Here is a 50,697-nt window from a genome sequence, read left to right as displayed (position 1 = left end):
CTGCACCTCCAAAATGCGCGGCAATTTCCAGGCACTTCCGAAAGGAATGAGCCAGCTGACCTCACCACTATCAAGTGTGTTTAGGCCAAGAGGCGACCCAGGGACTGAGTTCAGGCTCTCTTTGCCTTGCAACTCTCCTACCACCACCCACGCCCCACATCCCTGCCCACCGAAGCGAGGCTTTCCAGCCTACAACAGCCGGGCTTCATCGCTATTACTACACCCACAGGGCCTTATAGCTTCTCCAGGCTGCCTTAGAAAGCGGTTTCGGATCCGCCACAGCAGTGGGGGAAAAGCAAAAGCGCAGCACCTGTTCCCCCATCGGGTCCGCCATTCTCTGGCTCCTGGGGTCTCTGACGCTCATGACCTGAGAAAGAATGCTTGAGCTTGCCTACCAAACAAGCAGTCTTTCCCACTCTGCGGGTGAAACCCTCAAGAGGTTGCAAGTTCAACTTTCACTTAAGAGACCGCAACTCTGAGTTCAGGGTGGCCGCGGAAATTGAGAATTCTGGACGAGAGGTCTAACTCTGACCGTAGACTCTCCCCTGAACTGACTAGACCTTCTGAAAGCTCAAATGCGGCCCAGATCAATCTAAGAAACCGTAGAGATTGGGGTACCCAGGAGAAAGAAGCACCGCCCACTCGTCTGGGCGTGGGGAAGAGGGCCGGGTCCTGGCGGAAGGCGGGGCAAACCTGGGCTACCTGGTGTGCCCGCCTAGCACTGCACTACCGAGGTGGCAGTGGTGGCCTGTGGACCTCGTTCTACTTGCGTTCGACCTCGCCTCCATGGAGGGATCTCAGGAACCTCTGAATGGGAAACTTCGGCTTTGCTTCTCTCCTGCTGCCCGGACCAGCCTCTTACTGCTCAGACTCAACAATGCTGCGCTGCGGGCACTGCAAGATTGTCAGCGGCAACAGGTGAGGCCGGACCCTGGCCCCCTTCTTCCTTACCCCTACTTTCGGGACTTCAGGCCTCAACCGGCTACACCGGAGCAGGGACCTGGGGAGGGGGAGAAGCTTCCGCAGGCTCCAGCCTCCCCACTTCTCCAAGTGAAACCCGTGAGGCAGGTGCCCCCGGGACTCCCCTCTTCGCCTGATCCTGGGGACGACGCCTTACCTTCGCTCAGCTCGCGTCTGTGCTCTCCTCGCAGGTACGGCCAGTGATTGCTTTCCAAGGCCAGCGAGGGGTAAGTGCCCGGGGTGTGTGAGCGATATCGGTGTGAGGGGGCACAAAAGTGGGCTTCAATATGGTGCAGTCAGGGCTGGAGATTGAGAAGGGTCACGGTTTGAGGAAGTTCGGAGAACTGAACCCTAAGTGGAGACGAGGGGGCTGCTGAGGTTGTGGTCCCAGGAGGCTGCGGTTGGGACACTGTGCCTTCTCAGTATCTTGGGGAACTCAGGCCCAGCTGCACCCGGCATGCTAACGAGCCCCGTGGGACCCATCTGCAGTCTTAGACTGGCTCCGGGGAGTGGCGTGGGCGGGAGGGGGAGGGGTTGACTTCATGGAGCTTATTTTTTTTCCTCCCCAGTATCTGAGGCTCCCAGGCCCTGGGTGGTCCTGCCTCTTCTCTTTCATAGTGTCCCAGTGTGGCCAGGAGGGCGCAGGCGGTGGCTTGGACCTCGTGTGCCAACGCTTAGGCAGGTAAGGCTGCAAGTTAAGTTTGCAGGAAATAGGGAAGGGAATACAAAGGGATATAGCTCTTCACCCTGCTGGGTTTTCTCACTTTCCAGATCTGGGCCTAACTGCCTCCATTGCCTGGGCCCGCTCAGGGAGCGCCTCACTATTTGGGCAGCTATGGATTCTATCCCAGCCCCATCAACGGTTCAGGAACACAACCTAACTGAAGATGCCAGAGATCCTGAGAATTGGCAGACCACAAGAGACTATTTTGAAGTAGATGTAGTGTCACAGCCACAGGTGGCACTAGAAGAGGTGAGGTTAGAAATTGAAGGGAGTTGTGATAAGGTGGGGCAAAGCCTGAAGCTGAGGGAGTCAAGTGCTCCTGCCACTTTCCCTGCCAGGTGTCAGATCCACTGGCAAGCAACCAAGGAGAGTCACTGCCAGGATCCTCAAGGGAGCACATGGCACAGTGGGAAGTGAGGTACTTGGCACAGGGTAGGACTAACATGGGAAGCCCTAGTCTAAACTCCACCCCTAAATGCTATAAAAGATCTGGACCCACCTCTTACTCTGGTCTTCATCTCTTCCGTTTTCTTTTCAAATATCTTAGGAAGCGGACCCATCTTCCAAACAGAGAGTTGTTGGATCAGGCGTTGCCTTCCTCCATTAGTCAGAAACGTCTGGACAAGGTAAGGTGTAATGGCAAGGACTTACTTTTCAGAGTTCACTAAAATTTTTAAATTGAGAGACCAGAAGAGAAGCTCCTGGCTTGCTGTTTGTTATGTTTCCTCAACAGAAACGTCCAGCATCAGAAGCTATTGAAGAGTTAGAAGAAAAGAGGCTCAGAGCTCTGCCTCTAGCTCCAAGTCCCCTCCAAGAGCTGTCCAGTCAGGATTTACAAGAGGAAGAAGACTGGGAGCAAGATAAAGATGAGGACACAGAGCCTAGGTTGGAGCACAGTCCCTTAGTTCAAGCAGGTGAATTAATGAGAGGAGGGTAAAAATGCCATGGTAGAAAAAAGTTCTATAGTCACTTGTGTTTTCTTGCTTTCTTCCTAGACTCTGAATCCCTAAGCCTTGAAGAGGTGCCAGATTACCTCCTGTGAGTTCCCCATATTTCCAATTTCATCAAGCCTGTATATATAAGCTCCCTGGAAGCCAGGAGCTTTTGTGGGCAATGAAATTGAAGGTGACAACTCTCCTGGCAGGCAATACAGGGTCATCCACAGTGCAGAGCAGCAACAGGCCTATGAGCAGGACTTTGAGACAGATTATGCTGAATATCGTATCCTCCATGCCCGTGTTGGGGCTGCAAGCCAAAGGTTCATAGAGCTGGGAGCAGAGATCAAGAGAGTTCAGCAAGGAACTCCAGAACACAGGGTAAGGACTGGACCCAGGCTGGCTTTCCAGCCTTACTGGCCGTTACCCTACTGCTAATCACCCATAAGCCTATGTTTGTTCAGTGACTAAGCAAAGTGACAGGCAAACCTGTTTTGGCAGAAAAATTAGTCTATATCATTCAATGGAATAAGAAGGGATGTTACTTTCCTTATTTTGATTTTTTTCTTTCTTCCCTTATTTTAAAATATTGAACTCAGTGCTAGTATTTTCTGTTTCAGGTGCTGGAAGATAAGATAGTCCAGGAGTATAAAAAGTTCAGAAAGGTAAGACAAGTTCTGAGAATAGAAGCAAGGAAGTAAGACTGTTTTTAGTTTTTGATAAGAATGCTTTTTCTCTGCAGCGGTACCCAAGTTACAGAGAAGAGAAGCGTCGTTGTGAGTACCTGCATCAGAAATTGTCCCACATTAAAGGTCTCATCCTGGAGTTTGAGGAAAAGAACAGGGGCAGCTGAACCTGTCAAGTGGGTTCCTGACCCTCTGCCCAGTGATATGAACAAAGTAGCATATTAACTAGAGTGCAACTTCTGCTTTTCTTATGCTGACCAGTTGAGGTCATGGTGGCAAGTAGAGAATTGCTGTTCTAGGTTCTTGAGGGTTTTTATTGTTGTCATATGAAGGTTTTTAGGTTGTGGGCATATTGCCAAGACCCCTCAACTGTGCCCAGGAGACTAGAAAAGTAGCAGAGGCCCTGGCTTTAGTTCAGTCAAGACATTTTCAAATTCTGAGAAATGACATCATTTCTATGATAAGAAACTTTGAAGATATTAGACAAATTTAATAAGTAAATCTAGCATCATAGCTTCCCAAAGGAAAAAACAAGAACTTTTGGTAACTGCAAAGGAAACTTGTAGCACACCTGTATATAAAGGGAAAGGGCTTGGGTATTACCCATGTACTAAAAGTAAATTCTTTTATAAACACAGTTAAAATTCTACTTCTGTGTCTTTTGTACAAGCTTTTATGTTTTCCTTAAATTCTTCAAAGCAGTGATTCTTACCCTTTACATCTAACTGCTTCTGGGGCTCTCTAAACAGTTAGATCCCAGTCCCTGATATTATGAATTAGAATCTCCAAGATTATGGTTTAGATGTCTTTATTTTTTCCTCTCTTTGCATTGCTAAAGATTGAACCCAGGGGCTCACCAAATGTTCTGTGACTGAGCTATATCCCCAACCTCAACATCTTTACACTTAAAAGTACTCTGCATGATCCTGATGTATATTTTGCTATAAGGCTTTACCAAATCCATCTCATAATTGACAACTAGAGATTACACTAAGAAGAAAGTTCTCCTTTTCTGAACACAGGGGTTTGTAGGATCACCTAAAATCACAAGGAATGATATTGCTTTCCCTATTTCCACTGGAGAGTGAATTTAATGGGCCACACCCTAAACTTTTGGGGAGAGAGCTGCACCCAACAGTCAGCAATTCCTGAAACAACTTGGATGGAACTCCAACCTGGTGCCACACCCATGCAGGGCATTTCTGGGCAAAGCACAGTCTTTGTGAGGTATACACATGCAGAAAGTTTACCTGAATGACAAGAGTAAGCATCAACCCATCCTTGGGGCATGGACTGGGCCAGAAACAGTCCAAAAGGAAAAACCTTCACCTTTACTAACTACCAGGCAATAAACATGTAAGAATAGAAAGAGAAATCTAGAATGATTTAGAGGCAATTATGGACCCAGTCAGTCAGTCTATAGCTACAGCAATATGTGTGTTAGCCACTGTGGTGGCTTCCCCCTTTCCCCCGCCCCCTTCCTTCCTTCCTTCCTTCCTTGTACTAGGGATTGAACCCAGGGATGCTCCACCATTGAGCTATATCCCCATCCCTTTTTATTTATTTTCTTGAGACAGGATCTCACTGGGTTGCCCAGACTGGAATTGAAATTGCAATCCTCCAGGTTCAGCCTCCTGAATTGCAGGGATTATAGGCATGTGCTACCATGCCTGGCAATGCCATTATGTGGCTAAGTTAATTAAAATTAAAAAGGTAGTTCCTAGTCATGTTTCAGATGCTCTATAGCTACATGTATTGGACAGCGCAGGTTACAAAATGTTACCATCACTGGGGAAAGCTCAGCTCACAAAGATGTCTTCCCAGTACACAGTCTAGAGAACCTTGATTCTTCATTCCATGGGGGAAAAAAAGACACTTTAAAGGGGGCTCATTTATTGTCACTGTTCCAAATGTACAAAAAAAAATTAGAAAATAACCCCCCAACTCAAATCCCCCACCCCCATAACATTCTTCCCAACACAAATAATTTTTCCCAAAACCAAACACAAACTGGTCCTGGTATTTCCATAAACAGTGCAGCTAAGAAACAGTTTAGATAAAATTTAACAGGATTCAGAGTATATCCATTCTGTCCTCTCAGCCCTGAGAGGTAATAATCCCATATGGATCCCATTCCTCCCCAATGGTTTTCCCATCTCTGGTAAAGAGTCCTTTTACAAAGTGGTATGTTTGGCTGCTGCTTTAGAGATCTTCTTGTGCCTTCTTCTTCTTCTTGGGTTTTTCTTCTTGAATTATAGGGGGATTTGTAGCTTCTCGTTGTAGATAGCTAATAAAATCATTTAATTCACGGCCACCCTAAAAAAAAAAAGATTACTCTGAAAATTTAACTTTTTAAAGAATCCTGGATTCTTCCCCCAATTGGAAGACTTTTGAGTTTGAAAAAGCACACTAGCAAACATATATTGCCATAAATGTTGAAAGAATTTCCAGTTAAACAGATCCAATGAAAGAACTGGATATGCGTGTGTGTGTGTGTGTGTGTGTGTGTGTGTGTGTGTGTGTGTATGTGTTTAGTGGGGGACAACAATGCACTTACTTCATATTTCTTTGGACTTAGCTTCTTGTTGGCTGGAGAGAAGTAGATGGTAGGAAAACTGGGGATAGAACAAAGAAGAATTTACTAATTTTTGGTTCTCAAGTTAACTCTTAATTCCTCAAGTTTCTGGGAATTCTCTTTATGATTTCAAATCTGATTAGATATTATTCTCCATCAGTGACTAAATTACATCTTAAAAACAAACAAAAAAAACCCCTTTATTTTATTTATTTGTTTATTCCTACGTGGTGCTGAGGATTGAACCCAGTGCCTCATATGTGCTAGGCAAGCACTGTAGCAAGACCCTGTCTCTAAATTAAAAAGGGCTGGGTATGTGGCTCAGTGGTTAAGTACCCTGGGTTCAATACCTGATACCAAAAAAAGAAAAAGAATAGGTGATTCTGTTCTCAATTTTAATATGAACATGAAAACCCCAAAACCATATCCAATAAAGAAACAGTTGTCTGGTAACTTACAAGCTTACTTTTTCTTGCCAATTACTTAGATGCTTGTGTTAATTTAAAACTTTTTAGTCCACTTACCCTCTGACTTCATATGGAGAAGGCACATCATTGGCTGTGGCATCCATCTTGGCTATGACAATATTTGGGTCTTTGCTGAGCTGTTAATAAAAAGGTTAGACCTTTATTTTTTATTTTTTCAGTATTGGGGATCAAACCCGGGCCTTAAACATGCTAGGTAGGTGCTACGACTGAGCTACAACCTTAGCCTAGTAAAGATTAGACCTTTAAATTTCAAGTTTTCAGTGACTGAGGCACATTTAGTCAGTTCAGGATTTTAAACAATCTCAGTCTTCAAACACCTGGTCAAGTTGCTGCTCAGATGGTAAGAGTGGTGATGCTTACAAATAGTACCCAACCTTCCAGCTTTCCTTTCTTCTACTGGCTCCTACTATAATGCCAGATACCTGGGAGGCTGAGACAGGAGGATCACAAGTTCAAGGCAAGCCTGGGCAACACAGTGAGGCCCCATCTCAAAAAAAAAAAAAAAGAAAGAAAGAAAACCCCTACTCATATACAGACACCTTTAAATTTACTTGGCCCAAATAAGACATTATAAGGGCTGATCCAAGTGTTTTAAAATAAAAAAACATATGAGTTCATATCACTATCAAACTTCAGAAGTATCTAGATATTTTTATCCATAATCTAGGTTGAGTCTAAAGAGTAGAAGGTTAAAGTGGGTATTTGAAGCACTACAGACTATACACAGTAGGGGGCAGTCAAGAGAGAGTGAGTGGTGGGGGGAATCTACCAGCACCTAAGGAATATTAATATTACATCAATTTCCCGCTCAAATTCTATCTTCAGAATAGGATTCAGACTTACCTTCTCTCCTAGTTCTTTATATTTGGGCTCCAGATTCTTACAGTGACCACACCAAGGGGCATAAAATTCAATCAGCACATCTTTATTTTCATTATTCACTATTTCATCAAAATTCTCTGCTACCACTACCTGGAAAACACAAAAGATTCTCTAGTTGTATAGTGAAGAATAAATACACTATTTGTTTCTGGATCCAATCCCTCTCAAATTTGATGTATGAGCCCTGAAAAGAGTCATGGAAAACAAATCATAGTTACAGGCTGTATTGAAGATTATCTTCATTTCCCATTAACCACCTCATTCTCATGTCTATCTTTCCAACTATGTTCAGAAAGTCACAGGAAATATTACTACCTAGCCATTCCTTAAAATAATTTCAAAGCTACAAAACTATTCCTAAGGGTTTTTTTTTAAATATATTTTTTAGTTGTAAGTAGACACAATACCTTTATTTTTATGTGGTGCTGAGGATCGAATCTAGGGCCTCACACATGCTAGGTGAGCATGCTACCACTGAGCTACAATCCTAGCCCTAAGGGTTATCTTGATCTATCTCAAAGAGTAATCAGCCCAGGAAAATTCTATGGTTTTATATTCCTGTCCCTAATGAATATTATGAGCTCTGCCATTGTTTGTTTATGACTTAAGGAGGTGGGGAGAAAACCAAAAACATCTAGCAAGGTCTCTGTTCAGATTCAGCATTTTTCAAATAAAGAGATGAGGAGGTGTGGGATATGGTGGTGGCACATCTGTAATCCTAGAAGCTCGGCAGGCTGAGGTAGGAGGATAGTGAATTCAAAGCCAGCCTTAGGATTGGCAAGGTGCTAAGCAACTCAGTGAGACCCTGTCTCTAAGTGAAATACAAAACATAGGTCTGGGGACGTGACTCAGTGGTCAAGTGCCCTTTAGTTCAATCCCTGGTACCCACCCCACCACCACCCTGGCCCCCTGCAAAAAAAAAAAAAAAAAAAAAAAAAAAAAAAAAAGGCAACTGCTGATACACAAAGTGAGGTTGTGAGTAGTGCACCTTTACAGGCCCATCATTGCTCTCTGGGATAGGCTCAGACTTCAAGTATCTCTTCAGGTTGCCATCAAAGTAATCTTGAAGAAACCTCTCAAGAGCCTTGCCATCACGCCTGCAATTGGAAAGTCAGGGTCAGATCTGTTTACTCCCATCACAGGATTAAAAGCAATTTCTCTGAATAATTCCTACATATTTTAGCTTCAGTTTCACAGCTGAAATAAAGGAGAGGACTCTATTTCTCAATACATGGAATTAGACTGAATGAGAAACAAATCAACTCATTTTATTTTCAATGTGTTCTTTGTGGATTAGGAAGTTCAAAAGGAAGAAACACTGGTCTCTTGGAGATTGATTTTATGAGACTGAAATCTGATTTTGTTGCTCTGGAGAACAGTGCCATTTATATCTTGTTTTACTGGTTGACTCAAAGATTTTTCTCTTGTCTTAATCCTCAAAGTGTCAAAGGTAAAGGTAAAAATTGGTCTGGGGTATTAAGATCTTTCCAATCCCCCTGTCTACTTTAGGCTCATGTGGTATTCTAGTAGAAAACACATTCTACTTGACAGGGAAGGGGGTTGGTTTCAAACTACATCAATCTCAAAGAGGTTCTCCATTTTTTTCTACTACTTCTAGTGGAGTGCAATCATATATAAATTCCAACCTGTCATCCTTTTGTTAGGGAAATAATTAAGAATCATGATCCTTAAAGTATCTATAAATGAACTGAGAAAATTGAGTCATAGGTCTTCCTATCTTCACATTTCAATGTTGTTCTTTATAAATTCTCAGTAGCATAAAAGGCTTTAACAGTTTTCTTGCAGAATCAAATCTGGAACCCATGTTAACTAGCAACTCACGAGAATTCCTCTTGCATGACAAACTTCTCTCCTTTTGCAGTTCTGATAGCAACAACAGGAACTTCGCCAGTAGTGCTCTCCAAGCCAAAATCAGACAATTCATGACTAAAGGTTTTACGGCTAGCTACAGCAAAGTTGAGTTTGTGTCCAGCATCCAGAAATTTCTTTGCCACCATCATTACTCTGTGAGAAACAAGAGATACTTTTGCTAAGACTATGCTAGGCTGGTAAAGAATTTTTGAGGTTAGAAAGCAAAGACCAGATTCTGTAGTTCTAGGCAGCCCCCTGAGATCAGTCTGAACTTGTGTTCCTGTGCACTAACACAGGAATATTGTATATTTCAATGTCTTACTGAACTTCACTGCCAAATTTGTGGTACCCCATCAACTGGTCCATTATCACTCTATCTTACTATATTATATAACTGTAGAAACTATTGCAGGCCTAATGACTGATCTGAAAAGAAAATTTCTAAGGGTAAAATGCACCAGGAGTTGTAGTGGTGTTTTAAGTGCATTTTACATCAAATTTACACCTTTTACTTTAAGGTTTAGAACTGTAGCATCACAAAGGAACACCTATGGAAGACATGCTCACCAGATTTTGGAAACAGTTTATGCTCTCTGTTCTTATGGCTTCACAAAGTGTTTGGACCTAAATGTTCCCATTCTTATCTGCTCTTACATCACATGGTAATAATACAATTTGAAGGAACTGCTAATACACTGGGTAAACTTGTTTGTAAAGGGAAAACATGATTCTTATTACCTGTTCCTCCAGTAGTTAGAACCTTTAGCATTCTTTTCATAGTCCACATCATAGTAAGCCATAAGTAAGTCCTTGCCCTGTATTAAATCTTTATTGTCTTCTGTCATGTGAGGACAGATACCAAAACTGAAATAAAATAATTAAAAACATTGATAATTTATAACTATATTATAGAATTATCACAAAATAACTATATCAATTATAAAGGAAGGTCATTTTCAACCTTTAGGACAATACTGAGCAATATACTGTACAGCACCACAAAAAATGTTCTAGGGCCTACAGATTATTGCTGTAATATACTTGACTTGTGTAGGCTATAAGCCACAGCATGGCTCTTCTTAATAACTGAAGTAAATAATCTGAAGTGAAGCAAAGAAATTTCAGACAAGGTATAAAGAGGTACTCACATGTTTTCCTGGATAAACTTTTTAATCTTGCTGCTAGTCAATTTCTGTTCTGTGTATGCCACACTTTTGTCTTCAAACTTGTTAGCAAGATGTGAAGGACGAAATAAGGTGATGCCCCTTTAAAAAACAAAAAACTTATCAGTGGATAGGGTAGCAGAGGACCTGGTCTCCTATTGTTCATTTAAAGTTCAGACTATCTACTTTTGCTGCTTTCACTAAGGACAAAAGAATTCTTTTTGGAACTGGGCACAGTGATGCATGTCTATAATCACAGTGACACAAAGGAGGGTGGGGCAGAAGGATTGCAGATTTAAAGTCGCTTCAACAACTTAGTGAGACCTTAAGCAACTTAGCAAGACCCTGGCTCAAAATAAAAAAGGGTTGGGGATATAGCTCAGTGGTTAAGCACCCCTGGGTTCAATTCCTGGTACCAAGAAAAAACAAACAAAACCCCCCTCTTTTCTGGGACCACAAACTTGGCAACATGACTTTCTCATCAATACAGAGATGACTAACCTCCTTGATCTTGAAGGTCATAATTGTGTATAAGGGTTTAATAACTTTGGGTTGGGAGATTAGAAGACTTTGGTTCCAATATTAGCTCAACCACTAATTTCAATGACATTGGACCAGAGGGTCAATTTAATTCCATGCTTAGGTTTTTTCCATCCCACTCAAAAGGGAGTTAGAATGGATGATTAATTTCCAAATCTTGAAAAATAGTAACAGAACCCAGTTTACCTCAAAGCCCAATATGTACAATAGTGTAAAGCAGAACTTGCTCTTATTGGAAACTAATCTTTCACTTGGTAAAAAAAAGCACTTCATTAAATATCTGTAAGAGCCCTTCCAGTTAAAAATGTAAGCAGGCATACAACCATGTACAATATTTAGCTTAAGTTCACATAAAATTCTTTTGTCCTAAATTTCTCCATCCCAATAAATCAGATTTAGAAAATTTTTTTTCTTTTTTCTTTTTTTTTTTGGATATAGGGAATTAAACCCAGGGACACTTAACCACTTAGCCACATCCCTAGCTCTTTTTATTCTTTTTAAATTGTGAGACAAGGTCTTGTTAAGTTGTTGAGGCTGGCTTTGAACTTGCAATTCTCCTGCCTCAGCCTCCCAAGCAAAAATTTTCTCTTGCTGGTACCACTCTGCCTCACATATTCAGCCAAACTTTACTAAATCCATTGTGACATGTAAGAAAACAAATACCATTAATGTTTAGCCTTTTGTTCACCTTAGGTTTGGTTCTGAGTCACAGTTTTTTTTTATCTAGTACCACCTCTCCAAGAAAACATGATGATTCTAATTACTGATATCTAGCCTCTAGTTTCTTCTTTATTCTTTCTCCCCCCACCACATACACCCCCAAACAATTTCATCACTCGCTTTTGGCTACATATTGGCGCCTGTAAGTCCTTATATCCCTTTCTCATTCTTCCAAAATATATATTTTTTCTTTTTGTGATGCTTGGAATCAATGCAGGGTCTCATGTGCTAGGCAAGTGCTCTGCCGTTGATTTATATCCCAACCCCCTTGTTCTTCAAATAGTTACCTAACTTTATGTCATTAAAACACAGGTATTTTCACAGGACACAGGGAAACTACATAGCAAAACTATATAGCAAATAAGAACCTAATATAAACAATGCTGAATGGGGATTTTTTTTTTTTAAAGCATGGTTGTCATTATCAGAGTAATTATTTTTAAGAACAAGCAATTCCAAACAAGATTTTTAATGATGCTATGATCTTGTTATACATGAGGAACTCAAGACACCTTTCCTATAAAACCTCTGTGAGGCTGGTAGACAGGTTTAGGTGGCAAACATGAGAGACAGTACAATTAACAAACCAAAAGTTAACAGACTGATGTGGTGTGCTAGCTAATAAGCCACTAGTGACTCCCCAATCATTTATACACCTGGTGTCTCAAACAAAGAAGTAGTAGAGACTAGTGATCAAACCTACCAATCTATAACCAGACTCTATTGCTCAAATTAAGTTCTGCCTCTTGCTAGCTGTGACAATCTAGGCAAATTACTTCTTTGTGTCCTTTTATTCTATAAAATGGAGATAACAATAAAACCTGTCTCATAGGGTTGTTAGGAGGATTAAATGAGTAACAGCAGTAAATGGCACATAGTAAACACATATTTTGTTAAATATAAATAAGTTAACATTAGCCCTTGACACATCTTTTACTTTATATGCCCACTCTGAGTGATCTCATCTAATCCCATGGTTATAATCATTTAACATGTGATTGACATGAAGGAATCGGGATATAGCTCAGTGATAAAGTGCTTGACTAGTCATTTACAGAGCCCTGGATTCAATCACCAGCATGGGGGTGGGGGGCACTTCTCCTGAATTCTAGTCTCTTTTATCTAACTATCCACTGGGTTATCACCATCTAGAAAACTCACAGTATCCAAAACAGATCTCATTATGGTTCCTTTCAAATTCATTTGTTTCCCAACTTGATGATTATTGATCCAGTCATCCAATTTGTTAGAAACTTAGACCTTGGATGTTCCCTTTTCACACATAGTTATGATTGAATCCTATTGCTTATATCCTTCCTATTGCTTATATCCTTCCCCTTGCTCCCCACATACCAGGGACTGAACCCAGAGGCACTTAACCACTGATCCATATCTCCAGCTCTTTTTAGATTCTCCTGTCTTGCCCTATTCTTCTTTCAAAACACTACTATGTGGGTCCCAGTAACTTTTTTACTTAAACTCAAAAATCTTTTTTTTTTTTTGGGGGGTGCTGGGGATCGAACCCAGGGCCTTATGCTTACAAGGCAAGCACTCTACTGACTGAACTATCGCTCCAGCCCCTCAAAAATCTTTCAATACTTCTCAGGTGTCTAAAAGATAAAAATCTAAACTCTTCTGTATAGCATTTAAGGTCCATAATTTGCTCTCTGCTAACCTCTCCAACTTTATCTTTCACTATGGTCTAGTTAACAAGCAGTAACCTAGTAGTCCTGCAGGTTCCAATATGCTGAGGCCATCTTATACCCCTGCTGCTTTATCTCTACTAATTAAAACAATTTTTTTTTTTTTTTTTTGGCAGTACCAGGGATCAAACCCAGGGCCTTGTGCTTGCAAGGCAAGCACTCTACCAACTGAACTATCTCCCCAGCCCTAACAAAAAATTTTTTTAAGAATAATTTTCATCCCAACCACCATAACCTGCTTGGAAAAACTCATCCTTCAAAAGTCACTTCCTCTATGAAGCTTTTTCTGATACCATTCCCCATCCCTCCTCCTTTCTGTATTCCCAACATATTCTGTAGACATTTTATATCATAACACATATAACATCCACTTATACCCATACGTATTTGTGTGTGTGTATGGTGCCGAGAAATGAACCTTGCCTTGCACTCACTAGGCAAGCACTCTACCACTAAGCTATACCCTTAGCCATACACTTAAACATTTTTATGTATATTTGCTTAAAGTCTCCTCTACTAGATGCCTTTTAGAAGCAACAATAGTTTCTAGCATTTAGGTTAATGCCTACCAAGTGCTCAATAAAACTTTTGGAAACAAAAGACATAAAAAATCACCAGTTACTAGGGCATTCAACTCAGTCACTTACTCTCCATTATCATCATACTCCTTCACCAGAGATTCAACATTGGTGTGCGCAAATCGATAGTTATCCCTCAAGTTGTTGGCTGCTTTTAGGAATTCAGAGTGTGCTTCACTGAATAAATCCTTGAAAAAACCTACATTGAAAATGTCAAACACAAAAAAACAATAAGTGCTAAGAGATAGTCAAGACTTATTTGCTTGTTTATTTTATTTATTTATATGGAGCTGGGAACTGAATCCAAAGGCCTTGCGCACTCTATGTGAGTGCTCACACCTGGTAATTTCAGTTCTGATTGGTAATTTTCAGCTGTACATACTGAGTGCAAGACTTTTAAATTTTTCTGGTGGTTTTTTTTTTTTTTTTGCAGTGCTGGGGATCGAACCCAGGGCACTGTGCTTGTAAGGCAAGCACTTTACCAACTGAGCTATCTGCCCAGCCCCAATTTTTCTGTTTTTCAGGTCTGCTTTGTGATGACTACCTGGGATATATGACACAATATTCAGGATAAGAATTCTTCCCCAACCCTGTAAAGAAATATTTTTGAGATGGCCAAGGGAAAGGATTTATCAGAGTTCAAGTCTTCATTCTACTTTTCCAAAATAGAATAAATCTGAGCAAATCATTAACTTTCTTAGTTTCTGGAACAACATCAGGTGTTAGAAGGATTAAATTAGAAAATATGTCAAAATAATCTATAAATAACTTATTTTTTTCTATGTGTTATCTTTAAAATTTCAAATCCAGAAAAGTGGTTGAAACATAAATGTCTAATAAATGCCTACTTATTGTTACCTCCTTATAAAATATACAGAATTAGTAAAACCCAGAAAAATGGCTTGGCTTTTACTCAAATTTAAATGATAAATCAGAAAATTATTTTATTATAGTAATTAGGAAATTAAAAGAAGCACAAACACATGCATACATATTTAAATTTAATTTTCAGTAAAACATATCCTATGTCACATTTAGAAACAAGAGCAAGACTAGTCCCTCTTTTCTGGCTTCCTGTTCACCATGATCTCTCTCTCTCTCTCTTACAAGATAGCTATAAAAATGTGACAAATCCTAGCAATTTGTTTCTTAAAATTTTAATTCCCCTATTATTGTGAAAACAGCATACACGAGCTAGTTATTTATTTCCTCTTGCCTTAAAACCTTATTTTCAGTCACACCTACCTACTAAAGGAGTTAAATCTCAGAATTTAAAAAGTGATAGAGCAAGGTGTGGTGCTGTGCATCTGGTAATTTCAGCTCTGATTGGGGATTCTGGGCAGCCTGGGCGACACAGCAAGAACTGTAATCCCACCCCACCCCACCCCAAAAACAAAAACAACACACAGTCGAAACACCTTTTTCTTCCATATTATAGTAATGCTGACCCAATACTATCAGTTATTTTTTTAAGCTGCCAATGGGGACTGAACCCAGGGTACTCTGTCACTGTCCTACATCCCCAGTCCTTTATATTTGGAGACAAGATTTTGCTTAGTGGCCCCAAACTTAGTGATCCTCTTGTGTCAGTCTCCCGAATAGCTGGGACCAAATTGATGATTTTGTGGCATAATGAAATATTTGCTACTTACCCACTACAGAGGCATCTTTATCACTAATGAACTTCTTAAATTCTTCCTCAGTCCTAAGAGGCACTGAAGCTGGTCCTGCCTGCTTCTTCAGGTGGCTGACAATTCCATCTTAGAAGATGAAAGTTACAGAAACACAATTAACTTTGAATTTTTGAGAAGGTAATTATTCATACAATTCAAAATTCAAAAAGTACAAAAGGGGAAACAATGACGTTTTCTTCCCACCCTTGTCCCTAGTCAACCAGTTTCTTCCACGTAGGATAAGATTTCAGTTTCTTGTATAACCTTCCAAATTTTTTTTTTCTTTCTTTTTTTTAAATGGGAAAACAGAGGCACTAGAAATGTGCTGCATATGGTGGCGATTGCAGAGCAGCATTCACTTGCCAAAACTCAGTGGACCAAGTACTTTATTTTTTAATCAATCTGTCTATTATTGTGGTGCAGGGGATCACACTCAGACATGCTAGGCAAGTACTCTACCTCTGAGCCATATCCTTAGCCCCCTCCAAACATCTTATGCACAAATAAGCAATTACATATTTATTCTTTTTTTCTCTCAGAATAGCAGCATATACATATGCTATTCTTTATTTTTATTATTTTGTTTAACATAGTTTAGAGGTAATTGACATCAACACATAAAGAGCGACCTCAACCTTTTATTAGTTACATTGTGTTTCACTGAATGGATGTACTATAATTTATTTAACCTGCTACAAAGGATAGAAATTTGTTTCCAAGCTCTTGCTGCTACACATGATTCTGTATTAAACAACCTTGTATTAATACATACAGAGTATATCTACAAGGCAAATTCCTGTAAGTGGGTTAACTGGTTGAAGTGTGTATATATTTATAATTATTAAACTGCCCTCCAAAGAGATTCACCTATTATTTTTAACTTCTACTACCAAGTAAATTCTAGTGCCTACCACATAAAACCTTTAGTAAATATCCATTTTGCAAATAAATTAAATGAATAGACAAATCCCTATTCTCAAGCAATGCATAGTCACCTGTAACCTTAAATTTTTAAAACAAAACAAAACAAAACAAAAAAATGCAGGGACTTGGTTAGCTTATACTGGAATATATAAACTATATATGGGGAATCGCTCCTGTATAGGAACCAGCCAAAATTGCACTTTCTTACAGAGCACACTGGGCTGGGTAACTAAAAACATTTTAAAAAGATCATCACATATTGAATACATGTGCTTGAAATAATCACACTGGTACAATCATGTCAATTCAAAAAATTTAAATACATATATTAAAAAACATACACACAGGTTGTAGATATAGCTAAGTGGTAGTGCACTTGCCTCACATGCTTGAGGCCCTGGGTTTGATCCCCGGCACCACAAACATACAGGCGCATGTGCGCGTGTGTGTGTGCACACCCAGAGGCCTAGTAGGCAGACCAATAGTCGGCCAGGCCATTATTCCACTTCCTCCTAGGGGCCACTAAGACCATTTCCAAGTACAAAACACAGGTCAGATGTGCTACTTCTCCATGATATTCTACATCTTCCACTCCTTTCTTTTCTAAGTACTATCATGATTTCCTAAGACAGTACTGTTTAACTCTTTCAACATGACTGAATTACTTTTTCCCCCTTCATCTTCTTCTATTTATGGATATTTCAAAAAAGATTTTCCCTCAGAGAGATTTTATCAATAGATTAGTTGAAACGGGATATGAATTATTTAGTCCTCAAGGTAGCTGCCATCACTATGTCAGAACATAAATTGTAATAAACCGAACATCTAAAATTCTCTGGAAGGCAAAATGGGACTGCTGAGTAATCAGTTTAAACAGGAAGCAAAAAGCAAGGTTCTTAGAGGTTGCACATGAACAAAACAATCCCTCTTGGCCAAGACTTTATAAATAAGTAGTCAAACATCTGACCTCCTGGTTAGATGCTGAGACATTCTCCATAAAAACTCTATGTGAAAGCCCAAGTGGGAATATTTACCTAGCAGCATTGTGGCTGGATCCATCTAGTTTAGTTAAGACCTGACCAAGTTCTGAAAAAAAATGTATCAATAACTATTAGCCATACCCTTGATTAAACTGATAAAAGCTGAATGTTAAAAATTTGAGTGTTGGTTAAGAGATCTCAGTTGGGCTAAAATACTTATTCATGCATTCTGCAAAGAATTATTGAGTATCCACTATATGGTGGAGAGTCTATGTGCTGGGAACAGAACTGTAAACAAATCAGAGGTTTTACTTTCTTGACAATATAGTAAGTTTCCAAATAAATATGCAATTAAAAAAATATCAAATAGTAGCCAGGTGTGGTGGTGCACATCTGTAATACCAGAGACTTGGGAGGATGAGGCAGGAGGATCTCAAGTTTGAGTCTGCTTTATTAGAAATTTAATGACATTCTTAATGAGTTAGCAAGACCATGTCTCAAAAAAAAAAAAAAAAAAAAAAGCTGGGAAGCTGTGATATAGCTCAGTGGTAAAATGCCCCCGAGTTCAATCCTAGTACCAAAAAAATAAATTAAAAAATAAAATTAAAAAATCGGAGAGTAATCAGTGCTATGCAGAGGATTAAGAGGTTGATGAGATTAGACCTCTTGGGATCAAATTTAAACCATGATCTGAGTAACAAAGGAGCAAGCCATTCAAACAAGAGGAAAGATCATTTCAGGCTGTGAATACAGGAAGGGCAAAGGGCCTAAGGTCAAAACAATCTTGAGGTGGAATCAGTTAGGCAGGGGTCATCTCCCCTCCCCTCTAATGGGCACTGAACCCAGAGGCCCTCTACCCCTAAGCCACACCTCCAGCCCTTTATGCTTTGAGACAGGGTCTCACTAAGTTAACTGAGGCTGGCCTAGAATTTTTGATCCTCCTGATTCAGTCTCCCAAATTCCTGCGATTACTGGCATGTGCAGCAAGCACCTGGCCAGGGGCCATGTTTTGCAGTGCTTTGTATATGAATAAAATTTCCTATCTCCTAAAATCCCCAAACTTATTTCCTCTTAGACTTTTATTATGGAAAGGTAAAATATACAGAATTATGTAATAAACACAAGCTGAAACTCTATATGATGACGTAAGAATTCTTTTTCTTGTTAACTGAGTTCTACAGGATTGAGCTGCCACTTAACCTCTCAAACTTCACCTTTCATCCTTGCTAATCAATTTCTGACCACACGGTATTTCTGGGCCTCCAACCCAGCAATTTTAGTCATACTTTGCAGCCTCTTTGCACTTGCTTTCCCTGTGCCTAAAAAGCTCTGAGATCTTCTCATCCGTGGCTCCTTCCTATCAGGTTTCAGCTCAAAGGTTTCTTTCCTGACCACCCTATTACTATCAATTCTCCCACCCCCAATACCATCACGTAGTCTGGTTTTATTTTTCTTCTTTAATGTTTTCATTACTATTTCAATTTATCCCATCTACACACATTTTTGACTTCTTAAATTGTTACGAAATATACATAATATAAAATTCACCACTTTAACTACTTTTAAGTATACAGTTTTGTGGCATTAGGTATATTCATACTGTTGTACAACCAGGTCTCTAAGCAGGTGTTCTACCAGTTAGCTACATTCCCTCCCTTTTTTTTTTTTTTAAAAGTGTGGGGTGTGAGATGAGATGGTTATTCATATATATTTTTATAGCTTGTTTTTTGCTTTCTTCCATTTATCACCCAGAATGTGAGCACCACAAAAGTGAAGCTTATCTGTTTTGTTTATCAATAACAAGCACCTAGTATGTAGAATATCTGGCATCAAGTAAGTACCCAATAAATATGTATTAAGGGCTTGGGTTGTGGCTCAGTGGTGGAGTGCTTGCCTAGCATGTGTGAGGTACTAAATTTGATTCTCAGCACCAAATAAAAAAGAATAAGTGCCCTCCTAGATGAGGAATTTTTAAGATTAAAATATGTTACGTAGAAAAACACAATCTCATGTTTCTACTGCCGAAAACAAAGTATTTAACAAATTCAGTTTCCCGGCTATAATCCAGGATCCTTACCGGCAGTCCTAGGCCCATCATAAGCACCTGCTTCTTCACCATCTCTAAATATCTTCAGGGTTGGATAACCACTGACTCCATACTTATTACAGGTTTCTGTGTTGGCAGTGCAATCAACCTAAAGATTAAAATGCAAATTATTTTGAGATTCAAATACCTGCTGTATTCCCAAAATATTAGAACTGTTAAATCATCAGAATATCAAGCAATTCTTGGCATACATACCACAGAACATTAGATTTTTTGGGGGTACCAGGGATTGAACTTAGGAGCACTCAACCATTGAGTCACATCCCCAGCCCTATTTTATATTTTATTTTAGAGACAGGGTCTCACTGAGTTGCTTGGCGCTTGCTGTTGCTGAGGATGGTTTTGAAATTGAGATCCTCCTGTCTCAGTCTCCCCAGCCTCTGGGATTACAGAAGTGCACCACCACACACTTGTATATGAATAAAATTTCCTATCTCCTAAAATCGAACTGAACATTAGATCTTAAAGGTAGACTGGTGTTGGTTTAATTGGTGCTGTTCAAGAAGCATGTGTAAGTATTGATACCTTAGACAGATTGTCTAAAAGATTCTTTAAAGTTTAGACTCCTGGGTTTCATACACGACACTAAAAGTACTATTTAAATTTTGCTCTTGGAGTCAGTCGTCTAAAGCAGTGGTCTCTACCTTTTTTTCTGCTTCAGAACACGTGAGGGGGGAAAAATCACTTAAATTTTCAATAGTGGCTTACTTCTTTTTCCTTTATTGCAGTGCTAGGGTTCAAACTCAGAGTGTCACACATACCAGGCAAGTGTTCTCCCACTGAGTTACACCTTCAGGCCCAATGGTTGGATAGCCACTGACTCCAGGTATTTGTCCATTACTTGGGTAATGATTATTATCAAAGGGATATATGAATGAATACACATAATCAAATAGCTGGAATGGGGTATAACTTAATTTTGCAAATCATCTTAAGAATTGTTAGCAAGGGTATCAATACCTAAACATGCTCCCTGAATTAGTTAGAACCTAGGCTAAATCACAGCATTATAGAGCAAGTGAAAATTATCAAGAAGAAAACAATTTCCATCTATTTAGCTACTTATTCCAAACAAGGCAGTACATATATTATTATCTCACTTAATTTTTACAGGATTCTGAGGTATGATCCATTATGTTCTAAGATAGGTAAACCAAGATCCAGAATATTAACACATTTATAGTCACACAAAGCAGAAATTAAATTGTGATTACACTTTCTTCCCCTATGGCAAGCTGCTTGACATCAGGATTAAACGTAGTTTCCAGAAATAGCCATATATATGTATGTATATTTGAGGTTGACAGAAATATGAGCTTTTAGAGTAGAACAACTATGAGTTTACTACAGAACAATGCCAAGTTCTTGAAACATTACTTTAACTGTAGAAAACAAATACCAAGTTTATATTTGACTAATTGGTTACATACTCATGCCACTTTCCTATTCACTGTGAATATCATATGGAAGTTTAGGAAATTCATTTACTCAATAACTTTCCTCTAACCTTCATAGTTGTACTTTTACTGTTTATATTTGCCCCTTAATTCCTATTTATCATATAGTTTCTTTCTTTTTCTAAGTACTGGGGATTTGAATCCTGGGTGCTTCACCATGAAACAACATTTCTATGCTTTTCCGAGACAAGGTCTCACTAAGTTGTCTAGACTGGCCTCAAACTTGTCTCCTACCTCAGTCTCCCGAGTAGTTGGGATTACAGGTGTGTGCCACCATGCATGGTTACCCTATAGTTTCTTTCTTTTTTAAAAAAAAAAAAAATGATGTGGAATTTGTGATTAAAAAAAAAAAAAAAATTTAAATACATTTTTTTTAGTTGTTGATGGATCTTTATTTTCTTTATTTACTTATATGTGATGCTGAGAATCGAACCCAGTGCCTCACACATGCTAGGCAAACGCTCTACCACTGAGCTACAACCCAGCCCTATAGTTTCTTTTTCTTTTTTTGGTACCAGGGGTTGAACTCAGGGACACTCAACCACTGAGCCACATCCCCAGCCCTATTTTGTATTTTATTTAGAGGCAGGGTCTTACTGAGTTGCTTAGCACCTCACTTTTACTGAGGCTGGCTTTGAACTCTGGATCCTCCTGCCTCAGCCTCCCAAGTTGCTGGGATTATAGGTATGTGCCATCGCCCAGCCCTACAGTTTATTTCTTATGCCAATAATTTCCTAGTCTTTTATTTTTTTGACACCATAATTAATACAATAGTCAGATTTGTCCATAAATTAGTATTCACCCTTCTTAGCACCATAAGAGTAGAGAAAATGAATGTTAATTGTATATACTATTATTTTTAAAATACTTCATACCTTTTAAGGAAGAATCCACTTTTACTCACCTTTGCTAGTGGAACTATTCCTTTTAATCTGGTAGCTGCTGCTTCATACTCAGGGGCAAGCCTCTTGCAGTGTCCACACCTATATAAATGTAAAAAAGTCAATTCTCAATTTAATCCTACAATTTTTAAAATGTCTCTCTAGGAAGAATCTCAAACTGTAACACTATTTTTGAACTACTAGATGCTTCCCAACGCAAAAACATCACTCAAGTATTATCATTATTGCCAATTTAAACCAGAGCTCTCAGAAGATAAAGGTCTTATCTGAAGCCCAGGTAGACTCTATAACATTGGCATAGTCCAAGGGCAACATCTATTTTCTGAACTGAAAGTATATTGTGCCAGGCACAATGGTGCATACCTACAATCCACTGCGGAAGCAGGAGGATTACAAATTCAAGGGCACCTTGGGCAATTTAGCAAACCCTGTTTTAACAGGGCTGGGGATGTAGCTCAGTGGTAGTGTGCCCCTAGGTTCAATCCCTAAGGTGGCCAAAAAACAAGAGTCCTGGAGATTATAGTCAGAAGTGTAAGTCAAACTAAAGAGGGAAAGGATTCAAGCCCATCTGACCAACTAAAGAGGTTAAAATGAAATGAATAATTCCAATTCTGGCAGCATTCCCTGAAGGAAGGTACATTTTCCCTTAGGAAACCGGCACTTTGGTTCTTAAAAATATAGTGACTAAGGAGTTTGGGAGTGGTAGAGCTCTTGGCTAGCATGCACAAAGCTCTAGGTTCAAGCCTTAGCACCTCTCTCACACACACACATACCAAAAGTGATTGAAACCTTACAAGGTCCCAAGCATAATACTCTTTAGGAATCAACATGGGCATAGTGGTACATGACTGTAAATCCCAGTTACTCAGGAGGATGAGGCAGGAGGATCACCAGTTTGAAGCCAGCCTGGGGAACTTTGGAAGACCCTGTTTCAAAATAAAATAAAAGGGGTAGAATGCTTGCCTAGCCTGCACAAAGGTCCTAGATTTAATTCTCAGGTCAGGGTGGGGTACACAACAACAATAAATTTCCTTGTCTCCATTTACAATGACTCTTTTTGACCAGAAGCACAGTTTGAGGGGTAATGGAAAACAAGGTCCAAAAAGCACTCATTTAATATTAATAGGTACTCTATCAGCTTACTAGAGGCCTTTTTATTCTCAACAGACTTTCAACACAGTATTAGAATGATATATTTAAGATGGCAAGCCTGAATTTTAGTTACACATTTCACCTGCCTATGAGAACTGTTAAAAGCATGTAAACTGACTACTTTTCCCAGAGGGCCACTAGAAGCACCTGGTCCTCTGCCCGAAAGGTCTAACAATCCCACAGGTGCATTGTACATGCAATGGGGTAATATATTTTTATCAGTGCATGGCTAGCACCAGCTGTACATCATCTTTTCAAAAGTCAATGGGTTGCACAGGGATCACTTTGAGAATGTTAAGGAGTTCTGCAACCTTCCCAGAGAGCAAAAATAGAAAACAGAAGAAAAAATTAGGGAAGGAACATGAACTAATATAGTTTACTCCTAAAATTATTTAAGTCAAAGGACTGTAAGAGCTTATATTCTCCAAGGTTTTCAGAGTCCTATTAAAAATCTATTATGAAAGAGTTTAAGCAAAGGAAGAGTGATGAAAAGGAAGATTGTAATAGTCCATGCTACAGGGTCACATATATATTTACTAAAAGTATAAAAGGCTTAAGTGATAAACACCAAGTTCAGGATGGGGGAGGCATTAGATGGAAAAGAAGTACACAGGGGGTCTCAACTGTATTGATTTTGTTTTTTAGACTGAGTGGTCTTCTCGACTGAGTTTCAGGGCAGCTTTGTATAAGGAATAGTATATTAAGGAATAAATGATATTTCTTATATAGTACTTTATAGATGCATTTTTTCCCCGAAGTTGAGATGTGTCTTACATTCATATTATACTCTCAATGGCAGCATTTCTTTCTTAGTGAGACATAATGGTTCCTCTCTCAGTGACAACTCAGATGTATTTGAAGTATGTCATTTACTATATCCTCTGTATTCCTTTAATCTTAAATAATAAACTAAAAGTTAGTATACTTGGGTTGTAACCAAAGCACACAAATTCCAATTGATTCAATGTAATAAAATAACCAATTTACCTGAGAAATCCAGGTTTGGTGGAACATAAAAAGCATTCAAAGGTTTTTAGGAATGCATTTCAGGACTGGTGACATAGCTTGCCTAGCATACTCAATACTCAAGGCTCTGGGTTCAATCCCCAGTAGCACATGTACTTTAAAAAAAGCATTTTAAAGAGTGTGAGAATTGCCAGGCATGGTGGTGCACGCCTATAATCCCAGTGGCTCAGGAGGCTGAGGCAGGAGGATTATGAGTTCAAAGCCAGCCTTAGCAATTTAGGGATGCACTTAGCAACTTGGCAAGACTGTCTCCAAATAAAATATAAAAATGGGCTGGGGATGTGGTTCAGTGGTTAATCACCCCTGAGTTCAATATTCTGTACCAAAAAATGAGTGTGAGAACTGGGTAGGGTGCCAGACACAGTGGTGCACTCCTATAATCCCAGTGACTCAGAAGGCTAAGGCAGGACTACAAATTTGAGGCCACCTTGGGAAACAACCCTCTCAAACTTAAAAAATAAAAAAGGCTAGGAATGTACCTCAGTGAAAAATTGCCCCTGGTTCAATTTCTAATAATGAGAAAACAGAGAGAGGAGGAGGAAAAGGTGGAGATGATATCTTCAGAGAACTATGAAGACTTTTTTTGAGATCTAATAAATGTGAATGTATGTATGGGTATAATGACTGTGTTAGCTATATATAGGGCTGACAGGAAAGGAAAAAGCAGAGGCAAGAATAGAGCCACCTAGCTGGGCGTGGTGGCGCAAGCCTGTAATTCCAGGGATGCGGGAGGCTGAGGCAGGAAGATCGCATGTTCAAGGCCTGGCTCAGCAACTTAGTGAGACTATGTCTCAAAAAATAAAAAGGGGCTGGGGATATGGCTCAGTGGTTAAGTGGGTTCAATCCCCAGTACCAGAAATAAAAGAACAGAGTCACCTAGAAGATAATATATTTCACACAGCAAATAATGAAAATCTGGACCAGAAAGGCAGAAATGAGAATAAAATGACAGAAGAGAGGTTTCTGTTGACTTTCTATTGTAGTAACTGTCAAGGCTAAATCAATGGAGTTAGTAGTTTCACCTTGAAGAGAAAAAAATTGTACAAAATAGCTATTAGGTCAGACCGGCTGATGACAAACCTACATGCAAATAAAAAAATATTCATGGAACATTAAAATAAAAATTATGTATGATGACAATGAGAATTCCCATGGATGCAGGGAAAAAAACCACATGAGGTGTGAGCTGCAAGGCTGGGACTAAAAGCCACTGCTCTAAGCATCAGCAATATCCCTAAGTTCAACAAATGCACAAAAGGCATTTCAGTGAGGCTGACCAAGATTGCCCTCTTCAATCTGACAGGAATGGAAGTCAAGTAGAATTTATGGAAAATCGGGGTTATACAGATCTATCAAGATCTACCATGATCTCTTTCACCCATCCCTAGGCAATATTAAAACACAAAGAATCCACCTACCCTCAGGGATGGTACCTAGGGTCAATAATTCTTCACCCAACAATCATTATTTCATGGCTGCCATGTGCCAGATGCTATTATTTTAACATCTGATAGAAAAATCTATAGTCCTTTCCCTATAGGAACACCAGTCTGGTAGAAAGATCAACTGGTTAGTTGTCGAGGGAAGGAAAAAGTGATTTATAAGCTAAATATTGATATTAAAAAGATTAACTGGCAGTGTGTGTGTGTGTGTGTGTGTGTGTGTGTATAACCCGAGTAAAGAAATAAACAGCATATATTAAAAAAAAATATTATGGTGGATATGATGGTGCACACCTGTAATCCCAGCTACTTGAGAGGCTGAGGTAGAATGATCACAAGTTCAAGGCCAGCCCAGGTAATTTAGAAGATCCTGCCTAAAACAAAAAAGGGCTGGGGATGTAGCACAGTGGCAGACCACTTGCTCAGTGTGCATGAGCCCCTAGGTTCAGTCCCCAGTACCACAGACACATACAAATGTATTTCATTTTATTTTATCCACATAATCCTTTTCTTTTCCCAGTGCGGGGGATCAAAACTCATGCATGCTAGGCAAGTGTTTCACCATGTAATTATATCCCCAGTCCCACATATCCTACTAGGAACACTGTATATCAAATATCATTATTAGTGTTAGAAAGTAGGAAAGTCAATTGGGGCTGTGGTTTAGTGGTAGACCACTTGTCCAGCATGAGCAAGGCCTTGGGTTCCATCCTAAGCACTACAGGGAGATTTAAAAAGTTTAGAGGGTGGCACAGAAATCTACACCATAAGTAGATGTTCAGGATTTAAAATTAACACTGATTAATATATTTTTGAAAATTATTATATTTAATGGGGCTATTTATCCTTCCCCTGTAGAAATTCAGATAATCCTATCTTTATAAATGTATGCATGATTAACTTCATAATGGAAACCATAGTCTACAAAGTAAACTTCAAACAAATCTTTCACTTTCACTTGTAAAATGAAAGTGGAAAAAAACCTAAAGAGAAAAAGAACTTGCTCAAAATAGGATTATTTTACTCTTAATAAGGAATCTTCAATTGTTTCTAGCAGGAGATGGTACTTCTGATCTGTGCAAAGGAGAATAGCAGTAAGAAAACACTTCCAGATGACATGTTAATAAATAAAAATAGAGGAGGAAATAAAGACATTATCAATAGGAGACTTCCTTGACTCTAAATCACTCATTCAGAAAGCTGATCCTTCTTTCTGGCATTGCAGAAGATGACCTTATCTTCTAAACCAATTAAAAGCAGACACCACAGCAGAAGTCTGCCCAATTCTTGGGATAGTAGGGTGCATGATGGGATATGTAGTTTTAAGGGAAGCACGTGCAACAATTTAAAGTAGAAAAGAATGCCTTTAATTGGAAAATTTAAAAATTTTGCTTTAAACTAATAGTCTAATGGCCCAGAATTCTCCAACAATTCCTAAACTGTTATATGACCCCTAAAGTCAAAGAACCACCCAGTGGCATCCCCTCAAAATGAACAGCATGACTATATAATTAAGAGTTATTTCCAAAGGAGAACATGAGTTCTAGAGATGTATAAATACTTATCTATAATATGTAATCAGTCCTGTCAGCCACAAGAATGCCCTGGCCACAAAATGTGTCACAGGCTGAAAATACAAGTGGACACTTCTAACACATCCTTTTGATTCAGGTGGTCTTTACTATAGGACTTTTGAGTGTGACTCTGAACAAGTCAGCTGAGCTGAAGAAGTGAAGACCTGAATCAGAAGTAAGTAAAAGTTATACACTAACTTTGTTGTTTTACTGATAATTTTGAATAGTCTTTAACTAAGGGTCGTTGTGCCAGGAGGGGAAAAATTAAGTATTATAAGTAGCATGGATCCACTGAGCTTTACAATAATTACGGTCTGCTCTGGTAAGATATGAAGCGAACGCCACCACCACTCAGGATGACAGGGTCTGAAATCCTATTTGCTCTCCCTTCCCCTCCAGACATATTTTAATTCTACTCTAAGGAATTCACTCTTGTTGGGTTAAGTTACCCTAAAACAGGAGGATTCCTCTTAATACTGGCTACTTTTTCAGAAATCCTAATTAAAGCTGACAATGGTCAGATTCTGATGGAAATTATTCTTGTTCACCAAGCCTTTCTTTTTTGTCAGAGATCTCTGCCAGTGCTGAGAAATAAATGATGAGCTTAATGTAAAAACTGTAGGCAATGGACAAAATAATTGCCTGCCTCAAGAAAGCACTTATGACCATTCTGCAGTCACTGACTGATTGACCTTGGATAGAAACCAACCGCCGTGGGTCTGGGGGCTAGAAGAAAGTAAATAGCTTGGGGGCCCAGGACCTCTATGCTTTGCCGAAACGTTCGCTTCTCTCCAAGGCTTCGGGATGCCTCCTCTGCAGAGTGGAGAGCTTTTATACTGACTCACCTAGAGACTGAAGATACATATGGAGGGGGAGGGGATGGTTAAACCCTCTGCAAATAGGAAGTACCGCAAGAACTCAGAGGTATGGATGTGGCCCTGCGCGAGAAAAGCCATCGAGTTTTTCTTCCGGGGTCTTGCTCCCAGGCGATCCATGGCGACTCCTCCGCTTTCGACAAAGCACCTTCCAGCTTCCTGGGGATGGGAACTGGCCGGCAGCAGCCTGGCCCGCTGGAATGATGGAGGACGCCGAGGCTACGTAGGCCCTACCGTTCCGCGCCCTGCCCCAGGCCCAGCTGGCCCTCCCTCCCACCCCGGCAGAGTGGCCTCACCAGGGCGCGAAGAACTCGACCAACATGAGGCCGGCAGATCCCGTGTCGGAGATGCGACTCTCGAAGTTGTCGTCCGTGAGTTCCAGCACGTCGGAGGCAGCGGCAAGACGAGCCGCAGCGAGTATGAGCGCCACGCCCGGGAACGGTACTAGGCGGCGGAGGCGCATGGCGGTGAAGTGAGGCGAGGGCGGCCGGGAGGGTTGGGGCTCGGCGTGGGCTGCGGAGGTCCAGCCGACTACCACGCACCGGCTGCCTGTGCTCGCGCGTCTGGCCCAAGCGGACCTGCAGCCGGAGGTCCCAACCCCCTAGCCCGACTCGGGCCGCAGTGTGGCAGTCGTTGATTGGCTGCCTGGTGTCTGCGTCGAGCGGGCGGGACCAGCTGGTAACTGCCGAGTGGCTGAAGCGCGGGGCGGGGCCGAGACTGTAAGCGCCGCGGTAGGGGCGGGGCCCGGGGCGGGCAGGAGCCTGGGGGTCTGCAGGAAAGGCGGCGCAGAGACTGGGGCTGGGCCCCGAGAGGGTCCATCATGCGGGGAACCAAATTCTAGGGTCCCTGGAGCCGGAGGCCAGGGTGTGAAGTCAGGGTTGAGTGGGCGGAAGAGAGCCTGGGTTGAGGTGAGGCCCAGAAACTGGAGTTGAGAGGAGGAGCTGGCCCCTGAGCGAGCGTTGGAGTGGACACACGCCGCAGGACACATTTTCAAAATGTCAAGCTGTTGCATTTTGTCCAATTCCTGATCAATTTTTATTTATTTATTTTTATTTTTTTTGTAGCAACCACCTATTCCCTCCCACCGCCCCAATTCATTGCTTGATTCCCTCAGGTCCAGATGGGTCCTGGACACTTTGTCCAGCCTTAGGGACCCTGCGCTGGTGCCTGCTGCTTTTTTACTGAAAAAAATATAAATGAGTTTTAATTAGAAATGTCGTCAGAAAATCAAGTTTTCTGGGCACTCGTTTGACTGCGCAATATCTCTTTTCTCTTTTGTTTAAAACAAACCAACCAGTCTTAGTGAATTTGTTCTTCCTAACTGTTCCTGGTTCCTAGATTTGAGCTTCTTAAGTTCTCTTAAAGACAAAAAGGGTAAAGAGGAGGAGCAAAATCCCCTCTAATCCTGGTGCAACTTTTAAGAATGAAATAACCCTCGATTATTCTGTTTTCTTAACAGTCATGGCTACTGATTACCAAGCAGGGCACATGCAACTGCCCAGAGCTGATGCCATTCGTTCACGTCTCATCGATACTTTCTCTCTCATCCAACATTTGCAAGGCTTAAGCCAAGCTGTGCCACGGCATACTCTCCGGGAGATACTTGGTCAGCTGTTTCTTCATTACACTTAGTTTAAGACTCCTGTTCTTATCCTTAAGAGTAGGAAGCAGAGAAATTTAAGGGTAGAAAATTAAGGGAAGTTTGGTTTGGTTGCTGGTTTGGAGGCTGCACCAAACTTGATAAATTATCAAGGGTTGTATAAATAAAACTCTTAGAATCCAGGAAATAGAACCCATGTCACTCTCTTTTAGACTATTAGTTTGACTAACTTTGAATGAAACTCTTCAGAGTTTCTACCAAAGACACTTAAAACTTAGAGTTGAACCTGCTGCTTTTATTCTTGGGCATGGTCAGTACTGGTCTTAAGCAATATGTTAATTCTTACCTCAGACAACAAGATTTTTAATTGGGTGAGAAGGAGCAGCTGCAAGGCAAGTCCTTGCACTACAGAATCAATTTTCTAATCAGTTTCCCTACCTCCAGCACCCCCTTTAATAACCCCAAAGAATTTCCTTTATATTTGTCCACTATCTCCAACTACTCCCCTTTTTTTGAGATAGAGGCTTGCTGACCTTTAACTCCTGGACTCAAGATACTCATGCTTCAGCTTCAAGTAGCCAGGACTGGAGGCATGTGCTATCCCTTTGAAAATTTTTGTTATAGATCCTTCCCTTCAGAAGAAACTTTTGCTGGGAGATCAGCATCAGCTAGTGCGATTCTCCATAAAGCCTCGACATGTAGGACGGATTTCACATGCCCAGCGAATGTTGAGCAGGCTTCGTGTGCGCTGCAGTCAGAGGCCACCTCTTTCCTTGTGGGCTGGATGGGTTCTTGAGAGTATCCTTTTATGTCTCTGATTTTATGCATGACTATTCATCATCTGCATGTGACTAATTTTCCCTTCCCAAACACCATTTTCATTGTGTCTAATGGTCTATCTGTCTATCTATCCCTACTGGGGTCCTCATGCTATGGCTTATGTTCTTGCCATTATTATTTCAGTTCCATAAATCAGAAAGAACTCCACTGTGTTTCCTTAAGAGAAAATAGGTTCTGTCTTCACAAATTTCGTCATCTTCCTCATCTTCCTGAATACAATCGTACTCATGGTTGAAATAGGTGAGAACTGATATTGAAAGGGGAGGTGGGTGGGAGGTATTTTTCTTTTAAATTGATTGTTTTACCTTTTAAAATATTGTTTGAGTTGTGATAGGGACAATTATATTAAACCCTCTGGAGTAGGATTTATGTAGAGCTGCTTAGATGTAGAAACATTTGGAGGGTTCTCAAGGGTACTGTATAGTGGATACAAGGTAGTCTAAACACTAAAAGATAGGGTATAATATGTAACAATGTAATAAATCCACAAGGAACTGGAGGTGGGAAAAACAGTTATATTTCTTATTAGTTTAGTCTAATATTTGCCCCTGCAGTACAGGGGGATCAGCCCAGGGCCTTATACATGCTATTTAAGTTCTCTATTACTGAGCAACATCCCTTACCTTGAACAATTTCTATCAAAGATATTGGTATTATCAGTGAATGATCTAACATTTACATTTCACAATATATTTAGAAAGATTATAAATATGAATAAGAAAGCTCACAAAGCCCGGCATGGTGGCGCACGCCTATTTCCCAGTGGCTCAGAAGACTGAAGCAGGAGGATCATGAGTTCAAAGCCAGCCTCAGCAAAAGTGAGACACTTAGTAAGACCCTGTCTCTAAATAAAATACAAAACAGTGCTGGGGATATGGCTCAGTGGTCAAGTGCCCCTGAATTTAATCCCCCAGTACCAAAAAAAAAAAAAAAAAAAAAAAAAAGCTCATGAGGTATGTAGTTAGGGACAACTAACATAGCATAACCAAAAATTACTTAGAAAGTAGATTTCATTATATGAAATGCATTAAAAACAGAACATCTAGAGAATCAGTGAGCTCATTGTCTCAAATAAACTGCTCAGAAATGATGAAAGAACAGTAGAAGTAATTCCTTGTTTCATCCTTATTATTTGGAGGAAGCTTCCCATTTAACATAATCCTTTTTTCTGGCCTGATGGCACATGCCTGTAATCCCAGTGACTTGGGAGGCTGAGGCAGGAGGATTGCAAGTTTGAGTCTAGCCTCAGCAATTTAGCTATATCCTGTCCCTGTCTTAAAATAAATAAAAAGGGCTGGGGATGTGTCAGTGTAGAGTCCCCCTGGTTTCAATCCCCAGTGCCACCAGTAAAAAAAAAAACGTTTTTTTTAATGCATTCAGGTCAGATATTTAAATAACTGATGTCACTTACTACTACAGTGTATACAATAAACTTTGAGGTATTTTATTTCTTCATAATGGTATAGATTTTGAACTAAGTCACAATTTCTTATTTCTTGTGATTGCCAGCATGTATTTGCCTTGTGGGATTAGGGATATAGTCTTAATCTTTGAAATGAGTAAATAGCAGTTACAGTAATCCCTCCCACACTCATAAGGGGATATATTTCAGTCCTTCCAGTGGATGACTGAAGCTGTGAGTAATACCAAAATCTATATATGCTATGTTTTTTACATTTACATACATAGCTATGATAAAGTTTAATTTATAAATTAGGCACAGTAAGAGATTAACAACAACTAATAATAACATGAATAGTTATAATAGCAGGTTGAGGATGTAGCTCAAAGATATGGAACTTGCCTATTATGTGTGAAGCCCTGGGTTTAATCCGCAGTATTGCTGCGGAAAAAAAAAAAAAGAACAATTATTATAATACTATTCTGTAATAAAATTGTCAGCCTACCACTCAAGGCCATTATTAAATGAGATAAGGAATACTTGAACACAATTATTGTAATACTTCCACAGTGGGTTTGATAACCAAGTCAGCTACTAAATAACTAATGGACAGGTAGTATATATTATGTAGGTATGCTGAACAAAGAAATGATCCACATCCTGAATGGGATGGAGCAGCACAACCTGAGATTTCATCACACTATGAGAATAACTTTTAATTTAAAACTCATAAATTGTTATTTCTGGAACTTTCCATTTAATGTTTTCAGAGCATGGTTGACTGCAGGTAACTATAACCAAGGAAAGCAAAACCATAGATAAGGAGTAACTACTGTAAATGTACAGGATTCCCTACATCTAAAAAATACATCAAAACAGAGTAAGACTAACTATTACTATGCCAGATGACAGATGAATTACCAGGCAAGTTCATGAAAATTCATACTCCATTTTTTCTTTCTTTTTTTCTGCCCCTTTTCCCATAAGCCCAACGTTCTTTCAATAGGACCTGAATGATAGAGGGCTTGTTGAACATGCATGAGCCCTACGTTCAGTCCCCAGCACTGAAAAATAATTTTTTCCTATCTTGTTTTCATGGTATAAAGATAAGAGGGATTTTGCAAAGAGCAATTATCTGTGGTTAACAGATTTTTTCCCCCGAGTACTGGGCATTGAGCTCAGGGGTATTTTACCTCTAAGCTACATCCCAGCCCTTTTTATTTTGAGACAGGGTCTCACTAAATTGCCCTAGCTGGCCTTGAACTTGCAATCCTCTTGCCTCAGCCTCCCAAGTCACTGGAATTACAGGCATGTGCCACTGCTCTGGCAAGAAATATTTTTCTTGTAGATCACAAGTGTTATTATGGATAGGAAAAAAATAGAAATTAACAGTTCTTTAGATCAAACCTGCTCTTTTTTGTCTTGTGGTTTTGTTTCCCAGTAATACATATATATTCTTGAAGACTTCCTTAGCCATGTTAGGCATTTCACTATTTTTTGGGATATAAAAGAGTAGATTTATGTACTAATAATATTTTGGACTAGCATATTATTAAATATTGTATTTTAATGCTCACCATTATATTAATAATCAGTGAGCAGATTTTTAGTTTTGCCATTTAGTAAGTGATTTATGTTACTTATAAAAAAGTATATAATTTGTTTACAAATTATTTTTAAAATAACATTGATTTTGATTTGTGGATCAAATATATTTATATTACATTATATTATATGTTAAATACATGCTATATAGTTTTTGGTATTGGGAATTAAATCTGCGACTGATGTACTAAGCTACATACCTAGCACTTTTTATTTTTTATTTTTTTATTTTGAGATGAGGTTTAAGTTTTCTGGGTTGGCTTTGAACTTGTGACCTTTCTGCCTCAGCATCATGAGTAGCTGAGATTATAGGCATGTAATCTCACCTTGCTCTTGCTGCATGTTAAATATTGTATGTTAAATGTGAATTAAAATTTAACTATGTGTTAGAACATAAAATTAGGGAAAAATCTATTTCTGCAACTAGACATTGGTAATTCTGCTTTGCACTTTCAACATCCATTGACTTACTTTAAAAAATAATTTTCACATTTTGTTTCTCTAAAGAAAGATTTGAGCCAGACGCCTATAATCCCAGTGGTTTGGGAGGCTGAGACAGGAGGATAATGAGTTCAAAGCCAACCTCAGTAATTAGCGGGGCCCTAAGCAACTCAGTGAGACCCTGCCTCTAAGTCTCTAAATGAAAATACAAAATAGGGCTGGGGATGTAGCTTAAGTGGTTGAGTACCCCTGAGTTCAATCCCTGGTACCCCGCTCACCCCCTTCTCCCCCCCACCTTCCCCCAAAAAAGAAAGAAAGATTTGGCTCATTTACAAGCCTTTCTCTGAAAATTGCCACCATGGATAATACTTATTTCCAATTAGAAAATAAGTATAACATCATTACAGGGTTTTTTGGACATTGATGTTTAAGGTTTAGAGATAGCTTGATGTGCTATATAAAATTTTTTAATATGTGAGTGCATTTTATGGAATCTAATGAAGATCATCTTGAGATAAACTTGCAGAATTATCATTCATATGCTTTTCTTTTTCTTTCATGGTACCCAAGGGTTCTTACCCACTGACCCATATCCCCAGCCCTTTTTTAATGTTTTGTTTAGAGACAGAGCCTCACTGAGTTGCTTAGGGCCTCGCTAAATTGCCGAGTCTGGCTTTGAATTCATGACCCTCCTGCCTCAGCCTTCGCTGGTGCTGGGATTATAGGTATGCGCCACCTTGCTGAGCTCTTATTCTCTTCTTAAAGTTGTACCTCAGCATCAGTGTTCCTTACTTAATTGTGGCTATAAATAGCTAAAATACTCCTTATAAAATGAACAATTTAAACTATATAAGTGTCAAAATCTATATAATTTGTGTTCTTCAGGGTGATTAAGTATGTTCTGATCTTCTTTAACTGCCAGGCATATCAGTCAGAACATTTGAAGTTCCTCAGATGGTTCTGTTTTAGAGGGGAATATATTTAAGTTACTAAAGGATGAATATGGAAATTAGAGCCCATAACACCTTTAAAATCACTAAACTCTGGAACACCTCAAGAATTCCCAGGGTACTGTCATGTATAACTAAAAACAACAACAAAAAATACCAACCAGGGGTTTGCAAATTTGTTTGAAAATGCTTTCTAGTTGGAAAAGTCCTGAGATGCAGAAAGATAAAGCTTCCAAGGTCATTCATTTAGAAGCTGGTGGAGCTTATTTTCAAACCCAGGTATCTGGCCCTGAAATCTTTTCCTTTAATTCAATCTGAAATTCTGAATATTGGTTGTTACATTAAACATATATCCTTATACCCATAACTAGAAAAAGAAAGCTAACTAATTGTAAAAAATGAGTGTACCTTCTTTGAATGGATGCTGAAAAAGTATATGGTAGTGTGGAAAGAATCTTAGAATCTGCAAAATAATTAAAATAATAAGGGATAATTCCCATATGCTAGCTATAAGAAAAGTATTGTAAAGTTGAAAAACTTAACTAGGTAACAGAAAATTTAGGAAAAATAATAGAAACCAGATAATTAAGCCATTGAGGAATTTAAGATTATTTAGGTGTATGTGTATACATCTCTACATTTTTTTTACCAGTTGACATATCATTATTGAGGGCAATTCTGCCCTTCCACAAAAGTCCTTAAGTCCTTTTGTTCTAACTCAATATATCATTTCTTACATTATAAGGATTTGGGGTGGGGGTGGTACCAGGGATTGAACTCAGGGACGCTCAACCACTGAGCCACATCCTCAGCCTTATTTTGTATTTTATTAGAGACAGGTACTCACCGAGTTACTTTAGCACCTCACTTTTGCTGAGGCTGGCTTTGAACTCATGTTCCTCTTGCCTCATTCTCCCAAGCCACTGGGATTATAGGTGTGTGTACCACTGCATGCAGCATGTTATAGGGATTTTGCCACTTTTTTGTTTTGTGGTGCAGGGGACTGAACCCAGGGACTGTACCACTGAGTTACATTTTGAGAGGGGTCGGCTAAGTTGCCAAAGCTGGCCTTGAACTTGGAATCTTCCTGCCTCAGCTTCCAGGTAGCCAGGATTAGAGGCATGTGCTGCTGTGCTTGGCAGAATTTTACCAGTCTTATTTTCATATCATGTAACTTGACCAACTCAGTACTAGTATTTTATTATAGTCTCACTTGTATAAAACTAAATGAGGGAAAGAGGAAACACTGGGGAATTATATTTTTATATTGTATGCAAGTACAAAATGTAACAACAAATTCCACTATTAAGTAAAACTGTAATGTACCAATAAAAAATGGAAAAAACCCCAAATGCTTATTTCTCACAAAGGAATTGTAAGCATTGTTTGAACTCATGATTTGGTACTCTGTTGTTGTTAGTGGAACATATATACAAATTATGGTGTGCTATTCTCTTCAGCAATGTTAAACTTCTCTTGCAACCAATGTGAATTTACCTGATATATTAGGAAGTAGCAATAGACAACTATTAATGTTGAAACTCTACCTTGTCAAATAGAAACATAGGCATATGCCTGACATGCTTGATCAAGCTGCTGCCTTCTCTCACCCCAAGACAAGAATATTCAAGTGTAGAATTTCACTATTAACTTACAACAGTGACTAAAATTCCTGGTTGGACTGTGCTGGGCTCCTCAGCTCTATTTCTAATAAGATTCCTTTGCATTGTGAAGGTAGGCTGACTTTATTTTTTTATTTTTATTTATTTTTTTGTTACCAGGGATTGAACCCAGGGGCACTTAACCACTGAGCCACATCCCCAGCCCTTTTTAAATATTTTATTTAGAGACAGGGACTCACTAAGTTGCTTAGGGCCTTGCTGAAGTCCTGAGGCTGGCTTTGAACTCACAATCCTCCTGCCTCAGCCTCTCAAGCTGTTAGGATTATAGGTGTGTGCCACTGCACTCGGCAGGCTAAAATGTTTTTCATTATAGTTTCATTTCAGATGTATACACATTTTCATTAGTTGATGCAAGATTTGAGGTAATCACTTTTGCACACTCTGTTTTGCTTAGGCAATTCCTGCAGTTTTTTTCCTCTGAACTTCCTTAGGTTCATTTAACTTCTTAAAAAAAAAAAAAAAAGAAAAAAAGAGGGCTGGGGAGATAGCTTAGTTGGTAGAGTGCTTGCCTTGCAAGCACAAGGCCCTGGGTTTGATCCCCAGCACCACAAAAAAAAAAAAAAAAAAAAAAAAAGAAAAAGAAAAAGCCCTTTTCCCTAGAGAATAAAATAACACCTACTTATTTAATTTGTACTTATATACTCAAATCATCAGATTCCTCTTTCTAAGACCCTTACTTTAAATCATTTCATTGCTCTCTATGGGTTCCTGTTTTGTGAAGGCAAAAACTAAACAAAAATTGTAGCATTCCATTTTCCAGTCACAAATGTGGTCTTTAACTACTTTTAATACTATAATCTCATGTTTCTGAGATCCAGAATTTGTTATTGAGAAAATACTGTTATTTTATTGAATCTAAGCTGCCATCAATAGTGAAATGCACTATTTATCACTAAGAAAAATCATTCTGGACACATTGATTATAAGATGCATTCTAATTTCAGAGATGTTAAAAATGAAACATTGTCTCTTAGAATTGAAGGAACATTTTATGTAAAAGAAAAATGTCAAGAAGCACATATCCTAAAGAAGTATTAGGATAAGTATGACTCCCATTGTCTTTTTTTTTTTTTTTCCTTTGGCCATGCTGAGGATTGAACCCAGGACCTTGTGCTTACAAGGCAAGCACCCTACTGACTGAGCTATCTCCCCAGTCCCCTTTATCTTTTTTTTTTTTTTTTTTTTTGGCAGTGCTGGGGATTGAGCCCAGGGCCTTATGCTTACGCCCATGTCTTTTTAAAATTATTTATATATATATTTTTAGTTGTTGATGAACCTTTATTTTATTCATTTATTTATATGTGGTGCTGAGAATTGACCCCATTGCTTCACACATGCTAGGCAATCACTCTACCACTGAGCCCACAACTCCAGCCCTCCCACTGATTTTTAAGGAGAGGCCAACCCATTCCAGAGAGTTGACTGTCTGGTTCCATTCTTTTTATCTTGACCCATTCCAAGATCAGGTAACTGTAAAGCAATAACACCATCATGTTGATTCTTATTTAGCTTTTAGGTCTATTTTGACCTTAATGTTTTTTTCTAGAGCATAGTGTGCATTCATTAAATGTATAAAAGTGATGAAGAGGGTTGAGAGATAAAGGCAACGAGTTAAGTGACAGCAGTTAGCAAATAATGAGGTTCGGAGAGGAGAGGAAGTATAGGGTTCAATTTGCTTTGCAGGAAAAAAAATCAATTTTTGTCAGAGAAGAGTAAAGAAAGCTAAAAAAATAAAGGGCCAAGTAATTTTGAGGTAGGACAGAGACATAAGTATAAGTAGAAAGGGTACAAGCGAGACAAAATAGGAGTGGCCATGGATTAAAAAATCTAGATTTAGAAGTCACTTTCATATCTTTATCATAAACAGCACTGTTAGATCAATTATTAGACTTTATCCATAGGTACACCAATGTACACCAATGTAGTATCATGTTCCAAAGCAGAAGCTTCAAAAAAGAAAAAGAAAGAAAAGTAAATAACCCTGGTGTTCCTAATAGTCAACTTTTCAGCAAATGACCCCCATACTGGTAATGGTCAGCATGTTCAGTTAACCAACACAAGGGAGAACTAAAAACAATCTTTTAGATCACATCCTTATACTACTCATCTTACATATATAAATGCACCTACCTAAGATGTAGTTATGGCATTCCTCTTCAATGCCCACACTCTACCCTGTCTCTCAGAGTGTGCGTTTCTTTCAATAAATTCAGTCTGTTCCTTATGTTGACCTTTCTTTAAATTCCTTTATGTGATGATATCAAGGATCCTCACTTCCTGAGTTGAGGTCCACCTCCCTTTTGGGGGACCTCCTTGATATCCCTGCCTGGTGATGACTTCATGTTCTAACACAGTATAAACAAGAATATAACCATGAATCTGACTTCTTGTTTGCACATCCCTTATGAAATACTTTACATATCATGGTCCTACATTTTCATAAGACCCAATGCTTTCTTGTGAACTCTGGGACTTATTTAACAGTACAGCAGGTGTGGGTGGAGATGATAAAAGGGGGGAATCCCTTAATGATTGTGTGATCCCAGAATGGTATGGGAAGTGACTTGCAGTTTGTTAGATATCAACAGGAGATGAATTGTGGCTGTTTTTCTAATGGTCATTTTTGTCCATCCCTAAATTTTACAGGTTGAAGCAACAGTGATAAGAAACTCAAAGAAAATTGAGTAGTAGTTGACAAAACTGTGGTTTATAAGTGATCATTTTCCATCATTCAGCTTCCTACTTCCTTAATTTTTATTCCTCCTTTGCTTTATCCTCACAGAATTGCTAGAATCCACAAATGCCAAACTGTGGCCATTGAAGCTGACTTTGGAGGTGGCAGCCTGGTTTATCTTGTTTATTTTCATCTTAGAGATCCTTCTTATGTGGCTATCAAGCTTTTTCCTCTTCTGGAAGAATGCCTGGAATGTATTTGACTTTATTGTTACCATATTGGTAAGAATAGAGATCTTGAGGATTAGTTAGTGGGTTGAGGAATGTATTTAGGTAAATCAAAATAACAAGAAAACAGGAAAAAACACACAAATTTACGTAATTTCCTTCTTTTTTTTTTTCTCTCTAGAACTAAAAGTCAGTAGATGCAAGAATTGTTGGTATTAGGAACAAGGTAGAATCTAACCACAACATAAATCCCAGAAATAACACCTGTCAGTTACTGAGAACTTATCAAGTGCCATGCACTATTTTAATGTTTTATATGTATTCTCTCAATTGTGCTCCATAACAGCTCAAGGAGATAAACACTAATTTTATCCCTTTTTTATATCTAAACAAGTCAAAGTGCAGAGTTTAGGTGATTTAGTATAGGAGGATCAGCCCTCCAATTCAGATGGGAAACAATCCCCTAAGAATGCTATTCAAGGACAGTGCCTAGGAAACCATTAGGAGGGATGGGATGAAAGAAGAGGGCAACTGTGCCTGGGTAGTTTCAGGTATATTTTACTCCTAATCTTGTTTCCCACAGTCTTTGCTTCCTGAAATTGTGGTGCTGGGAGGGGTAACAGGTCAATCTGTGTGGCTCCAACTGCTGAGGATCTGCCGGGTGCTGAGGTCTCTCAAACTCTTTGCACGATTCCGTCAAATTCGAGTTATTATTTTGGCCCTGGTCAGGGCCCTCAAGGTGATTTGACTGTTGCAACTAAAGCAGGGGGCAAGGTGGATGGAGGTTTTAGCATTTAACATGAAATAAGTCTGGGTGGGTCAAATAAGGCAATAAAAGGTCATGTGATATGTTATTTGTTGAGAAAGGAACAGGGATAAACTGCTGTGAATTTGAGATGATTGGGTTTTGGAGTGGAAGTAAAGGTTTGGTGTGGGCTGACCAGGTGGGCTTGACTAGGCTATTGGTGGAGATCAGCCTAGTCCGGCCCACCTCTAACTTGAGGTCATGGCCTCCAGAGCATGACCTTCCTCTTGATGCTGCTGCTCATCTTCTTCTACATTTTTGCTGTGACTGGTGTCTACTTCTTTGAGGCTTACACCCGTTCAACTCAGCAGGAACCTGGTGTACAACGGTTTTCTTCTCGTATGCAGGGCTGGGGAAGCCTGGGTGAGGGGAGAGATTTTGGGTTAGATACTGGGAAGCTCATCCAAAGCACAGTAATACAAAACATATAATTTATCGTAAGAAACTAGAATAGTTTCCTTCTGCTTCATCCTCCCAAGCTGCTAGGATTATAGGCATGTACAACTGTGCCCAACCCCTGACCTTTTTATTTTTAATTTTGAGACAGAGTCTAGTTAAGTTGCCCAGGCTGTCCTTGAATATGTAATCTTCCTGCCACAGCCTCCCAAATTGCTGGGATTACAGGTGTACACTACTGTGCCCAGCAGTTTTTATATTATAATTTTGTATATATACATGATCATTGTTTGGAATTGTATATGTTTATGTCACACATCTATCCATGTATCAGTTCATACCAGCAAGTTAGAACAATGAGAATGAACTTTTTAAAAATCTAGTTGATTTCCCAGTCTGTGATATTTATTTATAATCCCAGTGACTACAGAGACTGAGGCAGGAAGATTACAAGTTTTAGGCCAGCCTCAGTCATTTAGTGAACTCCTGTCTCAAATTTTTTTTAAATTAAAAAATGGGAGGGAAGTACTGGGCATGTAACTCAGTGGTAAAGCATCCCTGGGTTAAATCCCCAGTACAAACCCCCCCACCCCAAACCAAATCAACCAACCAAACAAACAAAAAATGTAGTTGGTAACTCATTCCTCTTTTAAAAATTTAGTATCAGTTAAGTATTTACTGTGCTTCAGTACTAATAGAATAGTGACGGGTATTATTTAAGATAAAGGAAAATGTGTGTGTGTGCAGGAGATTGAATCCAGGGCCTTGAGCATTCTATCAATGCCTGTACCAATGAGCTGGAACCCCCCAATCCCAGGAAAATTTAATAAAACAACTTCAAACTGAAGAATGATTAGCTAAAAAAATTTTTTAACAAATTAGAAAAGGAGTCATAGAACAAACTCTGAAGAAATTTTGTGTTGCTTTAAAAATAAGAATGGTACAGTTTCTGAGAGATTTATATCTCTGCTTCTATTCATTCACACACATTTTTCTTTAGGGACTTGTTGAATTCCCTAGTGACAGTATTCATTCTCTTCACCTTGGATCATTGGTACGCACTGCTTCAGGATGTCTGGAAGGTTCCTGAAGTCAGCCGTGTATTCAGCAGCATCTATGTCATCCTTTGGTTATTGCTTGGCTCCATTATCTTTAGAAATATCATAGTAGCCATGATGGGTAAGCATGGAGGTGCAAATCGTTGGGAGAGATGGTTGGCAAAATATTGGTCTGATAGCTGGGATTGGTGGACTGATAGAACCCAGTGTCAGGAAGGCTTGGGTCCTGGAATGGTCTGTTCCCACCCAAGCCCTCTCTCCAGATCTAGTCACCACCATCTCCCAACTCCTAATGGCCCTTTGGGGCAGTTACTAATTTCCAGAATATCCGGAATGAGCTGACCGAGGAAATGACACATCTGGAGGTTCAACACAAAGCTGACTTATTCAAGCGGCAGATTATTCAGAGGTCTGCTCCCTGTTTTCAGACCCAACTTTATTTCTCTCAAGGGCTCTCTGACCTCATTCCTGGTTTTTGCTCCTGGGCCTTGACCCTACTTTTTCCCTATGACAGAAGATTTGCCCCTAAAGTTAAGAATTCCCCAGCTGAGGTATGTTGCCTAATTCTTCATCCACTATGGGGGCTTCCCCACTTTTTCACCCCTTTGCCACAATTTGTTCTCCCTGTTTAGTTTTCTTCACTTACTGATCACAATTCTTTTATTTTTTCCTTATTGCACTTATGCTTAAGTATAGTTTTCTTCACCCTTTTGCTTGTTTTTTGATTTTTTGTTTGTTTTGTAGGAGACAGAACCTGTCCCCTGAAGCACTGAGGTCAAGCCACAGCAAAATGGATACCAGGTTAGGAGTACATATGTGAGCTGGGATGGAAACATGAATGAGGAGAGCATAGAAAATCAAAGATTAAGATTGACTTTGGGACTGGGGAAGATTAACTTTGAGAGAGAATCCATTCATTTAGTAACTATTAGTTGTAATCAGTTCAGTGGTGACCCCCAAATTGTACGTCCATATCCTAACTCTCTAGAACTTTGTTACTGGGACCTTATTTTTAAAAATGGAGGCATAATGGTGCATGCGTGTAACCTCAGCAACTTGGGAGGCTGAGAGAGGAGGATCACAAGTTCAAGGCCAACCTCAGCAACTTAGCAAGACCCTGTCCCAAAATACAAAATAAAAAAAAGTGCTGAGGCTATCACTCAGTAGTTAAGTACCTCTGGGTTCAATCACCAGTACCAAAAAAAAAAAAAAAAAAAAAAAAAAAAAAGTCTTTGCAGATGTGATTAATTTAAGGATCTTGAGATGATTTCATTTTGGACAAATATCCTTAAGAGAAAGCAATCCCAGTAACTCTGAAGGCTGAGACAGGAGGATCGCAAGTTCAAAGCCAGCCTCAGCAAAAGCAAGGCGCTCAGCAACTCAGTGAGACCCTGTCTCTAAGTAAAATACAAAAAATAGGTCTGGGGATGTGTCTTAGTGGTTGAATGCCCCGATTTCAATCCCCATGCCCCCCAAAAAGAAAGAAGACACAGACCCATAGGAGAGGAGAAGGTGATGTGAAAACGGAGCTAAAAGTTGGAATGATGCAGACGAGGGAAGCTGAGGCATGCTGGGTAGCTGCCAGAGTTAGAAGAGGCAAGGAACTTTCTCTTCAAAAACCTCTAGAGGTAGTGTGCCACTGCCGAAACTTGATTCAGACTTAGGGTCTCCAGAAATGTAAGAGAATATGTTTCTGTTGTTTTAAACCACCAGGATTACAGTCATTTGTCATGGCAGCCACAAGAAACTGATGCAAACACCTTTAATGAAACAGATAGTGTTCTAGACCCTTTGTGTGTAGTAGTGAATGAGATAACAGAAGAGAAAAAAAGATACTCATTCATCCACTAACAAATAATTATTGAATACTTAGTAGGTTCTTGGGATATACCAGTGAACAAATAATAATGTCTACTTTTGTGGAGCATATACACTAGTAGAGGTAAAGAGATAATAAACAATGAACATATAGATATGTTCTATTACAAAAGTATTAAGCTAAAAGCATGCCTTATGTGTTTGAAAAACAGCAAGGAGGCCATTGTTACTGGAATAGAATAGGCAGGGGAAAGAGTGATGGGAGATGAGGTCAGAGAGATGATGGAATGGGAAACTGAATCTTTAGGGCTATGGGAGGTCACTATAGGGACATCAACTTTAACTTCAAGGGAAATGGGAAGCAGAGCAGAGGAGAGACATGGAGTGATTTACATTAAAAGCATACCGTGTTTGCTATGTTGATGATAAACTGTAAAAGAATAAGGGAAGGAGCAGAGATCAGCAACAATGCTTGTGTCCAGACAAGAGATGATTATGGCACAGATCAGTCTTGTATCAGTGAGTTAGTGAGAAAAGATGTATTTTAAGGGTAGGGCCAATGGGATTTATTAATAGATTGTATGTGGGAAGAAAGAGAAGAGATAAGAATGATATGCTAGGGGTGACTAAGGTTGGAAGTGCTAAGTATGGGAGTAGTTCAGACTTCATAAGCTTTAATTTTAGGGGATGACCAGGAACTACAATAAATTTGTCTTTACTCATAAATGCATTTGAAACAATAAAATGTCTCCATTCGCATACAGAAAAACCAGTGAACAAAAGGTATCTTCAGACTTTGAAGCTTCTAGAGAGGATCATGCAGAGACTGAATTCAGTGCTGCAGAAGAAGAACCAGCAGAGACTGAACACAGTGCTGCTGAAGAGGATGTGGCAAAGACTGAATCAAAAACAAAAAAATCCATTCCTCTAAAAACAGAGTACCCATCTGCTTCCTCTGCCTCCTCTTCTTCCTCCTATTATTCCGTGTCTCCAGGATCCAGATATTCTGACACTGCTGGTGAGCAGAGGAGTTTCTTCAATTTGAATTCAGACTGCTCTTCTCTATGAGAAATCACAATCTTAAGATATCTGTGTTCCAATTTTCTTCGCCAGTCTGATTTTCTAGTCTTAATTATTTTCCTTGTACTATTTAATTTTCCTTGAAGTTCTGCTTCACTTTGGATAAGTGTGGCTGTGACTCTTTTCACTCATTGTATAAAGTTATCCTTTTAAACCAGGAGGGTGGCACACCTGTAATCCCAAAGATTCTGGAGGCTGAGGCAGGAGGATTGCAAGTTTGAACTTCAAGACCAGCCTCAGCAACTTAGCAAGGCCCTAAGCAACTTAATGAGAACTTGTCTCAAAATTTAATATATATATATGTGTGTGTGTGTGTGTGTGTGTGTGTGTGTGTGTATACACACACACAAACACATACATACATACATACATACATATGGGCTGAGGATGTATGTATGTAGCTCAGTGGTAAAGCAATCCTGGGTTCAATCTCCAGTATCAAAAAAAGAAAAAAAGGTCTTTTGGTGATGTGCCCTTTACCTTCCATGCTTTCTGTTTCCTCTTTCATCTCCACCTTTCTAGCCACACCATAAGAGTTAATCAAATCATTTCCAACTTTCAGAAATCTAGACATGTTTTTAAGAAGCATTCCTCCCTACAGATCATTTGGACTGGGAGACTCTTGTGCACCAGAATCTACCTGGGCTAATGGATATGGATCAGGATGACCGTGTGGTTTGGCCCAGAGATTCACTCTTCCGATATTTTGAGTTGCTGGAAAAGCTTCAGTATAACCTAGAGGAGCGTAAGATATTGCAACAATTTGCAGGTATGGATTTAGGGCAGTCAGGGGGACTGGGAGTTGTTTTCATGGGAGTAACATTTTATATATATATATATATATATATATATATATATATATATAATGTTACATATATAACTGGGAAGAAATGGGAGGGTATCCACTATTCTAGCACCTCAGCCTCTCAATGTCTGCCTTTCACCTGAAAAGGGGAAATTCTTGGTTTGGTATGTCACATTCTGAGTACGTGTCCCAATTTCCTCTAACATAGAAAACCTAGAACCTGCTTCTCCAGCAGGGGACGCCCAAATTCTATGATGTTTGGGAGCTTGTTTCCTAAGAGGATAGTGTCCAATTCCATTTGGGAATTAGGACAAGGTGGGTTTTTGCCCTATTTGGGCAGTCCGTTCCCTTCTGGACATGTTCCTTCTCTTTTAAGATCTCAGTTCAGGCATGAGCAATGGGCTTAGTCCCACACTGAACAGCTATAGGGTTTAAATGAGAAGCAGAAAACCCACAAGTGGCCACTGCTCAAAAGATGTTTATGAATTAGACTTCCCATCAGCCTCTTCTAGTGTCACTCTAGGTGTAGAGAAGTATATAGTTTAAATAGTAGAGTTTGATATAAGCTAAGAATTATCTGCTCAAAATCATTTTCCCTATGTTTCATGATATGGAGATTAATTTGGATTAATAAAAATTCCCTCTAAAAGTAAAAAAAAAAAAAAGGCTGGAAGAGTAGGGGCTTTTTATTTACAATTTAAAATGGATTAGTGTCCTCTTGAGTTCTCTTCCTCATACCTTGTTGAAAATAATCTAATGTGAATTAAATTAGGAAAGAGGACTCTGTGTGCATATGTGTATGTAGTGAGCAGAGGAGGGCAACAAGAGAAATTTATAATATTGAGACATAGAATTTTGGGTAGGGTGTCAAAGACAAGCTTTGCCCACATCAAAATTTACCTGACATTCATCCTGCTCTTTCCAGTCATTTTCTATCCTGTCTTCCCACTTGTTCTCTGGGGAAAACAGTGGAAAAGGAGAGAAGATAGAAGTTGGCTTCTTTAATATTGATTAACTTGTTTATGACAAAGATTGTAGACTCATATAGCTTAATTTAGAGTAAAGATTAGTCAATTTGTGTGGGAATCTAGAACCCAGAAAACCTAAATCTTCACCAAATGCTTATATGTTCTAAATATTCTTAGCTCTCCAGCCTTACAGTCTGTTTCTTTATAGTGCAGGCACTGATGAGTTTCGAAGACAAGTAAAGCCCTCAATGGATGGCTTCGATATGGGATGACTTCGATATCTCTGGGCCCAGCAGAAGATAATGAAGGGAATACTTGGAAATAGAGAATTCAAAATATAAATGTCTAATAAATACTGCTATTGAGTTAACTAATTAACATAGGGATACTGAAAGCATAAGGTCAGGCACAAAAGTTAGTTCAGATGCCCATGAAGCCTGTGCTCCTTGCCATTTCATTCTCTCTGCAGCTCTTAAGAGGTTTCTCGTTTGTTTGTTTTTGTTTTTGATTTTTTATACAGTGTTGGGGATTGAACCCAGGGCCTTGTACTTGACAGGCAAGCACTCTATGAACTGATCTATATCCCCAACCCCTTGAGAGCTTTTTTTTTTAAAATATGTTTTTTAGTTGTTGATGAACCTTTATTTTATTTATTTATTTATATGTGGTGTTGAGAATTGAACCCAGCGCCTCACACATGCTAGGCACACACTCTACCCCTGAGCCACAATCAGCCCAAGAGCTTTTTTTTTTTGAACCTTATCACTTAAGCCCAACACCCCACCCCCATCCCCCTCACAACTTCTGCTTTCCCTGACACAGTCTGTAAAGGACTCTGTAGAAGGAGATTCTCAGAGCTGTTGTTAGTACAACAAAATCAAGAAGTGTTGTTTCCATTTTCTACTGACATTACTTCTCTTATGCACCATTAACACTTTTTTTCCCCTTTTTGATCTTAATTGGCTTTATTTTGATTCTAGAATCAGGCAGTAGTCTGGACCAAAGATGGTTCAGAATGCTTCTATGCACCATTAATTTCAATCAGACTTCATTTTATATTTATTTCTGGACTAAAAGATAGTTCTTTATTCCAATTCTTTGCCATTGCTCAATGCAGTGTTCTTATCAATATGTTATACAGATTTTTAGTGTTATGAAGGATCTAAGAATTAATCTATCTCACATCAAAACAGGAAAACCTTTGTGTGTATGTGTGGTGCTATGAAGAGATCCCATTTCATTATTGGATGACTCAACTCAGTAGAAATGCTTATCATTAAAAAGTATATCATTTGAGTGTTTGACATGGATGAAGATATAGTATTATGAATATAGGCTATAAATAATACTCTGAATATGGAGTATATATGTATATCCCATAAGATAACCACATATGGAAGATATATTCTTTTATTTTTTTGAGATCATAAAATTGAGACTTAAAATGTTAAGGTTGAGTACAGTGGTGTAGGCCTATAAAACCAGCAACTTTGGAGGCTGAGGCAAGAGGATATCAAGACCAGATAATTTAGTAAGACCTTGTCTCAAAATAAAACACATAAAGGTTTGTCAGAATCCAAAGGTAAGGCACCCATGGGTTCAACCCCCAGTACTGCCAAAAAAAGGAAAAAGTTAACCTGTCCAAAGAGTCATACCAAGTTAGAGGCAGAGGTAAGAGTCTAAAGCAGGTTAAAAATTCTGAGTTAAGAAAGATTAAATTTAAACTATTTACACAATAAAATAGCTTACTCTATTGACTTTTCATGTAGTCACTGTTTTCACAGCTGTGGTTCATTTCTCTGTAATCCTCTCATGTGTGCTCTCCTCATGTGAAGGTAGCCAGATAATTTTCTGAAACTCCTAGACCTATGTTGCCTATTTACTCACAACCAGGATAGGAGAGACCATGACTCCTTTCTCAGTCACTGAACAAAACAAAACTGAGCTTTGGGTCAGAACAGTGATTATTCGTGCAGTGAAGTCACTGGGAAGAAGCATGAGGAACCTGGAGTGCTGTGATGTTCTATAACTTGATTTGCATGGTGGTTACTATTAGATATGTAGAATGACAAACCCCCAAAATAGTGAGGTCTGGGAAAAGGGGAGTGAGAAAGAAAGCCATACATAGAGAGCATTAATCCTTTCCCAATACATTCTTTCCAGTGACAAGACAGGCCCCAGGGAGGAGTTATCTATCAAGCCTGAAATGACAGTCTCTGGGAAGAGGCCAAGCATTGATCCTTCTCTAAACAAATCCTTTCCCAGATAGCAGCCACAGGCCCTAGACCCTCCATCTGACCCAATAAAAAATAAATCCCAGATTCCAGATCTTGACCACTGAACCCAGGACCCCCATCTGGTCCAGTAAGATAAACCCCAGATAGTCGCTGACCCCAGGTCCCCTCTCATTTTGCTCAGTAAAACACCCCAAATTCCAAACCTCTCAATGTAACCTATATAAGCCCAGTCCCCTCCTTTGTCCAGTGGCTCATTTTCCACCAGGAAAGTGGGTCCATCAGAGGCATGACTCTTGCTGAATAAAGGCTTTGAGATGATTCGTGAAGTTTGTGTTCGGCCTGGTCTTTTTGTGTTAACATTTGGTTCCCTGACTAGGAATAGGAATAAGGTGAAATTAACCCTTCCCCCTCACCCTTCCCCTTCCCCTGCAAAGAAGTGGCTGTTAATTGGCACCCCCAAGGATATCTGAGGTTGAGGGAACCCCTAGCCACAGCTCATGCAGCTATGGACTGACTGCTTCCCTCATCTCTCTCCCCACCCTACAGAAAGAGACCCTCTACACCTTCTGAGTTCACTTTGAATGGTTGCTGGTATACCGAAAATCTACTCCAATCCTGGGCTAGGTTTTTGTGGCCTATGCTTTGTGGATGGAGCAAGGATTTTTATCAAATTCTTCATTGGTGCTGAAGGCATTCTCTTTCTGACCCCCTTCCCACACCTCTCCTTCCCGCCCCAATCCTCCATTCCCTTGCACATCTAGCAAAACTTCACAGATCAGGTACCTCCTTGCCATTTTGTTTCTGCATCCACCACTGGCTTTCTCCTCTCTTCCGAGAGGTAAGACCCCATTTGTCCAGTTTCTACCAAGTAGATACTTCAGCTGTAAGCTAACCAGGACCCTCATCCCCTACCACTGAGATTCAAGTAAAGATGTTTCCCCAATTCCTAGTGGGAAAAGTCCAGTCTAATGACTTTCGGTGACTTAGAACAGGGAAAACCTGTCCTCAGTTGTCACCATGGTCAAGTCTCTCCCAGTATGGGGGGAACTACCCAATCAGTTCCCAGAGACATACCCTTGGGCTGTCTCTCTACCAATTTTAAGACCCTCTATTCATACACTGATCTCAAAATTAAATGCCTTATTAGGCTCAGCACTCAAATTTTGTCACAATACAAATTAGATAATCTGCACCAATGGTCCAAATGTGGGACCTTTGATCAAGAAATTCTCCAAGATTTAAAAAATTACTCTTATTAAAATGGAGTAATTTGTCTAAATTAAAAAATATCATAAGGGTTGTTTCAGAGTGTGAACAAAAAGGGGTCAGCAGATAGAAAAGAGAAATTTGAAGGTTCTAGGTATGGAAAAAGAAAACGTTTCTGGGTAAGAAATTCTTTATGTGATGAAATAAACAACATGAGGGTCCAGGTAAGTGATAAATAAAGGGCAAATTTCAACAAGTTTATGTATAACTAAGTTGGTTATATGTATGTGGCACAATCAGTTAAAGCTATTTAAGGTTTTACCCTAAGGTCACGTACTAACGTACTGATATAAAACCAAGGTTTAATCTATTTGTTAACCTGACAAGGATTTCTTAAAACATTAATTTACTCTTTTTTTTTTTCTTTTTTTTTTTATTGTAAACAAATGGGATACATGTTGTTTCTCTGTTTGTACATGGCACAAAGGCATACCATTTGTGTAATCATAAATTTACATAGAGTAATGTTGTTTGATTCATTCTGTTATTTTTTCCCTTCCCCCCACCCCTCCCACCCCTCTTTTCCCTCTATACAGTACTTCCTTCCTCCATACTTGCCCCCCTCCCTAACCCTAACTCTAACCCCAACACTAACCCTTCCCTCCCCCCCATTATGTGTCATCCTACACTTATTAGCGATATCATTCGTCCTTTGGCTTTTTGAGATTGGCTTATCTCACTTAGCATGATATTCTCCAATTTCATCCATTTGCCTGCAAATGCCATAATTTTATCATTCTTTATGGCTGAGTAATATTCCATTGTATATATATACCACAGTTTCTTTATCCACTCATCAATTGAAGGGCATCTAGGTTGGTTCCACAGTCTGGCTATTGTGAATTGAGCAGCTATGAACATTGATGTGGCTGTGTCTCTGTAGTATGCTGATTTTAAGTCCTTTG

General features: G+C 39.4%; 3 protein-coding genes across 4 annotated transcripts; 2 read left to right on the top strand and 1 right to left on the bottom strand.

Moving 5' to 3' along the window:
- Nucleotides 1-219: 219 nt before the first annotated feature.
- On the top strand, nucleotides 220-5,337 carry ELL3 (elongation factor for RNA polymerase II 3). Of its 2 annotated transcripts, none has more exons than XM_079127794.1 (11): nucleotides 220-918; nucleotides 1,152-1,187; nucleotides 1,530-1,642; nucleotides 1,732-1,933; nucleotides 2,023-2,102; nucleotides 2,232-2,310; nucleotides 2,418-2,598; nucleotides 2,680-2,722; nucleotides 2,829-3,000; nucleotides 3,240-3,284; nucleotides 3,373-5,337. In XM_079127794.1, the coding sequence occupies exons 1-11, from the start codon at nucleotides 787-789 to the stop codon at nucleotides 3,397-3,399; spliced, it is 1,110 nt and encodes a 369-aa protein (XP_078983920.1). In that variant the 5' UTR covers nucleotides 220-786; the 3' UTR covers nucleotides 3,400-5,337. The 2 variants fall into 2 exon arrangements, with proteins under 2 accessions (XP_078983920.1, XP_078983919.1); XM_079127793.1 differs by having other exon boundaries at nucleotides 223-918; nucleotides 3,362-5,337.
- A 14-nt stretch (nucleotides 5,338-5,351) lies between these two features.
- On the bottom strand, nucleotides 5,352-28,543 carry PDIA3 (protein disulfide isomerase family A member 3). Its single transcript, XM_079127789.1, has 13 exons — nucleotides 28,235-28,543; nucleotides 21,872-21,950; nucleotides 19,481-19,598; nucleotides 15,479-15,586; nucleotides 13,896-14,025; nucleotides 10,271-10,387; nucleotides 9,861-9,986; nucleotides 9,093-9,275; nucleotides 8,239-8,347; nucleotides 7,212-7,340; nucleotides 6,405-6,484; nucleotides 5,863-5,920; nucleotides 5,352-5,621 (listed from the first exon to the last, which is right to left on the bottom strand). The coding sequence occupies exons 1-13, from the start codon at nucleotides 28,399-28,401 to the stop codon at nucleotides 5,508-5,510; spliced, it is 1,518 nt and encodes a 505-aa protein (XP_078983915.1). The 5' UTR covers nucleotides 28,402-28,543; the 3' UTR covers nucleotides 5,352-5,507.
- Nucleotides 28,544-28,658: 115 nt separating this feature from the next.
- CATSPER2 (cation channel sperm associated 2) lies at nucleotides 28,659-48,795 on the top strand. Its single transcript, XM_079127817.1, is given in 14 exon segments — nucleotides 28,659-28,846; nucleotides 29,398-29,544; nucleotides 30,163-30,336; nucleotides 30,550-30,618; nucleotides 39,241-39,413; nucleotides 39,943-40,098; nucleotides 40,377-40,490; nucleotides 40,493-40,503; nucleotides 41,561-41,739; nucleotides 41,928-42,027; nucleotides 42,363-42,419; nucleotides 44,201-44,454; nucleotides 45,118-45,285; nucleotides 46,498-48,795. Coding segments are annotated over 13 exon segments (1,632 nt in total). The 5' UTR covers nucleotides 28,659-28,846; nucleotides 29,398-29,399; the 3' UTR covers nucleotides 46,530-48,795.
- The last annotated feature ends 1,902 nt before the right edge of the window (nucleotides 48,796-50,697 follow it).

Source organism: Sciurus vulgaris (assembly GCF_902686455.1).
Source record: "Sciurus vulgaris genome assembly, chromosome: 2".
NCBI lineage: Eukaryota > Metazoa > Chordata > Mammalia > Rodentia > Sciuridae > Sciurus > Sciurus vulgaris.
The sequence above is the reverse complement of the archived record's forward strand: the minus strand, read 5'-3'. Positions and strand labels throughout refer to the sequence as shown.

What these genes read in the sequence shown, in the direction of transcription:
- ELL3 (XM_079127793.1), top strand. Translation starts at nt 787, where the DNA reads ATGGAGGGATCTCAGGAACCTCTGAATGGGAAACTTCGGCTTTGCTTC. An exon ending in AAGATTGTCAGCGGCAACAG is followed by an intron (nt 919 to 1,151) that starts GTGAGGCCGGAC and finishes CTCTCCTCGCAG; the next exon opens with GTACGGCCAGTGATTGCTTT. An exon ending in GTCAGAAACGTCTGGACAAG is followed by an intron (nt 2,311 to 2,417) that starts GTAAGGTGTAAT and finishes TTTCCTCAACAG; the next exon opens with AAACGTCCAGCATCAGAAGC.
- PDIA3 (XM_079127789.1), bottom strand. Translation starts at nt 28,401, where the DNA reads ATGCGCCTCCGCCGCCTAGTACCGTTCCCGGGCGTGGCGCTCATACTC. An exon ending in GAATAGTTCCACTAGCAAAG is followed by an intron (nt 19,599 to 21,871) that starts GTGAGTAAAAGT and finishes TTTAATCTTTAG; the next exon opens with GTTGATTGCACTGCCAACAC. An exon ending in TGATGGGCCTAGGACTGCCG is followed by an intron (nt 15,587 to 19,480) that starts GTAAGGATCCTG and finishes TCATCTTCTAAG; the next exon opens with ATGGAATTGTCAGCCACCTG.